The 72,089-nt window shown below is 36.1% G+C and overlaps 2 protein-coding genes across 5 annotated transcripts; one reads left to right on the top strand and one right to left on the bottom strand.

Annotated features, from left to right (window-relative positions):
• The first annotated feature begins 2,608 nt into the window (after positions 1-2,608).
• On the top strand, positions 2,609-8,120 carry LOC141481426 (uncharacterized). The gene is made up of 2 exons (XM_074172930.1): positions 2,609-4,692; positions 7,856-8,120. The coding sequence occupies exons 1-2, from the start codon at positions 2,951-2,953 to the stop codon at positions 7,857-7,859; spliced, it is 1,746 nt and encodes a 581-aa protein (XP_074029031.1). The 5' UTR covers positions 2,609-2,950; the 3' UTR covers positions 7,860-8,120.
• A 24,673-nt stretch (positions 8,121-32,793) lies between these two features.
• On the bottom strand, positions 32,794-60,063 carry LOC111501977 (retinol dehydrogenase 11). 4 transcript variants are annotated; one of them, XM_023155911.2, is made up of 5 exons: positions 59,922-60,063; positions 59,667-59,829; positions 44,200-44,529; positions 43,684-43,973; positions 32,794-33,288 (listed from the first exon to the last, which is right to left on the bottom strand). In XM_023155911.2, exons 2-5 carry the CDS (start codon positions 59,806-59,808, stop codon positions 33,088-33,090), a joined length of 963 nt encoding a protein of 320 aa, XP_023011679.2. In that variant the 5' UTR covers positions 59,809-59,829; positions 59,922-60,063; the 3' UTR covers positions 32,794-33,087. The 4 variants fall into 4 exon arrangements, with proteins under 4 accessions (XP_023011679.2, XP_023011680.2, XP_023011681.2 ...); XM_023155912.2 differs by having other exon boundaries at positions 59,667-59,843; positions 59,922-60,061; XM_023155913.2 differs by having other exon boundaries at positions 59,667-59,816; positions 59,922-60,049.
• Positions 60,064-72,089: the final 12,026 nt, after the last annotated feature.

Consider the following 72,089-nt stretch of genomic DNA (forward strand, 5'->3'; position numbering starts at 1 on the left):
AAATATGGAAGACCAGAAAAATCAGCATTCGCCCATCATATTTTGCAACAACCATTCTATAGACTTGAGTTCATTGAGATTAATTCGACAAGTCAACAAAAACAGGCATCTAGGTGCCTATGAGAGTGTGAAATAAGTAAACATAATAATATTATGAATAACGATGGTGAACCAGATTTACCTGACTATTACATAAGGACACATTGTAAAATTATTATAAGACTAGTAGAAAAGGCAATATTGTGAAATGAGTTTGAGACACTTAAGACGCAGGTACCTAGAAAAGGTATCTATGGTATAAATAATGATAACATTGTACGTATTTTTAGTTTAATTTTCCTCTTGATGATGACCACTTGGTGATCGAAACGCGTGTCAACGTGTTAAAATAACGGTTTGGTGTTGGGATAAAAAACCAGTAATATCCATTACTACACCAAAGGTTCCAAACAGTGCATTACAAGTACAGGAGATAGATGTCTATTCAGACATAAAATATACGTATCATATAACTTCATGTGTATATATATATATATATATATATATATATATATATATATATATATATATATATATATATATATATATATATATATATATATATATATCGTTACCCATTTTATGTAGAATCACCCAGTGATATTTTCAGAAATATTGGAGAGATCAGAGTCAGGGCAAATATGTATCTGATTATTAAACGAATATTGTTCAAAAACGTAAAACTTATTCACTGAACAGTTATTTCGTTGCTGAATCTATAGTTACTAATGAAAAACAAAAATGGAAACTATGACTCGCTTTTGTAAAGCGAAACACAAGCTGCGTTTTTGAAAAATTGTTTAGTAAAAATCTCGTAATACGTTCTGGATTTTCATCAAGTATCGGTTAATTCCATCGCATATTGTAAAATTACGAATTTGCTCATATGTGACTGGCAGGGTTCCCAAATTGTGATAATAAAAATAAGGGACGTGTTTACGGTGCTCAAGTATATTGTACCGGATCCAAATGCCATAGTGGCCTACTTAACATAAATTTCTTGGGTTTTAAAGGTTTTATAAAATTTATAAATAGGGGATTGGCATCCTTGAAAGTACTTGCTTCCAAGCAAACAATTTCTTCAAGAACTTTACTGCTGTTTCCAAAAACAACTTGAATTCACCGCCTAAACATTTTCTTTTGCCTTCATCTAATTTCTTCATTGCCTTTCCAACAACAGATCCATTGAAACTGTCTTCTATTCTTTTTCCAATTTTTCGACTAACTTAACCATTTTTCATATATCTCAGCTGCTTGCAGTCTCAAACACAGGTTACACATTACTAAGAAAATGGAAAACTATTGTCATTAGTTTCACACTCTTCTACTGTGCTTTCTTCATTAAAAAGCAACAATCTTTTAAGATACTTGGGAATATCATCCCCTTGAATGATAAAGTAGGACAGGCTGTACACATTACACGCTGGGCGGCGTGGCATGGACAGACAGAGGATTCGTCAAATATTTTGTGTTTAAAATTGGTTTTATCAAATGAATTTGTCCTTTCAGCAAAATATGGGACTTTTGCCGTCCCACAAAAAAAGTTTACCGGAACGCGGGACAAAAGTATAAATTAATAGAATGTCCCTTAAAATACGGGACGTTTGGCAACCCTAGTGACTGCGTTTGTTTGAAGGTGATTGACAATGTTTCGTGATGAGTTTCACTAGTTCGGACTTCCATTGTCTACTATATAAAATGATTTGAAATCCCTGAAACAAGTAAAAGAGAATAATTAAAAAAGAATAGTTGAAAATAACAATTATATTAAGCCACAATAAACCTGAAATGAAATGATAGTGAAATAACCTACAAGTAAAAATACAATAATTGAATAAATAAAAATTAAAGGAATGATAAAAGAAAATAATAAAAAAATAAAAAGTGTAGAGATTCCAAGTCACGTTAGTTCACGACGTTTCGATTGTTGGTATCTACAATCGTCTTCGGCTGATGACTGATGACTGGAAAAACCTAGTGACTGCCTTCGAATGTAGTGGGTAATAAATCTGATAGTGTCCAACCGAAAGTTCGGTTTCGGTTTCCGTCGAGTTTCGGCAAAAAAACGGGTTTCAGTTTAATTTCGGTTTCGGCGGTAAACCTGCCGAAACTACGACCGAACCGAAACTGCATTCGACAGTTCTCGCGCTGTGATCGGTCATGTTCGGCGCATTGAATTTCATACAAGCCACGGAATCATTTTGTCGCGTCAACGTGACTAATCATATCGTGACTTACTTTGTGATTGACTTTGTTTATTACATAAATATTAAGTACCTGCATAACGTTGTGATTTAAAGATAAAAAAATTAAGACTGACTGATTATTATAACGTTTTTTTTATTTTTCCCTCAAAACATAATCCTTGTAAGAAAGTTTCGGTTTCGGCCAAAACTGAGACCGTTGCCGAAATTTGGTTTCCGTTTCGGTCGTAAAAACAAGTTTCGGTCGGACACTAAAGTCTGGTCAACTGTGATTGGTTTGAAAGTTTGAGTAATGGATTATTTTGCCTATACTTCCATCCACTACAAACTGTGTGGAAATTTGCATTTGATATAAAGTAAAAACATATACATAATATAAGTGTAAGATACCCAGTATCATAAAACACCCTGTGAACGTAGAAGCAATAGAGGATGACTAAAGTAATAGAGGATGACTAACTGTGACTGTTACGAAATGGGATTTGTCATCCCGGCGAGTCGAAACACGAATAACGGCAGTAGAGTGCTAGCTTCCATTGTGAGATTATATATTTGTTTATAATCAGTCGTTGTTAATATATTTTTGGGGTTTATTCGCTGTATTATTGTGAGATTGAGTCTAACAGTGCAGCGGTGGGATAGCAACGCTCTATCTGAAGGGACTAGTGTTTGTTTGTAGTTCGTTTTTTTTCATTCGTTACCGAGAAATGGGTCGGAAATCAAAAAGATGTTTCGGTACATCGGAATCAGAAAGTGATAACGATTATGGGCGATATCGTCGGGAAAGCGGACGTCGCAGAAAGAAAACCAAGAAACATTCTTCATCACGAAATAACGAATCTCGTGAACCGCCACAGGAGGATCCAAGCGTAAGTGAAGTCCGAACGGTGGAAAATTCCCATGGTGAGTCTGTTGTTAATTATACTGATATGTTGCGGAGTCAAGGTGAGAAAATAAAGCATTTAGAAAACATACTGGCCGATTATATGAGCAAAACTTCAAATGTTGAAAACAAATCTTTGATTGTTCGTGCAGATTGCATACCGGAATTTTGTCCACGTAAATCCGATCTCTCGTCAAAAAAGTGGCTTGATAAAATAGAACAACTAGCTCAAATAAACGGTTGGGATGATCGTCTGAAAATTCTCAATATGCAGTCGCGTTTAACTGGCCTAGCAAAATCTTGGTGGAATAGTTTAGACTCCTATGATCACACATGGATGGAATGGAAACAAATAATTGAAGCGGCTTTTCCCGACCATCGGGACTTTCCTAGTACACTCAGAAAAATGAGTACTAGAATTAAGTCACCAATCGAAACGTGGACTGAATATTATTTTAGTAAAATGGAACTGTTGAGGGCATGTGAGATACAAGGTAAAAACGCAGTAGCCATGATTATAGATGGCATAACCGACCCGGTTATACAAAATGGTGCGAAGGCAGGGAGGTACTGTGACCCTGAGACATGTGAATATATTTCATCTCTCGCGCCGGAAGAACGTCTGGGGTGCGATGTAGGTGAGACTAGGCTCAAAAAGTTTTCTCGATCGCATCGTGAAGATCATAAATCTACTTTTGTGGAAAATAAACACAAAAATGCCAGCAGTCAACTCAAAAGAAACTGGAAATGTTTTAACTGCAACCAGCCTGGACATTTCAGTAAAAGTTGCCCTAGGCCTCGCCTCGAATGTAAATTTTGCAAACGTTTGGGGCATTTAGAGAACAAATGTCCTCGCAACCAAGCTCAAACTTCCAAGCATGTTATGAAATGTAATGTACCTACCGAAAATAAGTCACACTATATCATGTCCTGCCGTATCAATGGCCTCATCTCTCAGGCGCTAATTGATACAGGATGTGCAGTTGTGACTCTGCGCAAGAAAGAAGCTCAACGTCATGGAGTATCATGGGAACCTTGCAAGGTGCAAATAAATGGATATGCAGGTGGAGTAGCCAACGCTGTGGGAAAAGCCAAGGTTAACCTCGCAGTTGATTCAGTTGAAACCGACATTGAAGTGATTATTGTACCGAACGAAATTCAAGAGATACCAATGATAATCGGACAGACGTTATTCAATATGGATGGTGTTGCTGTGGTCGTCAAGGACGGTGCAGTACGCATTTTCAATTCATATACAGATGAGCTGCCCCAATTCGATCAGTCTCCATTGAGAAAAATAAATATGGTTGTTGCTTCTGATGTAGAAATACCTCCAAACCACATAGGGTTGGTCAAGTTCACTCCGATGGAAGACTACCAAGGGGAAATTTACATTGAATATAGTCAAAGACTGAAACCAGCCCATGAATGTAATCTACCAAGATGTATCACTTCGACTACCAGTGGCGTGCTGCCTGTTCTGAACGCTTCCCACACGTACTCATGTTCAAATCAAATGAGATTGTGGCCAGAGGGGAACCCTGTCATGAGAACGTCTCGAAGGGGGTGAGTATTTTGGCGATGTCAATCAATAACAAATATCTCAATATATCTAATATAAATTGTAATTCAGATCTGAGCGAAACCGAGAAGAACGATCTTGTGAGATTGCTCAACAATTATCGTGATTGTTTCGCTGAGAATGTCAGTGAAATAGGCAATGTTCGTGAATCTAAAATGTCTATTCTATACTTTCGGAAATACGTGAAAGATTTTGCTCAAATAGCTAGACCCCTGACTAGCTTGATAAAAAAAGATGCAAAATTTGAATTTGCAGAGGAACAACTTTCAGCATTCAACAAACTTCGTGACATTTTATGTACGAGACCAGTCCTAGCTATATACGATGTGACATCGGAAACAGAACTGCATACCGACGCTTCCAAATGGGGCGTAGGGGGTATTCTGCTACAGAAGCAAGGAGATGGTAAACTCAAACCTGTCTTTTACTTCAGCAGACAAACTAGTAAGGAAGAACAACGGTATCACTCTTATGAATTGGAAACGTTGGCTGTAGTTAATTCCATGCAAAGATTTCGTGTATATTTGCTGGGTATCGAGTTCAAAGTAGTCACTGATTGCAACGCCTTACGAACTACCTTATCCAAGCGAGATTCAATACCCAGAATAGGTCGTTGGTGGATGGTAACACAAGAATTCACGTTTCATGTTGAATATAGGCCAGGGTCCCGAATGGCACATGTTGACGCTTGAGCCGAAACCCGGTTGACGAACCTGAACCTTTTCAGGAAGTAGATATTATGTCAATCAACATTACAGAAGGTGATTGGATACTAGCAGTACAGTTGAACGATCCACGATGTAAATACATACACCAGGTTTTGTTAAGAGAACCCAAAGATAAGGAGGAAAAAGAAGTGCATAAGGAATATGCACTGAAAAATGGCAGAATATACAAAGTAACGCCAACTGGGCTCAAATGGGTTGTACCAAAAACTGGAAGGTACGCCGTAACAGTTTACTGTCATGACTCTGTTGGGCATTTTTCGCTTGATAAGACGTTGTCTCTTATAAAGCAGAATTATTGGTTTGCTAATATGAAAAAGTATGTTTCTAGACATATTCGTTGTTGCTTGCATTGTTGCTACAACAAGGTACCGACAGGCAAGAAATGCGGAATGTTACATTCAATAGAAAAGGTCGCTGTACCTATGGATACAATTCACATTGATCATCTAGGTCCTTTTGTAAAGAGCAGGTTAGGTAATTCCTACTTGATTGTATGTGTGGATGCTTTCACCAAGTACGTGTTCATGAAAGCGGTCAAGAGTACTAAAGCAGCTCCTGTAATTAAGTTTCTGAAGGAGATATTCGAAACGTTCGGAGTTGCACGACGCATCATCTGTGACATGGGTAGTGCGTTCACGAGTGCCAACTTCAACGAGTTCGCCCGGCAGTCTGGGGTGAAAGTTGTGCATAACGCAACCGCTACTCCCAGGGCAAATGGTCAAGTAGAGCGATATAATCGAACGATACTCTTAGCTCTTGCAACCATGAGTAGCGACGAACGAGAATGGGACAAGGAACTTGGCAGAATCAAGTTCGGTATAAATTCTTCAATACAAAAGTCTACACAAAAAAGACCTCACGAACTCATGTTTGGTTATGACCCAAGAGGCATGTGTGACTCTTTTCTCACTAATGAAGTCCAGATTTCTGACCACAAAATTGACAAGCAAAAAAATACCCGGGAAGCTATTGATCAAATAAGTAAGTGTCAGCAAAATCAGAAGGCTAGATATGACTCTAAGAGAAAAGAATCATTCAAGTACTCTGTTGGGCAATTAGTTCTTATAAGACACACAACTGCTTCCAACGACGGAAAAAGTAAAAAGCTTCTACCAAAATATAGCGGGCCTTACGTAGTGGCAGCTATTTTGGACCATGATCGGTATGTTATTGAAGATATTCCAAAAGCAGACAGGTCTCAAAAACCTTATAGCGGAATATGTTCAATTGATAAGATGAAGCTCTTTACTACCCGTAGGGACAGTTTAGAATGTGTTAGTGACGACGAACTCGATAACGAACAGACCAGAATAAACGAACAACTGGTAAATGAAGAGCACAACGTTGCCAGGCAGCAATGTGTTGCAAAAGAAGGTACCGTTCTGTCCCAGGGAGGGTTCGTTCAGCCAAACGTTGGCCAAGCACAAGGTGTGCTACACGAAAATGAACACTCTCAGGCGCTAAAAGAAAAGCGAAACGTCGCCAGACAACTATGTGTTGCAGAAGCAGGAAACGTCCTGGCCCAGAAAGCGTTCATTCAGTCAAACGTTGGTCAAGCACAAGGTGTGCTACACGAAAATGAACACTCTCAGGCGCTAAAAGAAAAGCGAAACGTCGCCAGACAACTATGTGTTGCAGAAGCAGGAAACGTCCTGGCCAAGAAAGCGTTCATTCAGCCAAACGTTGGCCAAGCACAAGGTGTGCTACACGAAAATGAACACTCTCAGGCGCTAAAAGAAAAGCGAAACGTCGCCAGACAACTATGTGTTGCAGAAGCAGGAAACGTCCTGGCCCAGAAAGCGTTCATTCAGCCAAACGTTGGCCAAGCACAAGGTGTGCTACACGAAAATGAACACTCTCAGGCGCAAAAAGAAAAGCAAAAAAGCAAAACGTCTCCAGACAACTATATGTTGCAGAAGCAGGAAACGTCCTGGCCCAGGAAGCGTTCATTCAGCCAAACGTTGGCCAAGCACAAGGTGTGCTACGCGGAAATGAACACACCCTGGTGCGAGATGCTGCGAACAGTGAAAATGTTTACCCTCAGAGCAGTGAAAAAGTTCATCAACCTGTTCACGAGCAGTTGGTTGATGGTCAGATGATCGTCGGAAGAACATTCTCCGCAGGTAGGCAGAAAAGATGTTCCGTAAGACGAAAAGCTGGCTCACTAAGCTCAAAAAGGGTTCAGCAAACGGCTGATGATAGACGAATAAGGGATGTCGAAAGTGAAGTCCCCTCCGAGGTTGAGGCTAATAATTTCGCTTCTCACGAAGAAGAAAACGCACTACGTGCTGCGAGTCAATACGTTGACCATGAAAAAAAACGATTACGAAGAGGCAACGCCTCCATGAGCTAAAGCCACGATAGTGTGGAATTATCGTTCTTCTTTATGAATAATTTTATAATGAAATTTATGTTACAGGTGAACGGAAAATTATCTCCCTCGGGACGAGGGTATTGTAGCAGTGGCCGACTGTAAGATACCCAGTATCATAAAACACCCTGTGAACGTAGAAGCAATAGAGGATGACTAAAGTAATAGAGGATGACTAACTGTGACTGTTACGAAATGGGATTTGTCATCCCGGCGAGTCGAAACACGAATAACGGCAGTAGAGTGCTAGCTTCCATTGTGAGATTATATATTTGTTTATAATCAGTCGTTGTTAATATATTTTTGGGGTTTATTCGCTGTATTATTGTGAGATTGAGTCTAACATAAGCGATTATTTTAATTCAGATATTTTTGATATTCAAAACATTTGGTGAACAATGTTCGAAGTAGCATTAACTAAATGAATTTCAGAAAACTTTTCATTTATTTTTATAGTTCTGATTTCACACTATCATACTGAAATCAGTTAGAATATTTCCATATCTCTTGCAATCGAAAATATTTCCCTTCTCCATTTAAATGCATAGCATAATAATCGAATCACACCGATGTCCTCTGTTCTATCGTGAGAGGGTACAAAAAGGTTGAAACGAATATTTGTTTGCGCTGCAGGCGTTATTTATGTAAAGGGACTGTAAAATCCGAGTGCTTCGCCTTTTTTAGAACTTGACAAAATTGCCTTACTGATATTCAACACGAAAAATATTATACCCTTTTCAGTATTTCTCAAAAGATTTTGAATGAAAGTGTGTCTACTGTATTGTGGGTGAGATACTCGCCGTTTTTCACTGATACATATTTTTTCTGGAATGGCAACTCTCAATAATCGAAACTTGTCAGAACTAAGGATGAATGAAATCTCACTTTTTGATGTGATATCAATAGTTGATTCAAGCTGATTTCGGAACCATCTCCATCACTTATAACCTCGAAATGACCGTTTTTTTACTTTTCCTGATTCAGAGCAAAAAAAAACGGTACCTGTGCCCAGTTGGAATGACTAGCTCTTATGAAGAAGTCTCTAGAGATACTGCACCCCTTTTCAAGACCCGTCACTGTAGACCAACTTAGTTACACTGGGATAGGAGACACTTCGAGCATACCAATAAAACAAGGAGTTTTAATAGGGTTCTGTATCCCCAGTCTTGAAGTGAATAATATAACAAAAATACTAAATAATCACTATTGAACATACATTTTTGCTATACAGAAAAATCAGAGTGTCAATGTTCTGAAATTTTCTATTCTTTCCAATGTTTGCTTCGATAGTAAAAATAACAAATACAGATTCTCACCCTGGGGTTTGATGCACTAAACCCTCACAACTTCTGTTTGAAATCCGAAATCCAGCAGAGAAAATTACGGCTTTTGTTTTACACTTTTCCAAATAGACACCTCAGATTCTTGAGATTCAGAATACCAGCAGTCCCCAGCAATAGCCACGTCGGGCCTTTATTTTACAGTGCACCCGGACACGTCCAAAGCGACCTTCTTGTTGTGTCCAATTTATTCCTATTTATATACATTCCCTTGTTTTCTGCTATTGATGGCTCTCATACTTCCACTGATTATTATGCTTTTATATTTTTGTGCTTGGATGCTTTTTATGACGATATGCCTTTTATGATTTTGCCTGAGAGCAAAATCATGTAGTGAAATAATTCCTAATGACTTTATAATTAGTTGAAATTACCAATAAAAGAATGATTTTATGTAATTCACTTCTGAATTTATATCTATAAATACCTCAAAAAGTTGGAGTTTATTTCAATGGATGATTCTCAAAATGACCTTTCAAAATTTCATCCTTCACACATTGAATCCATATTGGTTCAAAGTTCAGGCAATGCTACCACTCGTTACATCCGTCCCATTATACATAGGGAGCCCACCGATTTCAAGTATGACACTACTAAAAGTAGATATCTCTGTACCTCACTTCTCACTCTACTTTAATCACTACACAAACAACTCTATGACTGAACAAAAAAAGAAGAGCACTTATAGACGTACCCAACCGTATCATAAATAAAAATTATCGATGTGAATAATATGGACATTTTAATTCATTTGTAGTACTACTGCAGCAGAATGAACAGAAGAATCCCAGACCTGTGAAAATGAAGAAAAAAAATTAATTATTGGTATGTTACAACCCAAAAATTAAAATTGATAAAAAGATTTCTTTGCGTTCCAATCACCTCGCAAACAATATGAAATGACAAGTGGAAAAATGAGATGTTATAATTTACTCCACACAACGTAGCAAAGGTAACGACCTCGATTCACGCCCTATTTTTTTGACAAGGATAATTCTATTTCTTGATCTTTTGACGATTTTACTATGAACGAACTCCAACTGCATGGACTAGGTGAAGTTCTTTTTTTTGTTCCACTTTGAGTGACCTCCAGCAATATCACATGCCATTGCTGAAGCGATTATGAAACTCCTTCGTTATGCTATTGAACAACTCTTTGCTCCTCCTTTGAAGTGTTGAAGATATTGAAATAATTGGGAATTTGAGGCTCATTTCAGGTTCCTGTTCCTGTCATCACCAACTTTCCATATGAAATATACTGAGAATTTTAGGTTCCTATCGAAATCCTCCACCTTTTGGAAGAATTCATCGTTGAACTGGCAAAACCAAATCGAAATTTCTCATTTTTTGGAAATTTTGCAATACATTCAGGCTCTTTTTAGACTTCTTCTATACATTGTTGAACATTTTTTGCTCCTCGTTTGAATTATATACATACCTGGGAAATGATCTCAGATGAACGCGATCAAAGCGGGAAAAATATTAGAAAATCTTCTTGAACTAGGAAGATATAGAAATATATTGAAGGTTTCACATTTATTTCATGCTCCTATGACTACTCATCACCGACTTTAGATGTATTGTTTGAAAAAAGTGAGTTCAGCTAACTTTACCGTTGATCAGACAGAACCAAATCAAAATCCTTTACTTTTCGGAAACTTCAATCTTGCGAAAATTTCAGGCTCATTTTAGATTTCATCATTACGCTGTTAAACAACTTTTTGTTCCTCGATTGAATTGAATTTTTGTATGCCTACCTCAGGCACAGCGAAAATATTTTTGTGAAAATTCTTTAAATGTGATATAGATGAAAATATATTGAAACTATAAGGCACATATAAGATTCCTGTTCCCCCTATCGCTTACATGTGTTGTTTTTGGAAAATCAATGGATTCTCCTAGCTCTAGCGTTAAGCTGACAAAACGAAAAAGAAATTCTCCATCTTTCAGAAATTTTCATCCAGCAATAATTTCAGGCTCATTTTGGGCTTATTTCTTACCTCATTGCACCCTCCAAATTTGAATTGAATATTGAATTGAAAGAAGGAAAGAGTGAATTGATTTGTTTTTTATTTATTGATGAAAGTTGTGAGATAGAGAGCATTGGTCAAATGTAACAAAGACAGTTACTATTTCAACAAGAGAAAGTAAAGAAACCCTTAACGAGAATTGTCAGGGACAATTATCTCCAGGGACCAATCTATAAAAGTTGATTTATTTACAGGTAAAACTAAATGATATGAAAATGAGAGATTTTCTCACAATGATATCCTTTTTTTTCTTATTCAACTGATGAATTATATTCCCTTCAGTATGCATACCATCGGTAAATAGTTGTTCAAAGTTAGCTAACAAAAAGTTTCAAAACTCCAATACAAAGACATTGAACTGATACAATTGAAATTCAGGAAACATCCTTTGTAGTTAGGTCAAGTGGGCAACGCTGTACCACTGTTTTGCAGTGTTACTTCTATGATGCCAATGCGTTCCGTTCAATGCGATAATAAGGAACAAGATATTAAGGATATCATCAGTTAGCGACGAACAGATTTAGTTTTCAGTGTCAATATTTTTCGGGTTCGAAGGCCGTGGATTTTTGGAGTTTCTTCCTGACGTTTCGCTGGCGCGAGTGGCTAGCTTTTTCAGAGGTTAATACATCCTGGAATAATATCCGGTGACTGTATATTACAGTTTCGCAACACATATTCATGCTGTGTCAGGTAGTTTGGAGTGCTAAGAACTGTACCTGGGTTTGGTAAATTGTCAATAACGTTCGTTGGCCCTTTTCTACCTGCCGTCACGCTGTTTGCTATCCTTGAACTTCTTAGAATGGGATTCCATATTTGATTGAGATTTGCCGCTTCTTCTTTTCTGTTGAAATTATCTGTGTGTTTGTGGATCTTTACTGCCTCGCGTACCATTCGGCTACGGTATCCCTGGTTAGGGAACAAAATTCAGTGTTTTCAAACAGAATCCTGTGGTTTCCTTCACTGAGTGCGTGTTTTGTCACAGTTGACTTATCTGTTTGATTCAGTCCAAACTTCCTTTCATGTTTCTTCAGCCTCGTTCCTATGGATCTTTTGGTGGTTCCGATATATACCTTCCCACAAATGCAGGGTATGCCATAGACCACTGCTACTGATAGCCATTCCGTTTCGTCTTTTGCCGACCTGGTGCTTTGTTGTATCCTACTGGTGTGTTTGAAAACTGTTCTGATGTCGTGTTTCCCCGATAGTTATCCAATTCTGTCTGTGACCCTAGGGATGTATGGTAGATATGCGTGTGCAACCATCTGATCCTTCCTCCCCGTTTTGAACCGCATGACTCTTTGCTACGTTCTAATTTCTTTTTCAGTCAACTTGACCCTTCTGAACAATAAAACCACTAAATAGTGACACACCTTGTACATCTATTTGTAGGTTTTATTTATTCTAATAGGGATACAAGTTATATCTGATATCAGGCCCTTAGAAGTATTACTCCTACTTCATCTTGATTCACTAGATGAAGCTGATAAATATCTTGAAGGGATTCAAAAGGATTTATATAACCTGGTATTGTTATATGCGCAAAGGCCAATGCGCGAGGGGGAGTGTTGTTCCTGCTGTTCGCGGTTGCGTACATTACTAGTTTTTTTCCTGCGAAAAATATCACCTGCCGATTTGTAGGATTCATGATTATTTTAATCATCCTTAATTGGGAACGTTCCTGCATATTGAAACATTTGAATTTCGGAATTGATTGTGAGTTTAATGGAGATATTTTTGTAATTCAATCCAAAATTCAGCTCTTAGAGGATTTGTGAAGTGGTTTCAAATTCGCAGTGCTACTGGTCTGGTGGTTCTGTTCACTATAGATTATGAGAACTGGATAAAATATGGATCCTAATACCCTCACTGACCTGAGGCTATACCTACTATCCTTTATCCAATTGGGGGGATCACTCGAGGAGACTATTCTAAACGGTGCCCTGATCCGAATCATAGCAATACCATTGAATGCTCTATGCTTCCAGCTTCAGTCAACCGACCGTGGGATAGCACGCAAGTTTTTTTTTTTGCTTCAGTTTTTTTTGTATATACTGGCTATTTTTATTATTCGTAAGGGTTTAATATTAGCGTTTTATCGCAATCCTACATCATTATTTTCATTTTCTCAGCTGTCAAGCGAAAATTAAAGTTGTTTATATATATATATATATATATATATATATATATATATATATATATATATATATATATGAATATTTTTTTAACAAATCTGCGCATTATAGCTGATTCTTGCATACCGATATTCAGTAAATATTTAATTTCTGCGTTGGAATAATTCAAATACCTACGTCACATGGTGTTGATGTTATTACTATTGATAATTAGGTTTAAAAGGATTTAGAAACGGATCAGCGTGTCTATGCCTATGTTCATACTTATGGTAGTGCTTATTGATATCTGGTCATATAATTATTGAAAGCGGTCAGTTTTTATGCCTATGCGTTTGCTATTGATAACTAGTTTTTTTTTGCTTAATATTTTATTGCACCTGCCTTATCTGTTCATTTGCTTATTGGAAGCTTGCACTCTCTGTTTGTACTTAAGTTATCAGTTGCTTCAATTGGTTGAAAAGTGAATAGTTATTTGGTTGAATATATTTGATTGCTCAATTTGCTCATGGGAATTGCCGATGATTCAATTTTGGAATAAAGAACTTTTGTTATAGAGTCCAGTGGCTTTTGCAACCTTTTCTATATTGATCTTCATTTCGAATATATTATATTGATGTACATGGTCTTTTAATTCAACCTGATTTGGTAAATTGATGAGGTTGATAATTCCTTTAGGGTATTTGGCATTTTACAATTCACATGGCGCCTGTTTAAAATCGAATCAACTCACAATAGTTGGGAACCCCTCCCATCTTCACTGTTAGCTAACCGGCAAATACCCATCTGTCATATGATACATTGACAGGTGATCACGTGTCCTCTCGTATAGTTCGAAGGTCACATCTTCAGTTTCATGGCTTCGTTGATTTCGGGTAAACTGTATCCATTCGATTTTAAGGTCACTCGAAAGTGTGTTCTTTCTCTGGATGCTCTGGTTCACATATTCTTCGAGCCCGTTCTTAGAGTGGAGATGACTCCTTACTTTTGGCTAGGATGATGGTTCGATAGTGCGTGTAGGAACATATCCGTGTGCGTGGGTTTTCGGTTCACTGTATGGGGTAATCTAGCACCACATTGTTCTATTAGGAATGCTTTTCGCTGATCTTGTTCAGTCATAATGGTGATCTTGATGCTTAGGTGTTGAGCGTTTAAGTGGTCTAGGAAAAGGTTCAGAGCATCTCTTCCATATTTCCATTCCACGGTGATTCTGAACACGGAGAAATATAACATAAAAGTTGAAGCACTACTAGATCCTGAAAACTATCGCAAACATTAATGGGATCCAACACAATGAAGGTTGGAAAACGTTTACAAAATCAATAAATATTTTTCACTATCGAACACCTCTCAGAGAACCAGAACTGAAGCCGTAGCTCCAAGGCTCTACGGTTTATCGTAGACAAAATACAAATATAAAATACCACTGAGACTAATAGTCAGTGCACTAGGCTCACCGACCAACCACCTGGCAAAGCATTTAGCCATGCTGCACCAGCCTATCCAGGAAAGACAAACTCCTACGTCAAGTACTCGACAAACTTCGTTGGTGAAATTAGGGACTTAACGCTGGAGCCGATGGATATCCTGGTCAGGTTCGATGTTGTGTACTTGTTTACCAATGTCCCACTGGAAGACTCTCTGACAGGGCTAGCCACATTTAATCTTCCCCTTGAAGATGATCTCTTGGTGATCGGAACACGTGTAGAGGTGTTGAATTAACGATTTGGTGTTGGGATAAAACTCCAGTAATATTCATTACCACACCAAAAGTTCCAAACAGTTCTTCACAAGTATAAGAATGATATCCAAAGATTCTACACTGCTTCATCTTATTGAAAATGCGCATGAACTCTTAAAATAGGACACTCTCGTTGCAAAAATCTATTCTTCCAAATATTAGCACAATTTTTCATGAAGACAATATTATTTTTACTTTATGTGATATGTGTAATAATTACAAAAATTTTGCATGCAAGAATGTATGTATTTGATTGAGGAAAAAGTGTTAAATGATTTGGATTTCAAGAACATTTTTCAATAAATATATTTTATCGCATTTTTTGTTTCATTTGAAATAAACTATATCTTGCATCGAGGATGGATGTAGAAACAAGTGCGAGCGATGAACGAAGAAAATTTCGACACTTATACAGGGTCCTGCAACAGTGGCGCGGTGTTCCATATCTCTATATAGGAAGCAGATAGGAATCTAATTTTCTATAATATTACCTTATTGCTCGAGCTCGACAAAATAAAAATATTGGCGGTCACACAGGGTGTTCGATTTTTTCTGGGCGGATCCCAACTGTGTCTTTTTAAATGGCAACCTATATTTTTTATCGCTTTTTCGGTTTCTTCATAGAAAATAAAATAAACTTTATGTATATCTGCACTTCGAAAATATTGATGGTTTTCGAGATATCTAGCATGACAGGTTTTTTTTTCCAATATTCGTCACTCAGAATATTTGAAATTATAAAGTGGTGCCAAGTCCAGTTGAAATTTTTTTTCGGTCGAATATTCTACATTGGTAACTCTCTCAAACGATATATCTGAAATCGACCTGTGATATACAGGGTATGAAAAACCGCTTGCCAAATATTGTAAATGAAAATTTGCAAAATCTTCCTTATATTAAATGGAACACCCTGTATATTATTGATCCATAAGAAGCGCCAACGAAACCTCTACAAATTTCATTAAGTATTCCCTATGGCTAAGTTCAATAGTTTTTCTTAAATGAGCATTTCTTTCGAAAAATGGTCATTTTTTCAAAGCGAAATCCATTTGACGACTGATAAGAATATACAAAAAATACCCTTTCCTTAAAATATCGCCCATTCCTAAAATTACCTGTTGCTAGATAAACAAGTTGCGAATTACACCACAAAATGGACGTTCTTGAATAGTTACAATAATTTCACAAAACTTGGAATTTGTGCCATATTCTTTCGGTCTAAAACAACCTTTCAGCGAATGAAATATTTATTGGAAATCAAGTAGTCTGGCAAATGACAGAACAAAATATTTGAGCCTGGGAAGCCTTTAAGGGGGTTGTACATGGGTTTTTAGGTAACAAAAGAGATGATAACTTCACAGCATTGGTTAAAGAGCTTCTTCAAGCTTACCACCAACTTGGATGCATCATGTCCTTAAAAATTCATTTTCTTCACTCTCATCTTAATTTCTTCCCACAAAACTGTGGAGCTGTGAGTGACGAACATGGAGGAAGATTCCATCAAGACATTGCCTTAATGGAACAGAGATATCAGGGCCGTTGGAATGAAGCAATGCTTGCAGACTACTGCTAGTCTGTGTGTAGGGATGCTCCAGAAGTGTTTTATAAAAGACAAGCTAAACGACAGCGATCTTACAATGAATCGGATGGACTTAATTGAAATTTGGTGGTACAAACTTCTTTTATTTGTCAAAACACTTTTAATAATGTTTTTTTTTATTAATTTTGTACTTAAAATATTCTAAAAGAAACATAACAAAATTGTTTTATGTACTTTCACTTTTCACGTATAGTATAACTACTCTTTAAGATTAAGTACTGTGTATCTCAAAAACCAGAGCTAATAAAAATTTTTCATTGTCATTTTCGTTTTTATCACCCCAAAATTAGTTGTTATTGGTCAATCTACGGGGAAAAAAATTACACTAGTATTAGGTGTTGTTAGTGTTATTTAAAGTACAAAAAAGTCTTTAGGGAAAATACATAGTTGATTCAGATGTCACTTCAAATTGAATCTGAAATTATTTACTGGTGTATTTGAAAAAATTCATGAAAAATTATTCACCACCAAACATGTTCACGGTGAATTTAAATGGAAATATTCTATAGGAAATTGTGTATGGAAGTTACTTCTTTGCATGATCTATATGCGTAAAGAGTATATTCTGAAATTATTTGCTCTCTTTTTTTATTTGTAAGATTCCCTCCCACATTCATTTATATAAAGATGAAGAACTCGAAAGCCAAAACTTTTCTTCTCCAAAAATTATTCTATCTTAAAAATTTCCCCCTTTCAATTTGAAATTGAACAGTTTCTTGGTTTCATCATTATGTGTTAAACAAATATCAGACGTGTGGGACTGAGAAGTCGTTGATATCAAATATGTTTACGAAGTGAATAACAAAGAGAATATTCTGAATGTTACAATGAGATATTTTGAAATTTTAACTGCAGTATGGCAGAAGATTTTTTTCCGTTATTGTTTATAGAACTATGAATCGCAAAAACTTTCCACGTTTGTTTGAATGTGGTAGACAATGTTTCGTGGTGCATCTCATTAGTTCGGACTTCTATTGTCCAATATGATATAAATTGTTTCGAAATCCCTGACCGAATATATAAAAAATTTAAAAGATTAGCTGAAAATAACAATTTTTTATATTGAGCAAAGAAACTGAAATTGCAATGAAATAAAATACAAGTAACAATCAAAAAATCAAAAAATTTAACTATTAACACGAGATGAAAATTAAAAATTATTAACAAGAAATGAAAATTAAAAATTAAAAGATTCCAAGCAAAGTTACTTCACGATGTTTTGATTTCTTCGGGTGATAACTGCTTACGATAATTGTTATATTTTAGCTGATCTTTTTGATTTTTTATAGATTCTTTCAGGGATTTCAAATCAATTTATATCATATTAGGCAATGGAAGTCCGAACTAATGAGATACAAAAACTTTTCAATTTTGCTATTCATTACAGAAGCCCAAATTCTCTATTAATTTATCAAGTATAATGATTTTTATTAAAGTGCAGGTTAAAAACTTGAAGTAGTTCAAGAACAATTAACGCCTCCACAAAAATTTTCTTTTTCACATTGAAAGAAACTGTTTGAGAGAAGACACTCTATCATCATTCTGTCATGTTTATCACAATAATCGGTTTTGGAGATAATCAAGTAAACACTTTTCCAATGAATACAGAGTAATTTTTTTTCAAGCATGAACGTGAGGAAGCCTTATTGAATCTTCAAAATATAGATAAACCATAGTTTCAAACCTGTTGATAGCACTCATATTCGAGAATCTTTTGAAATTTCAGCCATATTTAATCTTTAGATGTGTTCCAGAACAAGCACTCTTCGCAATAACTAGAAATGCAATACGAACTTATTTGACCCGCGTTTCACCAACCAAGTCTGATTCTTCACGAGATGGAGGAAACAGTTTTTTCATCTCGTGAAGACGCCAGAAGTTCAAGGTTTTCGTTTCATTTATAATTGTTGAATGAATCGGTGTGAAAAGCAATTTAAAGAAAACTGATTCAACTGTAGAAACTTCCATAGCTGCAATTTGCAATATTTGTATATTTGTCAATATATGAAAACAAAGTTTTTTTCGAAACTCCCCAAAAAATAAAGAAAGTCCGATTATCCTAGATTAGAAACTGAGTTTCAAAGTAGTCAATTGATATTTTTGAGAAATTCGGTAATCAAATAAGTCTGAAGACTATATCGAGGAAATACAAGCGTATAAAAAAAATAAATATTTCGGAATGAAATTTCATCTCTCCCAACGTATGTACACGTTAAGAAGAGATTGACGTCACAAGATGACAAGCTACGGCGTTGCACTATTTCGAACTATTATATATTTTTGTACTGTTGATTTGTTTTATTGTTATCAACCTTACTTACTATCAACTTACTTAGTTAAAATACAAATTTGTTAAGATTGTTTAAAAAATGCTTTAGGCATATTGACTATACGCAGGCCCTTTCAAAAGGAATGATTAGTTCTGAAAAGAAAAGAAAGACTGACAGTTTTCCAGTTTTTTAGATTCAGCAAGGTCTGAAATTTTACTAGGTATCAGTTGAGCAACTTACAAAATGAAATTTGACTAGTTTCATTGCTATCGAACGCATTTCATTGGAAATTACCAAAAATGACGTCATTCTCTTCTTAACGTCAATATCCTATATTTCCACTTCCAGAGATGTATGTGATCGTTAAATTGGCGCAGGTGCGCGATCGGCCCCCTACGAAATTTAATTACCAGTAGCAAAAAAATTATAAAACACATAAAAATGCGAGTTTCAATAGCTCGGTCGACAGGAACAAAATAATAATAATATTTTAAATAGACTGTGTCCATCCCATTTTTCCACTTTTCATTTTATATTGTTTGCGACACAAATCGAATACAAAAATCCCTTTCTCTATATTTTCACAGATCTGAGATTCTTTTGAGCAGTCTACAGTAGTACTCCAAATGAATAAAAATCAGAATGCAGACACCTATTCAGAGTCTATATTGTTTAAATTGATTATTTTTACGCTTAGGTATACAAGTAGATGTCAACTAGTATTCTTCTCCTTTTGTTCAGTCATAGAGTTTATTTTCATAGTGTAGTGTAATGTATAGTGAGGTAGAGAGATATATCTACTTTTGGTAATGTCATATTTAGAATCAGTGAACTTTGTGTATATGTTTATTGTAACAGGTCAGCGAATTATTTGAACTTTGAACTGATAACGATTCTATGTGTGAAGACTGAAGTTTTGAAACTGTATTTTTCTGTGCTTGACTTTGTATACATAACACGTAATGGTGATTTAAATGAAGTTTGTGGTAATCATCCTTCAGAATGCCTTTCAACTTTCAAGTTCTGACAGGCAAAAGCATTAACATCGTAAAATCGTAAGATCATAAAACCATAAGATTATAAAAAATCGTAGAATCATAAAAAGTATACGATTATGAAAAACATAAGAATTAACCACCAGTCTAGCTGTACTGTAAAAAAATAGGTCTGAGCTACTGCTGGTGACTGCCGGAATCTCGGATCTCACGAATCAGAAGAGTCAATTTGGAAGGGTGTGAAACAACAGCCTTTAGTTTCCTTGCTGGTTTCTGAAAATAGGATTTCGATCAGAAGAAGACCCTGTAATTTGTTATCATTCCTATTGAGGCTATCATTGGGAAGAGTAGAAAATTTCAAAAATTCACACTCTGATTTCTTTATACAGCGACCATTCATTTTCAACATTGATTTAGATTTTTTTGGTAATCAATCCATATTGGTATTTTTGAAGTGTCTCCTATCCCGGTGTAATGAAGTTGGTCTACAGTGACAAGTTTTGAAAAGGGGTACAGTATTTCTAGAAACTTCTGTAGATGACGTTCAAATGAGACCTTTCAGCGTTCATAATTGATTTTCTACAAAAAATAAAAAACCGACCTGCGCTCTTGCCTTCACTAATCAAGAGCTGGACATTTTAACTGGGCATATGTACCGCTTAATTGCTCTAGAGAAGAAACTAGTTAGGAAACGATACATTCCATTTCAGGGAGATCATTAATTTATTTGTTGCTGAAACTATCGCGAATATCAAAACTAACGTAGCTGGTTGGGATCGATCAAACTCATTAAACATGTAATCTATTAATTATTCACATTATGAATACTTGTATTCTTGGAGGTATTTTTCATCATTATGGGGTGGAGCGGTTTTGAAAATACTACCCAAGAAGTTAAATCCGGTGAAATAAAAAGATCTCTACAACGTTAAAACGAGTTTACAATATCAATTCGTTGCCCCTTCCGTTCAGGATATGAAATAGACTATAGCTGTACGATTGCTCTGCTTCATGTCATCAATGATATCATCAGAGCAACCGATCAAAGATTCTGCACAACATTTATCTTATTGGATTTCAATCGAATCGAATCGGAATTCACACAAATCAATTATATATTTTCTAAATCTGGAGTTCTTCAAGAATAAATTCTTGGACCTTTGTTGTTTGAAGTATATTCCTCCAACCCCATTATAAGTCTTCAACAATGTAACATTCACTGTTATATGAATGATACTTAGATTTATTTCTGTTTCCCACTTTTAACCGCTTGTATGATCAATAGGGAATTGAAAATATCAAGAATGATATTAGGAATGTTACAGATTACTGTTCATTATGAATTACTCTAAATCAAAAGCTATTCTTTTTGTTTCAAAAAATAAACGCAGAGATGTTTTCAACTTGATTAATATAGTCGTCAGTTTTAGGTTTATTGTTAGAATTCGATATGAAATTCGAGAGTTCACGGCATTTTCTACCGCCCAAGTTCGGAGTTGTACTTTATGATAGTTTATTGTTTTCGAATTTTGATTACGCAGACGTTGTTTATGGACCTCACATAACTAATAAACATAAATAATGAAGTCGATGATTGTAAAATTCATGTTCATGTCTGATATATGGAATGAGAAGATGGGAAAGAATCTCTCATAAATTTCACGAAGCTGGTTAACTGAACGTTGATATTTTGGCTGTCTCTTTCATGAAATAATTTGCACATTAACTCCTTCATATTGACGTCGAAATATGGTCTCCGTCCTCTTTCAGAACTGAATAATTAAGGACATCTTACAGTTATCAAATTTGCAAAATTCATAACATTATTCCATACGATTTCAAAATGGGTTTTCAGATTTGCAAGACTCAGTTGAAACAATATTTATTCAATCTTTCTTATTAATATTATATAGAATTTTTTTTTCAGATTAACTGTTGCTTATAAGGTTATGGAACATGAATAATATTTGTATTGAGGTGTACGTATTTAGTTGTACTGTCTGATTGATTTAATTTTTTTAGGATAGGGAGATATTTTCAGGGTTGAATGTATCATATTTATAAGCCCATAATACAATGTCTGAGCATGTAATGAGTAATTAGTTAGGGTAGACTGGGTACGGTTGGAATAATTTAGCTTTTATCGCATTCCTTTGTTTATAAACCGATTATGAGACTTGAAATCAAAATGTGAAATTTCAGCTACGACATAGTTCCGGGTTACTATTTCTAGAAATATAATGAATTGAAAAAACATATATATTTATTCCAATCGTCCCCATACCAGGGGTGGTTGAAACAGCGATTGGTGTCAGTTGAAACACATACAAATGATACAATTAATAATAATGAAACAAGTTTTATTTTAGAAGAAGAAAGTTTCTGGCTTTCTACTATTCGTCATTTTCACTAATTATGACAACATTAATCAGTCTTCAGCATTTTAATAGTGAGTTGAACCTCAAAACGATGAGCAGCCACAGTCCGTCGCGTATTTCTGATATGTACTTGGTGGAATCAAATGTGCCAAGTCACTTTAACACGTCCCGTGAAAGTATCTATAGAGAAGAGACAAATCTCCAACCTTTCTTCGATGTTCCAGGATATCAAGGTTGCACGTGATGTTTGCGTCTCCAATCAGGCGGATGGCTCTTTTCTGGATGGAATCCAGCTTTATAAAGCATAAAAAATTGCTGAGGTGTGTATAGTATTCTGGTTCGGAACAGTGTTCCAAACTTTTGAGAAGCAGCCTTTGCAATTCCAGCAACATGATTGTGCCAAGACATATTGGTGTCCTTTTTAACCCCCAACAAACTTATCGAAGCAGAAATCAGAATTGTTTGACCTGACATTATCATATCCGGTTCGGAGACATTTATTTTCATGGAGAAAATCGAAGCCTGGTTTTTAGGGCATTAAATTGAATCTGGTTACTTCTACCCCAATTCGAAGTCACTTCTAGATCCTCATCAAGATATGGAACCTCCTGCTGCCGGTGACTATGTGCCTTCATAGCCGATGTCTTGGAATCCAAATGGAATGACGAGATGTGTTTTTTCATCAGAAGAGCAATATATTGGATTCTTGGTTTTTTCTAATAAGTCGTTGATATAATTGGAGACAATATAGTCCTTAGGAAACACCAACATTGATGGTGAAAGTATTCGAGAGATATCCATCGACGGCCACTTTCAGGAAACGTTCTTTCAGGAATCTGGATAGTCATACACAGAAATGTTCCGACAGGCCATAGCATCGAAGTTTGGCCAGCAAACCCTCATGCCACACACGGTCAAAGGCCTTAGAAATATCGAGCGCAACAGCTCTTGATTCTCCATGTTTCTCGACTGCGTTATTCCAAATCTGGGTGACATACGATAGAAGGTCACCTATTGATCTCTGTTTCCCAAAGTAATATTGATGATGGCTCAAGATGTTGAAGCCTTCCAAATATTTAAGGATATGGGGGATTACGACTTTCTTCATGATTTTTGATATCACTGATAGCAAAGCGTCTGGTCTATAATTATTTGGAAGATTTTTATTTTCCAACATGAAGAAAAAATCCCTTTCTTGTGAAAAAGATTGAAAAGTCTGCAAATTACTGTTGTGAGTTCATTTGCGCACTTTTTAGGTACGATGACGAGCACTTCATCAGGACCAGACGCTTTGGTGATATTGAGCTGTCTCGAAATTCGCCTGACTAGACGCTGTCAAAAAGTAATTTCCGGCATTGTGGATTCTAGTGTGGGAATAGTGAGTGGTGCCTTTTCGACAAAATCGACTGTGGAGTGGGATGCAAATTGTTCAGCTAGTAGATTTGCTTTTTCTATGCTTGTTGTTGCAATTGAAACATCCGCTTGTATTAGTGGTGGAATTGTGGATTTTGTAAAGTTCTGATCAACCGCTTTAGCTACCGACCAGAACGATCTGGACCCGTTGGGAATGGCAAGCAATTTATCCCTAATTCCCTGATTGTGGAGTTCTTTGCTTTCATTTATCCTAAGTTTGCAACTGTTGCGAGCATTAACAAACCTAGTTCGGTTTTCGTCTCTGAAATTTTTGCGCCACTTCCGCTAGGCGAGATATTTGGAGGCGACAGCTTTTTCGTAATTTTTGTTGAATCAAGATTTGCCGGTAGAAGGTTGTTTCATTGAAAAAGGAATATATGCATTCTTGGATAGTAGAATAACTTCCGTGACTTCAGAAGCCCAAGTTGATGGATTTTTACAGCTGAAACAAAAAGTCTAGCCAGGGGAAATTTCGGAAATGGTCTTGAAGATACTCTTACTTAGATTTGTAATGCCAAACTTAGATTGTTCCCCAATATTTATCGGTAATTTACTCAAAACTGAAATGAGTTTGTGGTCAGAAGATCCCAATAAAGACCTTACGGTGACTGTGTTAATTTCTGGATTGGCTATTAGTTATAGATTCAGAAGACTAGCATATTCTCCATCGCAGTCAGGAATCCTGTTTGGCTCATTTAAAATCTGAGTAAGTCCCCTGCTTATTGCAAAAGCCTCAGTTTCGCTACCTTGTTTTTTGTTGATATTTGGAAATATGAGCCATTCGATATTGTGGACATTGAAGTCACCGAATATGGAAATTTTGGCACCGGGATGATTGATTTGCAGAAAGTCAATGGTGTTTGCAAGTGAAGAGTATAGTGCTCCTGTATATTGCTAGGTGGTCAATAAACGCAGCATATGAATTTGGTGATCTTCTGTGATATCATTTTGAAACACATAACATCAAAGTTTCGGCGTTCCACCATTTTCTCTCGTTGATAGGAGAGATCGCTTTTGATAAAAAGATATATCAGAAAGTTACGTCTTAATCGGGATTGGAAATCATAGCCGGGATATAAAAAATTGGAGGGGGTTTGTTGAGGCACTGACTTTGGTTTTTGTGATAGCAAGAATATGAAGACTATTTGATTGCAGATGTTGGTGCACTGAGTTTATATCCTATTGAGTTCTTTGATGTTGTAGAAATCGATTTTGAAGTTGCTAGTGGGCCTCTTAATAACTGCAGTTACCATGCTATTTCGCTGTGGACTGATGTTAGAAAGACCCTGCTGACTGTCAGAAATAGTGGTTTTCGAACTCCTGCAGAATGATGCCCTTGAATCAGCCGCCACCCGGAGATCCGATTGGGGAGCTATTTCATCTCCGGAGTATTTTGACCCTAGGAGCGCCATCATGTATTTTGCCTTACATGCCCACCCTGGAAACCGGAAACAGCGGTACAGCAACGAAACGTTAGCCCGAAAGCAACTTCACGCTACGTAAATCGTTGCGATGGTATCTCACCGGGCGATGCGGGGTGGAACCAGCATCTACCAGTGCCGCATTTGCCTTTTCAACTGCAAAATAAAACCTGGAAAAACCTGCAGTACCACATGATCTGAAGATCTTGATCCACCAATGTGCTCTCTTTCATAAAATAAATTGTAGGGTGTCTTCAGGGGCTCCAATAAATTCAAGATATTGCCGGAATTTTTAGAGATACGACTATCGTCAAACTTAAACCAGAGTCAACAATGACTATATGAATATGATAATAGTGGTCTGCTAGATTTAAGTGTTCATCTATTTCGAACCTTCGTAAGAGTTTGGTGCTTCCGTCAGAGAATGAGTCATGATTTTATTAAATTGACTGGTGTCTCGGCTTTACTTGTTGTTTTATAATAGTCAGTTAGTTTGGCGCATATTTGGCAATACACTTAATCATCACCCGTTAAAAGTTCTATTTTCATATGATTTAACAATAAGCTTAGCACGGACTAGTTATCAGTCATATTAAGAAACGTTAGTTGAAGTTCCAGAAAGATACATACGTTTTTGCTACCTCTTGAACATGTATTACAAAGTACACTAGTGAGGACTTCTCCAACAAAAGATCTACAAACACAAGACCAGATAGACTGTACGGAATCATTCAATCCAGAGCGGTCAGGAATATTGATACTGCTATTTTCCTGGCCACGAAGAGTATTCAACAAGAACCCCAAGAATTCGGAACAATCCTCTTGTTGTCCTTAATAATATCTAGTAGATTTCAAAGACTCTCGGAAACCGGTTAGTGGAAAAGATGATACATTCTTATGAAACTGCAGCTGCATGAACAGGTGTTTGAGCGTGGTGAATAAGTAGGACTCATTTTATTTCACGTTGGAAAAAGTGCACTGATTCAAATGGTATTTATTTGGATTGAAGTCAATTAGTATTCACTGAGATACTACAGTTTGAAGTTGACTTTTATAATAATGGAAAAAAACCTTTGGAACATAAACTTTTCCTCACCAGTGCCATAACAAACATGCATTTTTCACATGCTTTTACGCATGCTAATTCGACATGCTAATTCGACAGGACTAATGAAACTATTTCATTAAACTTATTATGAAGGGTGTTGGAATTCTGAAGCTCTGAGCGTAAAGTGAAAAAGTTCGTGAAATTTCATCATTAAAAAATGGAATGATTATGAGGACTTCTGCAGTGACGGCACATAATTTGATTATTATAAAATAGGCTATTCAATTTTAAGAAAACGTTTTCTCTTTCATTTAGTACTTTTGAGTTGGCGAAAAAGTGGAGATACCATCAGAACAGACTTTCTTTAGCGGAGCATCTGTCATCCGAAGATTTCAGAGTGTGTTGTAGTGTGCGCTGGAACTCATTTAAGATACCAAATAACTTGGGAAAAAATCTGAAAAATATCCAAATATTGTTACTTGAAGTGGATAACTGCAATAAAGTTATAACCATGCACAAATCACATACATCAAATTACATATATATATATATATATATATATATATATATATATATATATATATATATATATATATATATATACTTTAGAAGTATTTTTTTCTGAAGGAGTCAATGCTTCTTTATTTGTTAGAACTTTATTAACTTCATCCTGCTGAAAAATGTAACAAAAACAACAACAAAAATAATAACAAGTAATCTTCTCAAGAGAAATACTAGCAAACTGAAAAGTTTCCTCTGAATCCTAGGTGAATTGCTGAATACCTCGAGTCGAAAGAAAGTCTATTCCTTGAGTTGAGCCTGAAAAAGTATATATCACAACGATTATCATGAAAAATTTCATCAGTGTTTTCGGACTCCAAAAGAATTTTTTTAGATTCTAGATTATTATTAACTCAAAAGAAAACCTTGAAAAGTTACGTCGCGCGATTTAAAATAAAGTGAAGAAGGGGTGTTGATTTAGAATCAATGCCCGTCCTGATTTCACTAGAGCCACTCAAGCATTCCCCATTTCCTTCAGGACATTCGAAGAGTCCAGAGCAATCATAGAATTCAGCCAATTTACCAATCTTGGCTCCTCCAGAATACTATCCATATCTATAAGATACGTGAAGGCCGAATCTAGAAAAAGGGATCAGAAATGAAAGCAGTTTTGGAAGGTGATGCATTTCTGATTCCATAATTTCGTCGGCTGAACATTTGCTATTGAAAAACTAATAGTTATACCTTGCAACTTGTGTCTGGATATATTTAGCGATAACAATGAAAAACGTTTTTTCTCAATTATAACCAGGTTACAGATATTTTGATTTTGTTTAAAAATTCCATTTTGGCCAAGACATATTGAATTATTTGAATCATTCTTGTATATATAGGATCTTTCATTGAGCACTTCCTGTCTTTGAACTTAAATGAAACAAAGTGAGTGTCAGATATCATTGTATTTTTCTATTCGTTTGAAAGACCTATTGATGTCATTATATGTGAAATATAGAATGGTTCAAATGTCCGCCATGGCTTCTTTGGGTGGAGCATATTTATGACGTCCATTTTTTCAAGACTCTGGCGCCTAAATCAAGCCGAATTGGTCCGATGGCAAGGGTTATGTTGGCTTTGAGAAACGCTGTAGTTTGTGACTTACTTGCATACACCTGCGAATTAAGGAAACCCTACAAGGAAAAGTCTAACGGGGTCAAATCGCACGATCTCATATCCACGTGACATGACTATGCCCTCAAATTGTACGTGCAGAATATCCAATGTGACATGAGCTGTGTGGCACATAGCGCCGTCCTGTTGAAACCACACGTTGTTGGTGTCCAGATTATCCAATTCAGGTCAAAAGTAGTTGGTAATCATCTATCTACTCAAATAGTGCTTGCCACTAAAATATACCTAGACCAATAACGCCACCAGCCCAAAATCCAAACCAAATAGTAACTTTTTGGGATGCATAGGACGCTTTTGAATGTAATACAGATCGGTATCGATCCAAATTCGACAATTTTGTTTGTTCATTCAGAAATGGGTTTCATCCCTGAGAGTGATTTTTCCCTTCAAGTGGATCACTTGAATTTTGTACGAGTGCTGGCACAAGTTACGACGCAGAGTTGTCTACGAGAAGCCGAGTTCTTGTGAGCTATACGGAATCGACTGTCCGGATTCTCGTGCACACTCTCACAGACTGCATCGATGTTTTAGTTGCGTTTCGTCGACGTACGGGTATCGCTCGATCGTTTATTGAACCAGTGGACTCGAATTTACCCACCACATTGCGGATAGTCCTCGCGGTAGGAGGTTCGGTATCTCTGGATGAACATCTCTCTTGGAAATTCCATTGCCCACAATAATCTTCTGAACTGAATTCTTCAAAATATCTCTTCAATAATTTACGATCTGTTCTAGAAGTGTAACAGATGATGAATGTTTATTATGCCCAAGTTGAATCGAGACTCAGATATGGCATTTGCCTATGGGGCAATGTACCAGATGAGAAAGATATTTTCATTGTACAAAAATGAATTTTGGGCTATTTTTAAAATATTTCGTGTTTTGACGATTCCATGTCTCTACATTTTTGAAATGTGTGTCCATGTTTTTAAAAATAAGAAGACTTATTTTCGCAATTCGAATATTCATAGTTATGGAACAAGAAAAATGCAACATTTTCATGTAAATTTAGCAAAAAGAAAAATAAATTCATGTGCTGCTGATCATTTTGCCCACAAAATATTCAACAATCTCTCAGAAGAATCCTTACTAATATCAACTACTCAACTGATCATCATGAAATTTTGTACACATGTTCGTGGAGGTATTAGAAGTAACATAGGATACTTTTTATTAAAAAAAATATTTTTCATGTAAGATTAAAAAATTGTTTATCAAAAAAACCTCAAAATCTAGCTACTTTAACGTCATCTAGCATTCCAGTAATGAAGTTCCAACCCTTTGTACCGTAATACCGTCGCACTGTATTATTCACAGTGACGACATCCTTACTTCCCTACTGATATTATAAATGCGAATGTAAGTTTGTTTGTTACGGTTTCACGCGAAAACTACTCAACCGATCATCATGAAATTTTGTACACATATTCTTGGAGGTATTAAAAGTAACATAGGATACTTTTTATTAAAAAAATATTTTTTATGTAAGATAAACAAAATTGTTTGTCAAAAAAAATCTCAAAATCTAGCTACTTTAACGTCATCTAGCATTCCAGTAATGAAGTTCCAATCCTTTGTACCGTAATACCGTCGCACTGTATTATTCACAGTGACATCCCTACTTCCCTACTAATATTATAAATGCGAATGTAAGTTTGTTTGTTACGGTTTCACGTGAAAATCACTCAACCGATCATCATGAAATTTTGTACACATATTCTTGGAGGTATTAGAAGTAACATAGGATACTTTTCATCAGAAAAATATTTTTTATGTAAGATAAAAAAATTGTTTGTCAAAAATATCTCAAAATCTATATACTTTAACGTCATCTAGCATTCCAGTAATAAAGTTCCAAGTCTCAGTACCAAAATACCGTCGTACTATATTATTCACAGTCACGACAATATCCAATCCAATCCAATTGACTATAGTTTCAGCTGTTTGGAATTTTTCTATATTTTTTGTTATTTTCTTCTGTCACCCGCAAGCGAAGCCTTGGGTACAAGTTAGTTGAAGTATATAAAAGTATATAAATTGTCTTTATTTAAACATGAGTTAAAGAACTTTCTAATGGATTTTTTTTATAGTATATGTGATTTTATAAAAATTCATAATATGTGATTAATTAGGTATGTGTAATGTAAATTTCAGTGTAAGTGTATTTTACGCTTTTAATTTTTTTATGTGAATTTCTATTTTATTTCAATGTACCTACTAATCAACCTGCCAATTGACAATTCCAATACATGTAAACCATGTCGAAAAATGAAAATAATTAGTGATTTGGCAAAACAGACTGAAGAAATGACAACTAATTTGACAGATGTAGTTTCAACAAGATGTTGTCAAAGTTCGGAAGTCCCTGTTGGAAGGCAGTCTAGATATTTTCACTATTTTTTTGGTTTTATGAGTCATGAAATGAGACTGGCCAGAAAAAAGTAGCGGTTTGATCAGTAAACAATACATTATAATAGTTTTTCATTCAAAATCTGTGCAAAATATGTTTTTCCGTTAACCAGCTATCGCACCCCTACGAACGACAACCCTCAGAATTCGAAACTTGTGCGAGTTAAGGATTAACGAGGTCTCACCTATTAACGTGTGATTCATAACACGGGTTTGATGATAGCAAGTGAAAATCGATAGTTCAGACTAGGACTTGAACCACCGACCAACACGGTAGTCAATTCGAGTGAGTGAACAAAACACCCACGTCGAACCGCTTGGCTACCGACCTACCGTAGCTATATTCGAAATATGACTTCAGCATGAATCTCAGATTTGCATAATCTCTTAAAAAAATCAGCAGGAAGTAGTTTCTGAAGATATCAAAAAAACTTCTTTTAAACATTCAACTCTTCGGGTTGGGCTGCTCAGATATATTGCTCTATCAGCTTTTCCCATCATTACACTTTTTTTGTTTAAGGGGGTGATTTGAATTATAATCAAGATATCAATTTGACCATGTTTGTTTTGAGTATCATTCGGTATTGATTTTATCATTAGTTCTGATGAGTGTCATGTCTAGACAGTTTATTTTTTTGTTTTTTTTTTCAATTTCCATGGAGAACTGTAATTTAGGGTGGAAGGAATTGAAAGCTTTTATTATTTCATTTAGTTTGTCGTTAGGGATTCCTGTCAGGCAGCCGTCAACATATCTTTTGAAGAAGGGAAGCTGAAAATTTTAATTTTGTATGACGTTTTCTTCTAAGGTTTCCATGACGCGCTCTGCGACTGTACTTGAGATGGGGCAGCACATTGAGCAACCATCTAACTGTTCATAAAATTCGCCATTATACTGAAAATAATTTGTGGATAAGGTAAGCTTTAATGCATTGATGAATTCGTCTTTAGGAATGGGGGTATGGTCTTTCAACTCTTGCCATTTTTTTTTAATGATGTTTTCTACCAGTTCATTTGGTAGGTTCGTATATAGGGATGTGAAGTCAACTGATATGATTTGGTAGTTTTCCGGTAGTTATATTGTGTCTATAAATTTTTTGAAGGTGAACGAATCTTTGACGTGGAAGTTGTTATTTTCCGTTATCTGTAATCTGTCTGTTTTTTCGTTAATCAGTTGTCGTTCCCATACGAACGACAACACTCAGAAGTTGAGAAACTTGTGTGAGCTAAGGACTAACGAGGTCTTACCTTTCAACGTTTGATTCCTAACAAGGTTGCAGAATCATCCCAGCTTCAACCAGATAAATTTTCTCGAGAAAAATATCTGGTCGAGGCAGGAATCGAACCCACGGTCTTCCGATCGTGAGACGGGCGCACTACCACCGCGGCCAATATGTTTGATAAACTATTGAACAAAAATTTTGATAAGTTGTAGAAAGGTGATTGAAGGGTCTGAGGGGGTTATTGTGCAATTTAGGTAATCCGTATATTTTGTGTGCAGTTGCGTTTTGTAAGGTTAAGAAGTTTCTTGTTTTTTTCTGGTATAACACAAACACAATTTCGATGTCAGCTTCAAAGCATACAACACTTCAAAATAATTTTACACCCCTCTCAAAAGTAGAGATCCGCAATTTAAAAAATCCAATCTTGTATGTATATAGCATTCCAGGCAATGACTGTGACAAACAATATATTGGTATGACATTACAACTTTTAGGGAACAGAATAAATGGACAAAAATATATGAAAAAATCAAGTACTGCGTTAAACAAACATATCATACAAGACGATCACAAATCCAATTTTGCAGAAACCAAAATTTCAGCCTATGAACCAACCCTAAATAAAATAATTGTGAAAGAAATGATTTACATCAAAATGAACCAAAACAGAATGAATGACAGATGGGACATAAACAACTTGAGTCAAATTTACTATAGCATCCTATAACCACCTACAATACCCACAATCTATATAACAACACCCATCCCCCCTATACACAATAAAGAGAAAATTTAATGCACATACGCGAACAAACTAATATTGAACAAATCAAATTTCCAACACATGAATACGTCATTTCCGTCCTCATCTTCATCAATCACCGAAATTACACACACAGAAGATCCTTTCGCCTGCCATTTTCAAGAAAACAATGCTCGTTTCAATTTCTCAAAAAAATTCAGAAACAGAAAAATATGACCAAAACTTGCACTATAAATCATCATAAATGCAGATTCAAATAACTAGAACAACAACACATCAACACTGTTCAATTTCTGATGTTATCAATAATTTTAAGCAAGGTACGTACAGAAGGAAAGTTTTTGAACATTTAACAAATGTATCAATTCATAGGAAAGACAATAAAAATAAAATTGTATTCTATTTCAGAAAACCACGTCCAATGTCCAATGTATTAAAAAAATGTATGAATAAACAATGAAAAAGCCTCTGGCTAGGGGCGAAACGTTTTTATATCTGTAGTAAATCTGTTAGTTCTCTGCCCAGGTCAATAAATAACTATTTTCGTATGCGAAAGTGTTTTATTACATTCACTACATTTTGTCACCTGAAACAGAAGAATTTTCTCACTCCATTCGTCAACTGGTTCAAATATACAACTTTTGAGTTTTTTAATTAAAATGAAACTGCAAGAAAAATTTATATAGCGTTTTCAACTGTATAGTCAGCTAGGATTATGATGTGGAACACTTATGAGTGGAAAACTCTTATAGTAAAACGTTAGATATTGAACATACATCATTACAAGAAATTACATTTGTCATTTGATAAAGGTAACGAACAGTTTCGACATATTCAAGATACGAGGTTGTTTGCAATTTCTCTACATTTTAATAATTCCATTGTTTCATTCCAAATCGAATCCATCAGAATTGAATCTTTTGCAGTTCCATATGTGCTTGTTATTGCACATTCTTCGAAGTGCTTTCCTGAATGTACTTCAATTCCTTGTTCTAATGCTGTATGTATTATTGTTTGTGCTCCTTCTTCAGGTGTCTGAAATTGAAAGTGAATTTGAATATTTTCACGTTGACTGAAACTATGAAATAATTTGACGTTTCTTCTCTTCTTTGTAACTTTTGAATTGATGAATTAAAGTTCTGTAACCACCTCGGTGTGGTTACAGATATTTGATTTTTTAAATTGATTTTCGATTTGGTGTTTGTCTTGACTTATTTTATTGATACAATCCGTGAAATATTCTCCATTGGATGCGTCAAGATTTCCGGTTATTGCTTTCCAAAAAGTTCCTACACCATTTATTAAACCACGTTTTGTTCTTTATTCAAAATTTTTTTGTGTCCGTGAAGATATCTCTAAACTTTACTTGTAGTGAGTCTGATATTTGGCTCAGAAGACTGGTATGTGTTTTAATTTGAGCTTTGAAAGCTAGTATTCTAGGCTCGTCTCTGTCGAGGAAATAAATGAGGTTTTCTATGATTTTATCATTGTTGTACAGAGCGTCTTTGATGGATGATAAATCTTGGTAGACCAAAAGGGTTCATTTTTCATTTGTTATTTTGAGGGTTCCTTCTTGATGGAAGAAAACGCCGATCGAGTTATTGAATAACTCTTAGTTGTATTGGGCACTGGCTGTTGATGACAGCAGAAGTGTCCTGAAAAAGATTATTATTATTCATGAAAAGATTTGAGGCGGTCAAAATTTACTTTAGTTTTATTTCGCGTTTTCCAATTCACTAACATCGCGGAGTTGGGATAAATTTCTAATATTTCAAATGGTCCGTTGAACTTATTTTCGAGTTTATATGAAATTTGTGACTCTTTCACATATAGCTTGTCTCCTACTTTATATTTTCGGGAACTGTCCTATCAAATCTGATTTTGGACTTTTCTTTTTGTCTTTCGGTTTTTGCTCTGGCCAATTTATAGAAATATGTCATGCGGTTATTAAGATCTCTAACATATTTTGAAATTAGGTATTTTTGGTTATAAAGTGTTTCTGGGGATCGACTAGCTGTATATCCGAATATTAATTCATACGGTGTGAAACCTGTTGTTTTGTTTCTCTTATTATTACAACAAGTAACTACATATGGTAAAACGTTCATGGGGTGTTCATTGGGATTTTCGGCTTAATGGGCGCGAATCATTTCAGCAAATGTTGCGTGGAATCTTTCGATTGATCCGTTCGATTGTGGGTGATTTACACTCGAATATGTGAGTTTAATGTCGTACAGAAAGCATAAGTCTTTCATAAGTTGACTTGTGAATTCTCGAACGTAGTCGCAATGTATCCTAAGTGGTGTGCCGTAATGTTGAAAGTAAAGAAGAAGAGTATTCACGACTGATGTCGAGGATTTGTCTTCTATGGCGTTTGCTTGTGTGAATTTAGTCAATTCGTCTCTTATTGTCAAAGCGTAGTATTTTGTAGGAATTTCGAAAATGTCTATATTGATACGTTCAAAATGGGTTTTTGCTGTTTCGGTTATGACGAGAGGTGTGCAAGGTTTTTTCGTCAAATTTTGACTTTTTGACAAATTTCGCATTTTTTCACGAAATTTCCGGCGTCTTTAATGAGACCGTGCCAGTTGTATTTCTGTTTAACTCTTCTGATGGTTTCATTATTGCCACGGTGTGAATTTGTTTTTCCTGAATGACATTGATCAATGATTATGGGAATTTGATCGGGGTCAGGAGTTGTCGTTAGGTTTTGTCGGCAAAAATAAATGAAAATATTTCTAATATGGGTAGTTCTAGGTTGTTTTCAATTGAAAAAGTTTTTCTAAGTTCGAACTCTTTTTGGGATTTATAAATAATATAGAACATGTGTTCTATGACAGATTCAGGATCAAAAGGAAGGGGTATGATGTAGTATTCACTATCGTTTACTGATTTGCTAGAAAGTATATTGATTCTATCATTGTCAAACTCTGGGGGTTCTTCGGAGAGGACTTCGATGATTTCCTAGTGTAATGGTTCTAGTTTGTTTTGCCAAAAGAAACTAACAATGTTTTTATGGTGTTTATCAAGGAGTTGCGAATCATCAAACTCTATTTTAGAATAATCGATAAGAGATTTTGATTTATATGAATTGACAAATGTATGGAATTCTTTTTGAATGGTTTCTACGGATATTTCGTTTTCGGGGATGTCGTTTCCTTCAGGGTTATTATATTTTTAGATGCATGTATGGAAATTTTGTGTTGGAAATTTGCGCGGAGTAGCTGACTTTGATTCGGGATAGTGCATCTGCATTTTTGTTGATTTTGCCAGGTTTGTAGTCTATCTGGTAATCATACTCTTCGAGTTTGAGTCGCCAGTATGCCAGCCTACTACCAGGGTCTTTTATTGAAAACAGCCAGGTGAAGGGTCTATGATCAGTAATTAATCGGAATTTTCGTCCGAAAAGATATGGACGGAAATACTTTACTGCCCAAACGATGGCGAGAAGTTCTCTTCCTATTATAGAGTACTTCGATTCTGCACTACAAAGTGTTCTAGACGCATATCCTATTGGGAAATCTTTGCCAATAGGACCTTGCGATAAAATGGCACCAATTGCAAATGCACTGGCGTCAGTTGTGAGCAAAAATGGTTCCTCAAAATTAGAGTAAATGAGAATGGGGCTCGTTATGACCGCAATTTTGAGTTGTTCGATTGCTTGTCTGCATTCAGCGTCAAAGTTAAAGGGGGTATCTTTTTGAAGTAATTTGGTCAATGGTTTCGAAATTTTGGCGAAATTGCAAATTAATCGTCGATAGTATCCAGCTAAACCTAAAAATGATTTTATTTCTTTTTAGGTTTTTGTTTCTGGAAAATGTTTGATACATTCGATTTTCGTAGATTTTGGTTGGATTTCGTTGGGTTTCCGTTTTGGGTAATGACGTGTCCAAGATAGGCGACTTCTTTTCTCAAGAATTCGCATTTATCCGGTTGAATTTTGAGGTTCGCTTTTCGAAGTCTTTCAAATACTTCGGTCAACCTTGCTATGTGCTCATGGATGGTAGGAAAATATACGATGATGTCATCCATGTATACGAGACATCTCTCGTTCTGTATACGTAGAAGAACATTATCCATAACTCTCTGGAACGTGCTTCTTCAGGCCAAATGGCATACGAACAAATTCGTAGTGACCATTGTCTACGGAGAAAGCCGTTTTGGGAATATCTTTGGGTTCGATATCAATTTGATAAAATCCGGAGGCGAGATCAAGCGTGGTAAAATATTCGCATTTAACAAGCTGGACTGGGAGGTCCGAGATGTTTGGTAATGGGTATTTGTCGTCAATCGTTAGTTCGTTGAGTTTTCAGTAATCCATTTCTGTTTACCGGAGGCATCCATCTTTTGGGTAAATCCCAAACTGGAGATGACCATGAGGATATTGATGGCTGAATAATGCCTTGATTTAGCATTTTGGATATGGTATGCTTCATTTCGTTGGTAAAAGTGAGATTATCTCCTTCTAAATAGAAGATTTCTTCGAATTTGAGACAAAAATCAGTTATTGATTGATGTTCCTCTTCGTTCAAATGTTCGGTTCTTAATTGCGCTTTTATTTCTTGGATACGGTCAATATGGGTTTTGTTTTGGGAAAATGACTCATCAATGTTCAAAATTGTTTCATGTTTTGGAAGGGGTTCGAGTTTTATTTCAGAAAAATCAATTTGTTTTGGGATCGCGTTTGTATTTACGATAGTAGTCTAGAACATGCCGTTTATTTTCTCCATTCGGGGTTCTATTTGAATTTGGTTTAGTTTTTCAGTGAGTATATGGTCATTTGTGTCTGAAACTTTGAACAAAGGGACTTTTTTTTTAAATTTGTTACAAGTTGTTCATTTTTCAGGTCAATTATGCAATTGTAATGTTCGAGAAAGTCAGATCCAAGTAAACCTTCAAAGTCGATGTTTAGGTCGTAGATGAAGACTTATGTGGATCGTTTTGTGTGAAATTTATTAGAGTGGATTCATTCACGACAATTTTCTGGTCGGTGATACCTTGTATAGAGACATTTTCTAGGAATCTAAGGGGATATGTTTCGCATGTTTTGGGTTTGAAAATGGATATTCCTGTATCGATGAGGATTTTGAAAGTATTGGAAGAGTCTTTGATATAGTACAGATTCTTCGAATTCATAGAAACCATAGGGCTTACATGAAAATTTGTTCCGGGAAGTTCACGTTCAGGTTAAAGTCTTGTATATTCAGGGACAGAATTTGGGATTGCACTTCTGATATAGGATCGATTGGTTGTTGGTTGTTTGGGGTTGAATAGTTGGGTGGCTCGCATTCGGGAGCGAGAGAAAATCCTGGTACATTGACGGATCTTCGGGTATTTGAATTTGATTGTATTGGTAATCTTGATCACTAGGGGTATAGTAATCATAGTCATTATCGGTGGGGTAGTAATCGTTGTATTGATAGTTATAGCTATCAGCCGTATGATAGTCTTGATTATCACCTGTATGATAATCTTGAGATCCATATGTCATGAAATGAGCTCTTTGGTTTTGATTGAAATTGACAGGGTCATTCATATTTCTTTGAATTACGGGTGGTCTGAATTGGTTTTGAGATTGAGGTCGAATTTGGTTTTGATTGGTCTCAGACCTGTTTGGCTGAGAATTTGTTTGAAAGTTTGGTTTTGAAAAATTCTGATTGGGTTGAGGGTTTGTTTGACTCGAAAAATTTTGATCGAGTTGAGGGTTTGGTTTCGCAAACTTTTGGTTGGAATATTGATAATTATTTTGCGGACCCTGTTGTCTCATTCGACATTCTGAGGAAATATGACCTATCTGACCACAAGTGTGATAAGTTCTTTGAGATATTGGTTGGGGGTTTCTTCTGATTGTTTGTTGAGGAAGTGTTTGAGTGGGTCTTTCATTTTTTGATGTTGGAAATAGGATAGTTGCATTTCTCTCCTAATTCTAATGTGGCCTTCAAGTAGATCTGCCGGATTGGAGGCACGAATTACTTGACCTATTCGCGGTTCCAGTCCGGTTAATAGCGTTTTTAATGCCATTGTTTCAATCAGTGCGGATTGCGCGTGTTTTTCCGCAGAAAGGATGAATTTTTGTACATTTATGGAATTGTGGACTTGAAGTCGATCGAAAAATATTAACGATGTTTCGTTCGGAAGTTGTTTGATACGCTGGAGATCATGAATTGATGATGTTAGATCTCTAGAGTCTCCGAAATATAAATTTAATAAATGTTTGATTTCGGGATAAGTTCCAGGATTCCTTAAACTTATCAATAGTGCTGCTCTACCACTGATAGGTCGCGTTGGTCGGCTGTGGATACGCGATATGCACAATTACAAGCATTTAAGAAAGTGTTTAAAAATATTCGATCACCTTCGAATTCAGGCACTATTGAAAATATTTCTGATCTGGTTCTGATTGCATCTGGTTCTGGTTGGTTTTGGGTCATTTTGATTTAATTATTAAATTTTTGGTGTCAACATTTGAATGATCGAACAGTACTTATTTACTATTTACAATAAGCAATCAGTATAATTATTGATTTTGCAAGGATTTGAAATGATGGTAAATAGATTGCAAAATAAATCGAGACAATTCAATATCGACTTACAATATTACAATCTACATTCAGATTCGTCGTGTTCTCGAAGTCGTACAGCCAGGGACTTCACCAGCTGTTCCTTCCGCTGCTTCCTCGAGTGATGACTCCTCAGGCGTTGTTGGTTCTTTCTCTGTTGAGGGATTAGAATCCGCCGCTACTAGTTAGGGTTTCCTTGTTCTAGCAACATTGTCAGATCCTACAACGACTGCGCCAATTGTTATATTCACTCTTTTGAATTTGTATTTTTAAAAACACTTCATTTTCAAATACAGACTTTTTTTGAACAATAATTAAAACTACAAATTCTGAATTGATACTGGACAAGTTCTAAATATATACTGACACTTATTTGACCTCGCAGGGTTCATTTATAATGTGCAGACAGCGGTGTCAGCAGGAGACGACGGGAAATAACAAAAGTATTAAGTTCTGCTGATTCTGCTGACTCAAATTCTTGGAAGTCGTTATCTGGGTAATCTGATACTGGTGTGATCATCCTACTCATGATATAACAGAAATATTTTAACTTACTCAACATTTGTTTTTCATAAGTTCAAAAACTCTCATCCTCTTTTCTCGTAAACCCATAAGTTATGTAAATAACTATAATAGATATGTGTGACAAGTTCAACTTGAAATTGGTTGTTTCGAAAAAAATTATCATAGTATATAATAAACATATTCCGAAGAGGTGCAAATGGATTACTCAAGTTCTGGTGGGAGTATCGGATCTTTGCCTCTCATGTGAGACCTACGATTTTGAAGGTACGTGTGGCAGATACCCGACGGAAAAAAAAAAAACAAATAACCTAGCTAATGCCACGCAGAAAGCCTGTGCAACGTCTTCTTAAATTGAAATCAATATGGGAATGATCAAAGAGTATTTATCTATTTACTTTTTGATTTTCATGGAATTATTTTCCAGCAGCTTTACTGCATTAACCTTTCTAGATTTAATATCATTTCTAGAAACATGTGGATTCGTTTTCCGATGCCATTTCAGGTGAGCTTCCCAAATTTCTGCTGCCGCAGTTGTCGGTTGATTGGTCAAACCACCAACACCGACATAAAAACTTGGCAAGTTGACTTGGGTGTCACACCAATAGGTGGTTCCACTTATGTTTCGCTTGCGTTTACGCAGCTATTTTTATCAAGTACTTTCTTGGTTTTTTCTCATTTTGTCTTCAATCGAGGACCGTCTGCCCGGTACTGACGATGCCCAATAGGCTGAAACAGCTGTATACCGGTGGCTCTTAAATTGAAATCAATATGGGAATGATCAAAGAGTACTTATCTATTTATTTTATACAAGGCTATTCAAATTCGTTTCTGTACATAGGGATCTCGTAAACGATAAGAGATAGAGTATCAGTTGAATTATGGCAAAATTGCGTATTATGGAGACCTATTCAATGATGTAAAGAAATCGAATATAGTTCTTTTGGTTCTGGAGATAAACAGGAAAAATAAAAAAATCCCAAATTATTTTTTTGCCTTCTTTATTCGCTTCGTCCACATTTTGCTATTGGCACTAGATGTGGGCTCTCGGAATATATACATGAATCTTTTATACAGGGTGTTATCTTACTTGGGCCACCCTCATCTTTGAATTTTCAAATACGGACCTATATTTTTTGTTGTAGTTTTTGGATCGTAGACGTTCACTTCATACTGACAAATCAAATTCGATTTTATATTTCGAGATTTTTTGGTAATATTCCATTATAATTGTGTGAATTATTCCCTTATAAATTACGGCCCTGGAAATTTGTTGACTGAGTTGAATAAAAACACAATAGCAATTTTCACGTCTCCCTATACTTCGAATAAGAAAACCTTTTGTGATTATGTGAAACATATCTATAACAAAAAAATATATTATATGTCTTTTGATGAGCAGAAAAAAAATGGTAGCAATAATAACATCCGAAACGAACACCATAATTATAATGAAAATTGAAATGAAGTGAGTGATTCATATACACAAAAAAATTAATTGTGCAATAAATGTTCGAGTTGGAGTCCTTCCATTTCGAGACAAGTAATGGGGCAATAAGATGGTCTGCAAGATCACCAGATCTTACTTTTTTGGACTATTTTCTATGGGGGACATTGAAAAATAGGATTTACGCTGGCAGAGAGATAGAAAATGTGGAAAACTCGAGATTGACGATTTTGAATGATTTCGCAACAATGCAGCAAATAAGTGTATTAAGGGCAATGAATAATATGGAAAATCGAGTTTAAAAATGTCTCGAAATGGAAGGAATCCAATTCGAACATTTATTGCGCCAATAATTTTTTTGGGTACCTATATAAATTACTTCATTTCAATTTTCATTACAATTATAGTGTTCGTTTTGGATGTTATTATTGCTATCAGTTCTTTTTCCGCTTATTAAAACACATATAATATATTTTTGATGCAGATATGTTTGAAATAATCATAAAAGGTTTTTTTATTCGAAGTTCATTGTAGAAAACGGTCAGAGCAATGGAAAAAATATGAACAGGTACCTAAAAATGAAAAAAAACTCTCGAAAAACTCTACGAAACATAGGGAGACGTGAAAGTTGCCATTATGTTTTTATTCAACTCTGTCAACCAATTTCCAGGGCCGTAATTTAAAATGGAATGATTCACACAATTATAATCGAATATTACCGAAAAATCCCGAAATATAAAATTGAATTTCATTTCTCAGTATGAAGTGAATGTCTGCGATCCAAAAACTACAACAGAAAATACAGGTCCGTATTTAAAAATTCAAATATAGGGGTGGCCCAAGTCAGATGACACCCTGTATAAAAGATTCATGGATATATTCTGAGAGCCCACATCAAGTGACAATAGCAAAATGTGGACAGATTTTCAATATGTCTGCGAATAAAGAAGATATAGACAAAAAAATAATTTGGGATTTTTTTGTTTTTTCTGTATATATATGAAGCTGAAATTGATTTCATTTGATTGGGATGACCACCAGCCGACCGGTTTCGGAGTTCTAGTTTTTCGTCAGTGCCGGGAGGATCATTTCTGCTTTTTATATATAGGAAGTTACTTGCGACGAATCTTCCGAATGTAAGACGTCTGAAATGACGGAAAAGTATAGGTTAACGATGGGCATATGAAAACCGTATTTTATGAAAAAAGTAAGTTCGGTATAAAGCAACTTCGAGGGCTGTATAATACCTACAAGATATATTATTTTTTTTGGAAAATGGTGACGTTTTATAACTAAAAGGAATGTGTTTGGTAACATATTGTTGGTGAAATAAATCATCTAATGTCCTGGAATATGTGTGAAATTATTGTTTGGCAACGTCCAGATCGTCAACGTTAACATCGCAAAATTTCAGCGGTTTGAGCGTTGGTAGATTGGGTTCATCTTAGCTGTCAAACATCATAAGTTTGCACAAATACGAGATTTGTTGAAACTTTATTATGAATTTGATGGAAATAGTACGAAAATAGAACAATTTTTTTTGAATTATATCCGGGAAAATAAAAGTCGGATAGAATATTATTCGGAATTTTAAACAAACACTTGGCTGAGTACGGTGCATTTCAAAAACCAAGAATGAAGTATGAAAGCAGATGTATGAAAGGAAGATGTTGTGAATAAGTCATGTGTACATGTGTTCTGTTTCAACTATATATTTCAAGTGATATAAAATGAACAAAAATTCTGAATTTTACATCACTGAAAGTGAATAGAAAGGTCGAACACAGTGAGTAATTAGAAATTAAAAAAAAAAACATAGGAAACAGAAAAACCTACATTTGATGATACGAACACAAATTTATCAATCACACAACGAAGCCTTGAATATACACCTCGGTAGCTACACCAGCTACACAACAGCTAGTCAACAGGGAAAGTTATGACAATGTGGATATTCATCAAACGTTAGATCATGATAATATATACTGTCTGTTCAAGAAATAAGGTGATTTTTCATTTTTCTGAAGAAAAAAGGTTATTTGTTCATCAATTTCATTTTGGCCCTTCGAAGTAGTCCCCCTCAGATATAATACATGTGCCAGCGTTTTTAGTATTTCTTTCAGCTCTCTCAAGTATTTGGCTTTAATCTTTTCAATCGTCGCAAAATGTCGTTCATTCATGGATCTTGGAACAGAAAAAAGGCGCAAGGGGGGAATCTATTGGCTGAGGCATGATTACGTTATTGTTATTGGCCAAAAAATAGCGAACAAGCAGTAACGAGGGAGCAGGTGTATTATCGTGATGCAAAAACCATGGATTGCTTTTCTACAACCTCGCACGTTTTCTTCGTATTACTTCTCGCAAGCAGCATATTACTTCAACATCATACTTTTATTGACCGTACGACCATGTGACAGGAACTCCTGATGCACTACGCTACAGCACTAGTGATATACGTCGGAGGGAGCATGCTCCAGTTGAGGTGATGATTTCAGCAGTGATTTTTGGCAGAATGAATTGCGATGACGCACCTGATCAAAGTCATTGTTGGTATCCAAAGGGGTTTGCTGTAAAAGAGAATTAGATCTTCAACATCAAGTCCATATGACACAGTTATTGAAGATCAAACCTAAAACTATCTGAAAGAAATCGCACCAAGGTCGTATGACGTGCTCCAAGGTTTCAAGGTCGGGTATGAGGGAAAGACTTAGGATCGGTATAAATCAACTACGGGGTTACCATAAGTTTTTCCAGAAATGAATTGAAATTTCAGGGTTTTTGTTGCTAAACCAGAGCAACAAGCAATAATTAAACGGTTTTTGTTGATTTTATGAGGAAAAAGAATGTTATATCATAATCTACTCAAATCTATTAGTTAACTATAAATATTAAAATATGTACCTTGAAGAAGTATTTCGCAAAATATCCTACTATTATGCTCGAAATTCCTTGTAAACTGTTGAATATTTGTGTATATATTACTCCAGGATGTAAAGAAAATACACTGACGTTTGTTGTTTTCAATAACTTCGCAAGCTTCATCGTAAATAGTATATTGCACAATTTGCTATTGCAATAACATAAAAATGGCCCTCCAAATTCGTTCAAATTTCCTTGTGTCAGTTTGGATCTACTCGCAGCCACCGATGATACATTTATTATCCTGCTGGGGGAAGATTTTTTCAGCAAATCTAAGAAACAAATATTTTTTAAATAACATTACCACATATGATGTACTGTTTGGAACCTTTGGTGTAGTAATTAATATTACTGGAGTTTTTTCCCAACACCAGTTTACTCTTTCTCTTGAAGATGGTCACTTGGTGATAGAAACGCGTGTCGAGGTGTTAAAAATAACGATTTGGCATTGGGAAAAAACTCCAGTAATAAACATTATCACAGTATATTTTCAATTACCTATAAGAAGAATAGTTAACAGAACTGGTCCAAAATAATTGACCTGCATCAATACCTGCAAACCATCCTCGGTGACCTTATTTCTTAGAGCTCCAACTCCAGCGTTATTGACTAATATGTCCAATCTTTCTTCTGTTTGCAATATATTTTCAGCAAACTTCCTAACAGATGACAGTGAAGCCATGTTGACCAATTTAACAACGATATTTTCATTTTCAGTTTCTTTAACAATCTGGTCTCTAGCGTGATTAGCTTTGTCTTCATTTCTGCAAGCTAAAATCACTCGAGCACCTCTCTTGGCAAATTCTAAGGAAGCCTCATATCCTATTCCTGAAAATATTTCCAATTTTATGTAGACATTTCATTTTCATTCCAGATATCCATTTGATAGTTTCATTTGCGTAGTTCACCAACGTATTGAATGGCAATTCGATTGGTACCGTTAGATTTATTACGAACTTTGAATTATAGTTTCATTTAATAGTGTCAATACTTTCGGGGTTTGAAGGCCGTGGATATTTGACGTTCCTGACGTTTCGCGGACGTGGAATCAAGAAGGCTACTACTAAGGCAATCTTGAACCGACTATGTTCGGAATATTTTACTAAAATGGGAGTACCCAGGGCGGTACTAACCGATCATGTTACTTAGTTTACCGGGGCCGCGGGGAGACGAGCCTTGCATAAGATAGGTGTAAAGATTATCCATAGTTCGGTGAGGCATCCTCAAAGTAACCCTTCAGAAAGGGTGATGAGAGAGCTCGGCCGTTTATTCCGTACGTTTTGCTCGGAAAATCATAAATGGGGGGCTTGGGAAATAGGACGTATGCCTGAGCTCATGAATTCTCTGGTAGGTAGGTCTAAAGTGAGTGGGTCTATTCGACCCTCCACCGTAACTCATGAGGGTTTATTGTGGCTCACACCTATTCACACTCGGCCAAATAAACCCAGCTTCTTAACGAAGCCGATTAGTTTGTATGGTGAGTGGTCTTTCAGGTCAGATGGTGATAGTACGGAATTCCGTAGTCCATGAATCTACCGGTTTCAGCCCTTATGAGTTACACTTTTGTAGGGCTCCTGTGTCAGTTCATGAATTGATAGATTTTCCAGGTTCCCTCGATGTTGGACGTAATCATGTAAACGTGTACCTCGCAAGGGGGTCTTTGATTGGAAAAACGGCTAGGCGTTCCTTACTCAACCCTGGTAGGTTCTATGTACCATTTGAGCCCGGTGAATTAGGTCTCCTGAGGGCTAACCCCACCTCATCGGTGTTGAAATAGGAAACTAAGAAATTCCTAATACTCTTTGAAGACCCTTATATGATAAAAAGGAGATTTAGCTATGCAACTTACATCTTACCTTACCCGGACTCAGAAGTGCTAGCCGTATGAAGCGGTATATTGAAGATTCCAACCCCAATACGGAATTTCCCTTAGGTTGGATTCTTGGGGGCAGATGAAGCGATACGATGAGATGATGGTTGCCTACTTCGGGGCCTAATTATTTCGATATATACCTACCTGTTCAATCGGTTCCAGCGCGAGCGTTTTTGTTTCCTTCCGTATAAACGTTGGATGTTATCTTTAAATCGTTCTGTATTCGATCATTTCATTTGGTTGTTCGATGATAGGTGTGACCTCGTGATTTTAGAAACTTACAAAATTCTGCACCAATTTCGACTGGGTTTCTCGTCTGGCACAGGTAACGGTGCATCACCCCTTCTAAATTGTACATACACAAATTTTAATTTATTTATTTATTTCACAGTTATCTTGAACGCTGACCGATTAAACTGAATCTACTGAAATTCGGCCTAGTTTATTGGATAAATATACCAGTTATCCAAACGCCGTACTTCCAACGAAACTGACCAAAAGTCATTCCATTACAACATTCTCACTTAATATATGAATTGTAACCCTATATTCAGAAAAATAAATGTTCAGGTGAAAAAAAAAAACAAAACAAACTCGAATTGATTTGGGCATTTGCCATTCAATGGATAAATTCCTGCAGGGTATCAAACAAACCGTCATTACTGAATACTGTTTCATATTGAAATAAAATATCAATTTTCAATGCTTGCTCTCCATAAATATAAATGGGAAAATGCAATTCTAGTATTGAAAAACAAAACTTTCAAGAGTTTTTCAAGTATTTCACAACAAAATCGAATTGTGGAATTGGCCGCGGTGGTAGTGCGTCCGACTCACGATCGGAAGGTCGTGTGTTCGATTCCCGCCTCGACCAGATATTTTTCTCGAGAGAAGCTGGTTGAAGCTGGAATGATTCTGCAACCGTGTTAGGAATCACACATTAAAAGGCAAGACCTCGTTAGTCCTTAGCTCGCACAAGTTTCTCAACTTCTGAGAGTTGTCGTTCGTATGGGGGCGGCAGCTGATTAACGGAAAAACAGACTTAAAACAGATTTTTTTTAAACTTGAAGGGATATTTCTTTCATAAATCCCTTAGAAAGTTCATAGGAACTGGTTTAGTACATTGAATAGACGCGATAGATCTGAATGATCTGACCTAATATTCCCACTTGAACGCGATTTATGATAGAATGAATCAAATAAACTAATATATATGATATATATGACGAACTGAAATTCAATAACGTGGTAATAGACAGGTGGAATGAGTGTAATGGATTTGTCTGTTTTTTCCACGTCGGACTGCTAACTTCTTTTGGAGAAATGCATTTGTGGATGAATTGAATCAACAGAATTGATAAATGATTGCCAAAAAACAAAAAAGTATTCTGAATATGTTGAGACCTGCTTCTATTTACGAGACTTGAAAGATACTTCCCTAAATAATGTTTCCAAAGTATATCAACCAGATATTCATATCGCTTTAGATTTTTTTGAATGAAAATTCTTTTTGTTAATACGGTTGCTGAATCCCCAATCAGGAGATTATTTCGTAAAACACTAACCAAGTAGATATGTGAGTATGTGATCTACTTTTGACAACATAGGTATTTTGCTCCAGGATTTGCAAAATATATTTTGCAGGATGTCGATCTTGAAAGATAGCTATGAGAGGACAAAACACAAGCACTAATGGAAAATCCTTAAGGCACTGTCATAGTGGTGCTTGTGCGGAAGTAGCGATTCACATTGAATTTGAATCGCTGGAGATTAAATCTATTTGGAAAAACGTTCTCAGAAAGTTTATTTCATATAAACGTAGTTCTCCAGATGAAAGAGTTCTTGAACAGTGAAGTTCGAGGTGTACTGAGTTGGACTTCGAAACGATGAGTAGCCACAGTAGCCACGTATTTCCGGTTGCATCAAATGTGGCAAGTCACTTGAACACTTCTCTTCAAAATATCTATAGAAGAGAGACACAGTTCCAACCTTTCTTCGATGTTCCAGGCTATCAAGGTTGCACGTAACGTTGCGACTCCAATCAGGTGGATGGCTGCCAGCAACTTCAGGGTATGTTTGGGGGGGAGTTACATGCATGAAAACAATGCTCCAAAAAAGGTCTGATTTGAGCTTTATAAAGCATCAAAAGTTATTGAGGTGTGTACAGTTTTCTGGTTCGGAACAATGTTCCAAACTTTTGAGAAGCAGCCTTTGCAATTTCAGCGACATGGTCGTGCCAAGACAAACTTATCGAAGCAGAAAGAGGAATTGTCTGACCTGACATTATTATATTCGGTTCGGAGACATTTATCATTTTAGAGAAAACCGATGCCTGGGTTTTTGTGGCATTGAATTGAACTGGTTACTTTTCACTTAGTATAATACGCATTATCATTAAGAGAATGTTCTGCCTGTTCTGTTAGGTATTTCCACCCTTGTAGATGAATTCTTCAACCTTAACTAATGACTCTTAATCTTAAATATATCTTCTATTGATGTCGTTTCATGTTTTATGTCAGCACCCCTTCCTGAAATCTTGGCCACTATAGCAGTTACATACGTTTGTGGTTTCGGTTGAGCTTTCAGCCAAAAAAGATCATTTCTTGGATTGCATCGACAGTACCTATCTAACATAAAAAGTCGGTTTTAAGTTTTTTTTAACTGAAATGCACAGCCTCACACCCATTACTACAGCTTATACTTTGAACTTCAACATAATTATTGAATTCAAATGACAGATATATTGCTGCTGAGGATATCTGATATCTGACTTCTTTTTACCGGCTTTTGGGATGACATTCTGATATGTCAATTGACATTACACGTTTCACTGCAACCCGCCATATTTGCCAAATTTAAAAAAAGCTCCAATGCCAATTGAAATATCTGGTGACCGACCTATTTTTGTTACTCCATCTCCAATCCACTTCAAATAGATTTCGTCATTTCCACGTCTATGGTGAGTTCATCTCATATCTTCAATGAGTTGAATAGCTTCTAAATAATTGTCTTCAAAGTGATCTCAGATAAATCACTTCTGCTGCTCTTACGGAAGACTCGATTTATTGATTACCATTGTTTTTTTCACAAATTTTACAGATAGTATGAACTGATACTTCAGTTTTCGAATTTTATCGCATATACTCCGGGCTGCACTCGATAAATTTATCGCTGCTCATTAATTCTGAAAAAAGGGGTATTAAATAGATCTACTTTGGAATCTGCTTTAATGAAACATTCAAATTACCAGTATGTCCTGTATTGTACTAGATATCGATAAAAAACGTAAAAAAACTTTTATGTATCTGCAGACAAAAATAACTGATGGAGAAAGGTCTGGGGGACGCGCTGGCCAGGCAATTGATCCATTATTTTCAATCCATTATGTTGGGAATATTGCATCTGAATGTTTTCTTACTATAGCTGTGTTTTGAAAAGGTGTATCGTTTTGTTGAAAAATATTGTATTTCACGGTGGAAGTTCATTGAAAATACATGTGAGTAGCCATCAAACTCGTTGAATAAAAAATGTAGATACATTTCACCATTCAAATGCTCATTTGATGTAAATATTTATTCATATTATTCCAACTATAATGAATGTTTCTGTTGAACCATACATTATTAGTGAATTTTGATTCGTCCTTCCATTTTATTTTTTTACAAATATTTTCAACTTTCCTATTTATAAGTCTTAACCACTTCGCAAATCATACTCTTCTTCAGTAATTCCTTTCAATAATGTGATGCTTTGCGTATTCTATAGCATTTGTATCTATTCATTTTATAAATAATCACGGTATATTTTAAAAAATCCCTAGTTGGTGGGCAATTTCTCGTGAAAACAAGCTTAATCATGATTATTTTTGTGACTGACGATTCCTAGATGGAAATTTTTTCATTTTGAGAGGTAATATTTGGTTAGACATAATATTTGAATGCTTCCTTATACTTCAGTTATATTTCTGTCAAATGCATCAGAGCCTTACAAATTTTTTTCAAACGTCTGAACCCTTAAATGTTCAAAAAACGAGGATTTGGGTACCGCTCACCATACATATTCCTTGTCAAAAGAGCATTTCTATTTGATTTACCATAATGTAACGAATCTGAAGCCGCCCCTGACCGATATCTCGGCCAGTGAATAAACACATGTTATCACCGCAAGAGGAATATAGCCGACAACCGCCGGTTAAATTCTAGTTGAGTACCGAAACAAATTTATCGAAAGTTCAGTTCACAGACATGGAAAATGGGTTGATAGAAAAAGGTTTCAAATACAACATTGGACATAAAAATAGCACTAACAACTTTGAAATTTTGGGAATAGAAACTGAAATGGCATTAGGAGGGACATTGAATAACATTAATAACAAACATTTGGCGTCACATATCATAAAGTCAGAATTTCTGAAAGAAGGTACTTTTACGAATGAATTGAAACTTGTTAAATCAATACGTAGTAAAATTAACGAAAATAATGTTATATTAACTAGAGCAGATAAAGGCAATACTGTAGTTGCTATTGATCGAAAGGACTATGTCAACGGAACCCTTGATTTCTTGAATTTAGGAAATTTTGAAACGCTGAAACGTGATCCAACTAATTTATTTCAAAGACAAGTGAAAGATTTTTTGAAAAATTCTAACATACTTTTTACAGAAAGGGAAAAGTTCAAATTAACATTGATGAACCCCCAAATGCCAAAATTATATTCACTCATAAAACTGCACAAACAGGGTTATCCAATTAGACCAGTGGTTTCCTTTGTCACTGCACCATCAGTGAAATTATCAGAAAGGCTTATCAATATCATCTTAAACCATAGTAACTTCCAACCAAAATTTAGTCTACGGAACTCATATGACTTAATCAATAAAATAGAGAACTTATCTCTACCAGACAACGCAAAATTACTATCCTTTGATGTGCAGAATCTATTTCCCAGTATACCTCCAGATGATACTATTACTTTAGTAATAGAATTATTAGATAAAAATAGAGTGAACCCAGTCATAAAACGAGAAATAATTGACCTTCTGTCATTATGTCTCAACCAAAATTATTTTCAATTCAACAACAATATTTATTCCTCCTCAAAAGGTTTAATTATGGGAAATCCATTAAGCCCATTACTTGCAGAAATTTTCATGGATAATCTAGAGAAGTCAATCTTTAAACATCCTTTGATTAAGAATTTCTTGTATTGGCATAGATATGTGGATGACGTTTTGGTATGTTTTACAGGTACTAAGAGGCAATTAGATACTTTTCATCGGGATATTAACAAAATTCATGAGAACATTAAATTCACTATTGAAATAGAAACAGACAACTCAATCAATTTTTTGGACCTAACAATTAGTAGGAGGAACAACAAACATGATTTTTCAATTTATCACAAACCGTCCTATACGGATATTACGATACATTACGATTCTACCCATCCGTATCAACACAAAGTATCAGCTTATAATAGCATGATTCATAGATTAGTCAATGTTCCTCTTTCAATAGATAATTTTGATAAAGAACTCAATATCATCAAGCAAATTGCGGTAAACAATGGGTTTAAAGCCGAATTAATAAACAAAATACCAAGAAAGTCTACACAAAAGCGATGCGAGACGTTTTTCCCATTGATAAGGTAGATAATCAAAATTACAGAGCTTTAACCTATTTTGGACAACCAACGGAAAAAGTGGCTTCATTTTTGAGAAATAGAGATATTAAAATTGCATATAGAACAAGTAATACGTTGGGAAAGCTAGTTAAAAATAATAAAGATAAGACATCTAAATTCGAGAAATCAGGGGTATATAAATTAAAGTGTGGAACGTGCCCTAAGGTATATATTGGTCAAACTGGCAGGACATTTAGGAATCGAATCCAGGAACATCATAAGAGCTATGTAAACAAGAAAACAAATTCAACGTATTCAAATCATCTTCTAGAAGAAAATCACATCTTTGAAGAAGAATTCGAAATTTTGCACATTGAAAATAAAGGTTTCAAACTGAATCATTTAGAAGCAATGGAAATTAATAAACTTAAAAATTCAAATATTCTAATGAATGACCAATTAGATTTGAATAGATCACCATTATTGAACTTGTTTTCTTAAAAACCCATAAAGAATTATTATTGATGTAGATGGTAGGCAATTTGCTTTAGGTAAGCATAATCGAGCAGGTATGTGATGTAGAGATTCAGGTAATTTCTTACAGGTAGTCTCGATTGTGGTTACCTGTAGTATATAAATATGAATGTAAGGATGCTTGGATGTATTAATCATTTGAAAAAGCTAATGTTTTAGCGAAACATGTTATGATTATTTTCAATAAAGTTAGTGGAGATCAAATCGTTTAAGTGTAGTTTGTGAAAATCTAAAACGATTGTTACCGATATACAAGGCCCGCTTCTCGTCCAGAGATGGCAGTTGAATTTAGAAAGTGAATCTAGCGGTTAAACAAGGAATTCAAATAGTGGAAATAGTGTTGAAAATAAATTAGATTATTATAGTGAAATATTGCTAGAAATGAATTTGTTCAAGACAGTTAATTCGTTAATTTATTACAATAAGTGAATAGCATATCAGTCCTTTCGTCATTTGAATTTGTATGAACGTCTGACAGTTCCTAACAGATATCAATAGATTCAGTTTCAGATTTTTATTCAGACTAAAGTGTACAGATAAAAATACATATAAAGTTTCTGTTGGATGACGAGACTGCACCTAAGCATTTTGTATATGCTTGAGTCGTGCTTGTCTGCTACCCTACAGAAACATTGTAATTGTATAGTAAATCATTGAATAATGAAAGTGTAACTACTCAGTATATTATTCAGTTGAAGGAAGAGTTAGACTTTATTAAGGAATGAGTTTCAGGAACGTAGGATTAGGAAATTCCGTTTCAATTTTTTGGATATTATTTTCAGGATTTTGTTTTGCATTGACTGGACTTTTGTGAAATTATTGCGAAATGAACCACCCCACGCTTTCATACAATACCGTAATATGGATTCAGCTAATGAATAGTAAATTACTCTTAGTGTGTTATCATTCAGAAATTCTCTCAATTCATATATTTTTTTAGTTAGCTGTCTGAGTCTGTTAGTCAAAGATACAACATGATTTTCCCACCTAAATACTTGATACTATTACATTTCTCAATTTTCGGAAAATTGCATGTTAAATGATTTTGGCAACTATTCTCGTGTACATGAATATTTTTCTTTACTATAGGTTGATCACATTTAAGCTAAGTAGGTTTTGGTCTAGCCATTTTTTAACTTGTTCTAATCCATTATTTGCATCATCGATAACCTCATTTCAAGTGTTTGCAGAAAAAATCAAAGTGGTATCGGGTATGGGCTTTAGAGTTTTTCAAAAATCCAATTGTATTTATATAAATAAGATATAATATTGGTCATTTATTTTCTTTGTCAAAAAAACCAAGCAAAGTGTACGTGTTTAAAAATGGAATATGAAGTGAGATGCTATCAAATTGTACCGAATTATCATTTGTACCTACCGATTGTACTAGTAAAATTTTGACCAAAAACTAATAATTTCATTACTTCCAGGATTGAGAGTTATGAACATATTTCGTATATTTGTTTGAAGGTGGCTGAAAAAAATAACAATTATATCAAGCAAAAACTGAAATTACAATAAAATAAAATACAAGTAACAACCAAAAAATCAAAAAATTAAATATTGATACGAAATGAAAATTAAAAAAATCATAAACAAGAAATGAAAATTACAAACTAAAAGATTCCAAACCAAGTTAATTCACGACGTTTCGATTGTTAGTATCCACAATCGTCTTCGGATGATTACTGGACTTATTTCTCAGAGATCTGACTATTAATAGGTCACTAGAGTGCTTTGACTTATCCTCTCTTCCCTCTCACCGCTTCATCGGTTTAGCGGAAGCTGACCATTTGGAGAGAGTTGGTTGTGTTCCGCTTGATTATAGGTTTCCATATGTTGCGTATCTCTACACTAGCTTGGCTAAATGCGTTGTTGAACAACATATATGCGGCTTCTTTGAATTTTATCCTAAACTAAACAGTGTTTCTCCTTGTGGATGATTTCAGCTTGAGCCCACTTGATGTTAGTTTGATGAGTCCAAAAATGCTCTGCTATTTCTGATTTGCTGATTTCTCTTCGCTGTGTGTGTTTTTTGTGCTCGGCAATACGAACTTTCAATGGCCTCTTAGTTTCACCGATGTATGATTCTCCGCACTCGCAGGGTATCTGGTAAATGCAATTCTTGGAAACGCAGTCCGAGTTTGGTGGCCTGATTTTCATGAGGCTGCTATGGATAGTGTCCCCAGATCTGAAACAGGTTCTGATATTGAACTTGGGCCGAATCCTTCTTATCCTTTCCGACAATCCTCTGATGTAGGGAAGTATAAGTACTGGTTGTGGTGTCTTCTCCTTCTTGAGGAGCTCTTGCTGTCTTCTAGCTGAAGCCTGTTCCACCATCACTTTGGAGTAACCATTCCGTTGAAGGTCATGTTTGATGATGTTCCTTTTCGAGACCTTTCTTTGTATTACATAGCCCAAAAGCACGGTCTAGTAGAGTCTTAATGATTCCTCTCTTAATCGATTGATGGTGGTTGGATTCCTGAGAATGGCATTCTGTGTGGACTTCCTTCTCCATTGTGGAATTGATGGAAGGACTTACGTTGTTGATGTGCTTCAGGAAGGTGCACATTCCCATAGTTCCATATTATGACTTGGGGCTTCTTGTGGGCCTCTTCAATGGCCCGAGTTTCAAACTACTCCATATATATATATATTGGCTATAACCGGTGAAAGTGGCGATTCCATTGGCAGTTCCTCATCTTGCGTAAAGAATTTGTCCTTCAGTTGGAAGTAACAGTTTCGTACACAGCATCCTAGTAATTCCATGATTACTTGTATCGGTGAGTTTGTTCTATCTTTCAGGTCCCCATCTTTGGATAGCTTCCTCTGTATGAATTGAAGTGCTTCTTCGACAGGGCCGTTGGTGTAGAGGCTTTCCACGTCGAAACTGATCAGTTGATCCTGACTTCGATTGCCCCTAGAAGTTCAACAAAGGGGAATTATTTACGCAAGATGAGGGACTGCCAATGATCGCCATTTCCACCGATTATAGCCAATATATATATATATATATATATATATATATATATATATATATATATATATATATATATATATATATATATACACAGGGTGTCCCTGGACTTCCTCTTTTCCTCTCGGGAATGTATAGATGGGGTCAAAATATCACCAGTACTTCATATAACTTTTTTTCCTAAAATCCTTCGTTACCAAGTAACGGGCCTCCGAAGTTACAAAATGAAAAATGTTTTTCTTTGATAACTTTTCAAGTGAATATTCAAAATCATCCAAATTTTGGTAATTGACTAAACAAATGAATTCCTTCGATGAGCTTTCATGCAGAAGTCAGTTGTTTTGCTACAAAGTCAGGAACGGACTACCCCCGATGGTCCACACCCCAAAACTTTGAAATGACAGATATTTTTCAATATTTTTCAACAAATTAAGGTTACTTGGAAAATTTTATGAATAAAAGTACTCGTGTGGAAAGTCAGTCGGAGCAACGAGTCTTGATAAAAATGTAGTTTCACTCGACGACATCAAACTTGCTCGTCCACCATTATTTGAAATGAATAATTATCAAAGCAGAAATAATAATGATAACGTTAATTCAACAACATTTATCCTGAGATGTCTACCATTATTCGAAAATATTAGTTTTTGAGGAAAATGGAACTGATAAGTAAAATGTTCATAACGAATTTTTATAATGCAAACACGTTTAACTAACGAAACTCAAGAGCCTCAAGAGCAAACAGAAATGAAAAATCCGCTACAGAAACTGCTCGATATGACCACCTTCTCTCTCTATACATTTTCTTAGTCTGCGAAGACACCCTCTCTGTACTTGAAATAGCATTCCAAGGTCGTTTCGTATGGCTTCACAATGTAATGTTATTCTATTCAACAATGCATCTCTTGTGTGAATAGGTGTAGCGTAAACAAGGCTTTTTAGATGCCACCACAGAAAGAAATCCAATGGATTTAAATTCGGAGACCGCGATGGCCATGAATATGGCCCACCTCTACCAATCCATCTATTGTGGAAAATATGGTTCAGATGGTCAAGCACAATCAAACTAAAATGAGGAGGATCGCCATCATGCATAAACCACATATTTCTTCGGGTTTGCAATGGAACATGTTCCAAAAGTCCATTCAAATCGTTCTGAATGAACTCCAAATAACGTTCTCCATTCAATCGGTCCTGTAGAACGAATGGTCATATAGGATGGTTTCCTATGATACCAGCCCAAACATTCACGTTGAATTTCCGTTGGTGTTTGGTTTGCAATATCCCATGGGGATTTTCTTCGGCCCATATATGGAGATTATGAGAGTTGATAACTCCATCTCTACTGAAACCTGCTTCATCAATGAATAAAACTCGATTAATAAAAGTCATATCCTCTCTTTGCCTATCCATGAACCAATTGGCATATTCCAGTCGTGCTGGAAAATCTTGAGGTGTCATGGCATGTACCTTCTGGATGTGAAATGGGTGGAGCAGTTGTTCCCTAATTATTCTATGAATAGTGGACTTGGATGTATGGAACTGTTCTGATAGATTTCTGATGCTCATTGAAGAATCATCAGCGACGGCTTCCAAAATATTTTCCTCCAATACAACGGTACGTACAGTCCTAGGAGCGCCCTCACCACCTCGTTTTGGCAAAACTGTACCTACAATAATATCGAAATAAAACAACGTGCTCAAATTAATTATCAATTATTACATACCTGTCTCCCTCAAGCTGCGATCGACACGCTTGAATGTTTCTCTTGACGGTACCGTTCGATTGGGAAAATGCTCGGAATACAGACGACGAGCTTCTGCAGCATTACAAAATGCTCGTCCATAAAATACATGCATATCTGCATATTCATTGAATGTAAACTGTTCGGCCATATCAAAAAAATTCAAAATATCCTATAGAATATTGACAATACAATGATAGTCATATGACAACGCACCACTCAACAAAACAAAATCGCATTCCAGTTTCTCATTTTTTATCAAAACTTTCTAAAAGGTTTTTTTGTCAACATCTGTGAAAGAAATGGAACATAATTATTCCCTGGATATTTTTCACCTGATCATGTGCAGCCGTTTTTGAAGTTCATTCGTTTGCTTTTTATTAGTATAGTAAATATTTTTTCCGATGTGCGTTTTTTCAGCTAAATTTAGATTCGTGTTAAAGAATTTCTCCCATAAAATTATAATTATCAGTGAAACTCTTCAACAGCTAGCTGTGAAGAAGAATTTGAAACATTCGAATGTTGAGTTTCATGAGACTCAGATAACTGATCAACACGAAACGTGATTATTCCACACGTATTATGTACATACAAAATATGGAATGAATTCGATATTTCATAGTAGAGTAGCTTGTTAGTTTGAAAACACCACGAATCTACTGAACTTGATATTTCTTTTGAAAAAATATCTGCTATCACAATGGTGACTTAAACTTCCATATAGGTACTGTACTTTTTGTTTACGACTTCATTTTAGCATACTTTGTATTATTCCTGTTATAAATGTTGTTGAATTAACGTTATCATTATTATTTCTGCTTTGATAATTATTCATTTCAAATAATGGTGGACGAGCGGGTTTGATGTCGTCGAGTAGAACTACATTTTTGTCAAGACTCGTTGCTCCGATCGACTTTCCACACGAGTACTTTTATTCATAAAATTGTCCAAGTAACTTTATTTTGTTGAAAAATATTGAAAAATATCTGTCATTTCAAAGTTTTCGGGTGTGGACCATCGGGGGTAGTCCGTTCCTGACTTTGTAGCAAAACAACTGACTCCTGCATGAAAGCTCGTCGACGGAATTCATTCGTTTAGTCAATTACCAAAATTTGGATGATTTTGAATATTCACTTGAAAAGTTATCAAAGAAAAACATTTTTCATTTTGTAACTTCGAGGGCCCGTAACTTGGTTACGAAGACTTTTAGGAAAAAAAGTTATATGAAGTACCGGTGATATTTTGACCCCATCTATACATTCCCGAGAGGAAAAGAGGAAGTCCAGGGACAACCTGTGTATATATATATATATATATATATATATATATATATATATATATATATATATATATATATATAGAGTGGTTTGACACTCCGACCATTGAAGGAGCCCACAAGGAACCCTGAGTCTGGTTGAGTTACGTGGACGACACCTTCATAATATGGAGCCATGGGAATGCAGAACTAGACACTTTCCTGAAGCACATCAACAACGTAAGTTCTTCCATCAATTTCACAATGGAGGAATTGCCATTCTTAGACGTATTGGTGAAGAGAACCGACACTAAAAGGAAAACATCTGTATATCAAAAAGCTACTCACACAGGAGTGTATTTGAACCAGGAATCCAACCGCCATCAACCGACTAGGAGAGGAATCATCAAGACTCTACTAGACCGTGCTTTTGGGCTCTGTAATACAAAAAAGAGTCGCGAAAAGGAACTAGGCATCATCAAAAATTATTTTCAACGGAATGGTTACTCCAAAGTGATGGTGGAAGAGGCTTGAGGTAGAAGACAGCAAGAGCCCCACAAGCCGCTACAGCCTGTACTTGTACTTCCCTACATGCGAGGATTATCGGAGAGAATAAGAAAGAGTGGGTCCAAGTATAACATCAGAACCTGCTTCAGATCTGGAAACACTATCCGTAGCAGCTTCACGAAAACCAGGCCACCAAACGCAGACTGTCATTCCAAGAATTGCATTTACCGGATACCCTGCGAGTGTGGAGAATCATACATCGGTGAAACTAAGAGGCCATTGAAAGTTCGCATTGCCGAACATTGTCGAACAAAAAACACACACATCAAGAAGAAACCAGCAAATCAGGAAGAGCAGAGCATGTTTGGACTCATCAACATAACATCAAGTGGGCTCAAGCTGAAATTATCCACAAGGAGGAACACTGGTTTAGGAAAAAATTCAAAGAAGCCGCATATATGTTGTCCAACAACGCATTTAGCCAAGCTAGCGTAGATATACGCAACCGATGGAGTGGAGAGAAGGTAGATGGGATAGGTGCGAGCACTCGAGTGACCTATAAATAGTCAGATCTCTGAGGAATAAGTCCAGTTATCACCCGAAGATGATTGTGGATACCAACAATAGAAACGTCGCGAATTGACTTGGTTTGGAATCTTTTAATTTGTAATTTTCATTTCTTGTTAATGATTTTTTTAATTTTCATTTCGTATCAATATTTCATTTTTTGACATTTTGGTTGTTACTTCTGTTTTATTTCATTGTAATTTCAGTTTTTTTGCTTGATATAATTGTTATTTTTCAGCCAACCTCTCAATTTCTAATTTTTTACAGATTCTCTTACAGATTTCAAACCAATTTATATCATACCAGACAATGGAAGTCTGAACTAATGAAATATTCCGTATAAACATTTTTTTAGGGAAACTCTGTTTTTAATTTTTGTTATATTCTGAAAAAACAGCATTTTTAGTTTTCCCTGTATAACTCGGAGATATATCGCATCAATGTATGTAGGATATATTTCAATGTCCAGCGTGGCATTAGTTGGTGTAGTAGTTGTTTTCCGACAGGCATTTACCAGAACCTACCGTGTAAGTTCGTTGGGAGAGATGAATGTTCATATATTTCATTTCGAAATATTTGTTTCAGTTAACGAAGAATTTTTTGATGAAAATCCTCCAGAAACTGCATTTTTTTATTCAAATATACATATTGTTTGAACAAATAATGATTATATTCATAATCCGACAGGTTTTTCAATGAAACCATTATAAAGAAATGAACATTTGAAAATATGATCATCATAATCAGAGCGGTTTCTGAAGACATCCGTATATTGCCTATTCCATGTATCCGTTGAAGCTACTAATAGGTACTAGTTAACATTCGAACTAGTCCATCAAACTTCCGAAACATTTATTTCTTTCAAATGACAACAATCATCTTACCTGTGTTTGCTCCGGTAACGATAACAGTTTTTCCAATAAGACACACCTTACTTTTACACCAGGAGGTTTTAACTTTTGTGTAAATTTTTAGTATCAGAAAGACAATTGCTAGTAAACTGAAAGTATATGCCAAAGAAAACATATCTGGTACTTTTGTGGGAGCCTAAAATGAAGTAACTTATCAACCTATGTTAATTGAGTCATTGTTCAAAACACTTTTGTGAATATGCAAATGAAATATTCAATCGTAGGTACCTCGACTACTACTTATTCATGTACACAAGTTTTAATTATATTTGGCCACAAATGGAATTTTCGAATATGCCTGGACATATCAACGCACTAAACTGCTGTTATCTTTCCGTAATTATTCCAAACTTCAATCGTTTCATAATGATGTAAAAACTTTACTTTTTGTGATATGAAAATAACAACCAACATCAATATACTCATATCAATATTTCATAAGAATGAATTGATTTCAAAATTGAATTAGTTAATTAATAACTTGAATGTCCAGTCAATATGGAATATATTTATCATAATGAAACAGTTTTTGTTGTTTTTCGAAATTAGGTTGATTCCATGCTTCATAGGGAGTTATTTGATGAAGTTTGCATTCTATCTGTAGATCACTTTTTGATTCATAAATGAATTTTTATAACAATAGAATTTATGGGAGAAAAAGGTTTTGTTTTTTTTTTAATCAAAAAAATCTAATGATCTTCCAAATGAAGGAAAAAAGCAATCAATTAAAAAAAATAACTCTATGAGAAGATTTTCTATATCATTCAAAAAGTGATTCACATTGGATTTGAATCGCTGGAGATCAATTCCATTTGAAAAAACGTGCTCAGGAAGTGTATTCTACATGAACGCAGTTTTTTAAATGAAAGTGTTCTTGAACAGTGAAATTCGAGGTGTACTGAGTCGAACTTCGAAACGATGAGTAGCCACAGTCCGTCGCGTATTTCTGATAAGTAGCAGATTACAGCCGGTTCTGGGCCTCCCCCCACCACTATGACGTATTAATTGCTTTTTTGTTGTTGTTTAGTAACATCAAGGCGATGTGACCTTGAAGGGTCTGATGCAGGGATCGTTCAGATTTTTTTTCATATGAGATTTTTGGGTGTGTGTGACATAGTGACGTAATTACATTTGATTGGTGTGTGTGTGTGTGTGTGTGAGAATGCACGGTACAGGGTTTCATCATGTGCTTGTCTATGTACAAACATACGTCTGCATACTTCGAAGATCCTTCAAGTAATGAATGTTCCATCGGTGTGAGTCCACCAAGTTAGTAGTGGTGTGACGTCACAGCATCATCCGTCCAACGGTAAGAGAGCAAGATGTTCACTCCACGATGTGTGGATGAGTAATGCGTATTCATCGGTCTGCCCTCACCTCTCCCGAAGCGATGAAGGTTGTGACGTAACGCATCGATCTAGCCCCGCTATCGATGGTGACACCACGGCAGCCGAGGACCGTCTGCCTAACGTCTACCCTCTACGAGAGCGCAACGACCACTGCCATTCAGTTGAGAGGTAATCTTGGCGCATGTAGTTGAGAAGTGGGGTTGGCTATGACGTCTTGACAGGTCCTATCAGAGTGTATTTAAGAAGCGGACGAGTGTTGGTTATGTCAGTTTACAACAAGTGAGTTAGTGAGAACTATTATATGAAATGTATTCCTGTGACTGTGGTAAATCATTCACTCGTAGTGATAATCTTCGTCGGCATCAGCTCCAGAGTTGCCAAGGAGGACCTGCTGTGAAACGGATGAGAGTGGACGATGCAACACCAAAGTATACTTGCAATTGCTGTAATGTGACAATTCCTATGACACAAGTGAACTCTCACCGAAGAAACATGAGTCATAAAAATAATGCATGTGTTCAATTGTCTGAAGGTGTTCAAATGATAACGAATGCATTCAATTGCCGCATTGCTACGTACAGGGTTGAGAGTTCGATTGTATCCACTGACTACATGTAATTTTTCAATGAGATTAGGCAGAAGGTCATTGAATTACTGGAATCGGCCATCAGGATCCATAAAAGCATCAAGGTGAATATGGAAGTTTTTGGAATATATATTCTTCAGACTCAAGATTCAAGGACACGAAGTCATTTAATTCTCAAAATAAAATAGTGGACCAATCTTCAGATTTGAATGCTGTTTTTGATGGATTTCGTGATGTAATTGTGGCTCAAACGACTGAATTCCAGGAACGTGACTCAGGTAATATTTTTTTTTTGTAAATTCCAACGAGATTGAGTAGTAATATTTATTTTTTTGTAATTTAGGTTGGATTTGTGAAGAAATACTATTTCTCGAAGTCAATATTAATAAATACAGCCCACTGGGAGGACGTTCATATGTGAAGCTGCCTGAATGCATTGAATGGAGGAAAGCTGTCGTGAATGTTCGTAACGAAGATCAAACTGTTTTGCTTGGGCTATAACATCAGCATTATATCCTGCAAATGGTAGTGTCCGAAGTTACGTCATATCCACATTTTTCCAATGTTTTAGATGTCACAGGTATGGATTTTCCGGTTAAAGTTAGTAATAAGAGTATTGAAAGATTTGAAGATAGGAATGATATTTCAATTAATGTTTACGGTTTAGAGAGTAAATTTGATAAGGGTAAAGTGAAGTATGATGTGATTGGTCCATTGCGATACCCACAGAGAAGACTCCGGAGACATGTCAATTTGTTACTTATAACTGATGACTCCGGCAATAGTCACTATTGTTGGATCAAAGATCTTTCAAGATTAGTTTCTAGTCAACTATCAGCTCATGATCACAAAAAATATTTTTGTGATGGATGTTTGATATATTTTTCCAGCGAGAGATTGCTTTTACGTTATAAGATGAATGATTGTAATCTCGTTAGTACAACAACACCAACCACCAATTTTAAGATCAATAAATATGGTCGGATGGTTGCGGAAAAGAAAGGTATATTTCCATATAGCTTCGTTGATGACATTGACAAATTGAATTATCCATCACTTCCAACAAAAAATCAGTTTTATGACAAACTCATTTGTGAACACATATCAGAAAATGATTATGATAGGGCTAGAAATGTGTGGAATTTATTCGAGTGTCAGAATTTGGGTGAATACTCTGATTTGTATTTGAAGTCGGATTTATTGCTATTATGTGATATTTTTGAAAACTTTCGCACCACAAGTTTGGAGATTTATAATTTAGATCCAGCACATTATTACACTGCACCTGGATTATCTTGGGATGCTATGTTGAAGTATACGAATATTGAATTGAAATTACTAACTGACATTGATATGATTCACTTTTTTCAAAAAGGTATACGAGGTGGAATTAGTCAGTGTAGTGAGAGGAAACATATAGCAAATAATAAATTTTTACCAAATTATAATCCCAATGAACCTTCCACATTCATTACATATTTAGATGCAACGAATCTATACGGTCATAGCATGTCACAACCTCTACCAACAAGTGAATTTACATGGTTGACACCTAATGACATTCTTAACCTTGATGTGATGAATATGAGTTCTGATAGTCCGTATGGGTATGTGTTTGAAGTGGACATTCATTATCCACAAGAGTTGCATGATGAACATTCTGATCTTCCATTTTTAGTTGAAAAATTAATACCAACTCGTACACAATCGAAAATTCCCAAATTAATTCCAAATTTGAATGATAAAAGAAAATATATTGTTCATTATAGAAATCTACAGCAAGCCATCAAAAATGGTTTGATTGTAATGAATACACATAGAGTATTGAAATTCAAACAATCACGTTGGATGAAACCCTATATAGATCTCAATACTGAAATGCGTAATAGGTCTAACAACAAATCTGTTGAAGATTTCTATAAACTAATGAATAATGCGGTATATGGAAAGACAATGGAGAATGTAGATAACAGAATTGATGTTAGACTCGTTACACATTGGGAAAATATAAAGAAAAATATAGGTGCCAGCACTCTCATATCCAGACCAAATTTCAAAAATTGTTCAATTTTCACAGAAAATTTCGTTGCCATTCAATTGGGTAAAGTTAAAGTCCATTATGATAAACCATTATATTTGGGATTTTCTATATTAGAATTATCAAAAACAGTCATGTACGACTTTTTCTATGGATGCATCAAACAACACTTTGGTGAAAATGTCTCTTTACTGTACACAGATAACGACTCACTCATTTTGAAAGTAAATACAGAAATTTTTTATGAATTCATGGAAAGTAACATAAGTAGGTTTGATACATCCAATTACAGTATAGTTAACCAATTCAATATTCCAGTAACAAGTTCAATCTTGGGTAACTTTAAGATGAATTTCCAAATGATCCAATCATGAGCTTTTATGGTACGGGTGCAAAAGCGTATTACGTTAAATCCGTTGATGGTGAATTTAAAAAAGCCAAAGGGGTTAAACGATCAGTTATAAAGAATGAATTGACATGTGAAGATTATCAAAAAATCGTTGAACATGGTGGTATGATATTTAGAAAGATGAATTCGTTTAGATGCGTGTTGCATGATATGTACACTGAATTGAAGAATAAAGTTGCATTATCATACCATGACGATAAACGATTTATCATTCCGAATACTACCCACACTCTTCCTTGGGTTCATAATGATATTGAATTTTATCAAAACGATCCAAATGATAACATTCGTTGGATAACCAATATAATTCAACAATCACAATCTCAGGAGACTCCATTGGATCAATTGATTAATTTATTATCTGCCGAGATCGATGATTGAAATAGCATTCAATATCTTCAAAACCGGAAAATTGAATATTGATATTTACGTAGCCATTTATAATTAATAATATATGACAGAAGTAATGTGATATTAATGTATTATCTATGTATGTATATGTATTATTGTAATGAATATAAAATGATTAAAATTTTATTTGTATTATTTCTATTTCCCTAATCAATTATTGCAATATACAGTATAATGTGAATGAAAGGAATATCAGTTTGAAAAGAATCATCGTGGGTGCACAATGTCTAAAACAATCGATAAATTTGGCAGAAAAAGAAAATGGGATGGTAATGTCATCCGAGGTCCACCCGGCAATGGATTTAAATTAACAAAAGATGATCATTATGACATGCAAAGAAAAATATTGAAAAATACAAGCGAACCAATTGACAAGAGTGATTGTGTAATTGTATCATATCTTGAGGGGGAAATTAACGGAACAAAGGAGGTTATACTTCTAGCCCTACAAGCTGCAATACAATCCACAATAGGCAATATTGCTCGCGATGCCCGTCAAGCATTTGACGATAAAATTGCAGAGGCTCGGATAACTTTCACTCGTAAATTTGACAAACTTACAAACAAAACTGACATAACAGCGTCTACAAATAAAAAATTTGATGCTATGTCAAACATAACAGCGACTACAATGAAAAAGTATGATGTACTGGAAGAGAGAGTTGAAGTTTTGGAGAAAAGCCATAAAGTCAGGCCATCAGGTGGACTTGTATATCCAGGACTGGACATTGATCCAAATGTTAGAATAATAGAACCAAAACCAACAGATGACGTATTAATTGAACCAACATGGTGAATTTACTCCCGCGTCAGGTTAGGTGCAGATCTACCAGCCCTGACTTATTCGAAGAGGAGGAGGAAGTCAGGGCTGTGAAGAAGGTTTGCCAACGACCTGCAGCGAGGCTTGGTCCTATTCCTAAGTACCGATCTACTTGCAATAGGACTAATGCAGGTAGTTGGTCGACCGCTCGTAAGAGCTTAAGGCCCTCCACACCACCCGCAGCAGTAGTGGAACAACCCAGGGCGCCTTCTCCGGAGGAGCCACCAGTCGTATTGTCCCCATCAAAGGAGGCTCCCATCGTATTCACCCCGTCGGTGGTGCCGCTTTCGCCGATGCTGGCAACACCGGTGGCGAATCCTGAAGTGTTGGTGCCACAAGTGCGACAGCCTATCGGAGAGGTTAGTGAAATGTTGATCAGTTTTCTACAAAAATGTAAGAAAGCAGAACATGCTTCTCGATCTAGTGAGGCCGCGTTGGTTAACAGGAAGCGCGAAATGGCTGAAATTGTTAACCGACGGAGGGAATTAGAAAAAGAAATGGCCGAACTAGATCGGAAGTATGCATCTCTGGAGAAAGTCTCTATCGAAGCAGATACCTCTTCGATAGAGACTTATAAAAAGTTAGTGACTTTTATAAAAACTTTTCCATGAGCTATATTCATGGAATATAGCTCATGTCTATGACATGAGCTATATTCATGGAATATAGCTCATGTCATTTTTGAAATTCATTCCCACTTAATCCCCTCTCCTCCCCCACTCTCTCTCAAAAGTATAAAAGTAGGAATCATCTGATGAAACATTCAGTTGATCAGCTAGCATCGAGATGGAACCTGATTCAACTACTGAGCCCTATAGTGTCCCGGAGCCTCAGAGGCCTTACTATGCATATATACAGGAAGGATTCGTGCACTCCACAACGGCGCCTCATGACATTCCATACGAATTCAGGAATCATGACTACAGGGTGCAGGTTCAGCATGTCACTGGGAGTGATGAAGCTGACCTATCGGACGGGGATTATCCGGATCCCAACCAATGGGATGACGAATGGGGTGACCCACCTCCTGGAGACACCACAGATGATGACGATGACGACGACGACGATGACGCTGGCGACATCAGACTTCTACCATCCCCAATCCTTATCGAGGACACTCCTTCACCATCTCCCATCCTAATGGATGACGATGATGTTCTAAATTCCCACGACGATATGTAATCGTTTCCCTGTTTCTCCCACCCTTCCCTTCCCTCCCCTCCCCTCCCCTCCCCCCCCCCCCCCCCCCCCCCCCTCCCCTCCCCTCCCCTCCCCTCCCCTCCCCTCCCCTCCCCTCCCCTCCCCTCCCCTCCCCTCCCCCTCCCCTCCCCTCCCCTCCCCTCCCCTCCCCTCCCCTCCCCTCCCCTCCCCTCCCCTCCCCTCCCCTCCCCTCCCCTCCCCTCCCCTCCCCTCCCCTCCCCTCCCCTCCCCTCCCCTCCCCTCCCCTCCCCTCCCCTCCCCTCCCCTCCCTCCCCTCCCCTCCCCACCCCTCCCCACCCCTCCCCTCCCCTCCCCCCTCCCATCCTCTTCCCTCTTCTCCCCTCCCCTCCCCTCCCCTCCCCTTTCAGTCAAAGTAGTAATTTATTTGTCATATAATGTATATATATTCAAAGACTAACAAATTTCCAACTTAGACTTTTTATTAGTCAAAGTATTCATTTGTCATATAATCTATGAATACTAATACAACTAACTACTGTTTGTGTGAATAATGTAGCCCTGAAAAGGGCTGTTGTTTTTTTTTTTACCAATAGGTCCAGGGTTATTCTGCCACAGGTTTCACATTATTGCACCGTATCGTGGATATTAACGTGTTGATACCAGCCACCGTTATTGTTCCTTTTTGAATAAAGTTGGAAACAGCACCAATAATATTTATATATAATATATAATATAATAATATTTATATATAATATATATATATAATGATATTTTCTCACATTTAAAAATACATGCATGCAACACAAAGTTTTCCTCTTAAATGACTAAGATTGTTACATGCGTGAATAGTTTAGTGAATAGTTTCATATTTATTGTTTTGTAATCATTTTCTATTGTATTTCATGAGATTTAAATAAATAAAACATGAAAATAATACAAAGTTTTTTATTTGACATTATTTATGATTTACAGGAACATATAGACTATCTAAAATAACTTCTTCCTCATAATCATCATTTTCGCGACCATCTTCAATTTCCTCTCGATTTTCATCATTCAATTCAAAGTGATGAATAATCCATTCTGGCAAGTACGGTTGGAGGCTATACAGGAATCTTCTTAGGTTCAGTTCAATCATAACCTCCCAAAGTTGCCACAATTCCAATTTATTATCCATAAATTTGTTACAAACTTCTGCACCACTCCAATAGTTCCCAGCATCACGAAGGCATAATTCGATTTGTTTTTCATCATAGCATACACTCATATCATAATTGCTTGCATGTTCGGCTCCATCACCCAACACCTTCAATTTAGACGACAAATGTTGAACCGATGATTTGAGATCTACAACATCGACCCAATCTTGACTTGCGTACTGCATCCACATCTTTAAATGGTGGAACTGAAATCGAATAAAAAAAACAATAAGCAACCTCCAAATTTTCAGTGATATAATACTCACATTCCCATTTTACTTGTAGTTACAAAGTGAGTGTATTCAACTAAGTTAATAATGTTTATATTTTTATATAATTATCATCTAATATATGGATATTAATAAAACAATAAGAAATTCATTATAATTAATATTATTATTCAATCATATTGAATTTGACTAGAGTTAGCGTTTTCACATCAAAAAACTTTGTAAGCTATGACCTAAAGAAATTCACTATAAATTATTATTATTATTATTCAATCATATTGAATTTGACTAGAGATCGCGTTTTCATGCCAGCAAAACTTTGTTGGCTCTGTCCTAAATACATCATCGTATATTTACCACCTGATGAGTTGATACAAGATATATCGTCATCACTGAATTGCAACGAAATACGTTTTGGTAGCCATGTTTTAAATAATTTATCATTGCTCACATCTTGCTAAGTTAATAAAATTGATTTACCAAATCGTGTAGAATAAGTTGACATATTTTTAATTATGTACACTTCATCAATTGGCAATGATGATAAGGCCTTTTGCTCTAGTATTTCAACCTCCTGTACAATCAAATTATTAATTTTATTCAAGTCTAATTTTGAAATGGACATGATGAAAATATTAACAATTTCCAACAGACAAATACACTCACCGTCTTCCTTCTATTACGAACCGAATAACACTCTACCAATTGCTAATTGCTGCAGATATATTCGTCTACTGATTTCATAGTGTGCCAGGCATTTCTTTTATATTAAACAGTGCGAGTCACCCCCACCATGAAACCGTGAAAGGTTCACATTGCTAGTTGCTATCCACTAGAGATGCCTGACGTCACAGCCAAGCCCATCTCCCAACTTGATGCGATAACAGTTGCCGGTACGAGCAAGCAGTGGTCGTTGCGCTCTCGGAGAGGGTAGACGTTAGGCAGACGGTCCTCGGCTGCCGTGGTGTCACCATCGATAGCGGGGCTAGAGCGATGCGTTACGTCACAACCTTCATCGCTTCGGGAGAGGTGAGGGCAGACCGATGAATACGCATTACTCAGCCACACGTCGTGGAGTGAACATCTTGCTCTCTTACCGTAGGACGGATGATGCTGTGACGTCACACCACTACTAACTTGGTGGACTCACACCGATGGAACATTCATTACTTGAAGGATCTTCGAAGTATGCAGACGTATGTTTGTACATAGACAAGCTCATGATGAAACCCTGTACCGTGCATTCTCACACACACATACACACCAATCAAATGTTATTACGTCACTATGTCACACATACACACACCCAAAAATCTCATATGAAAAACAAATCTGAATGATCCCTGCATCAGACCCTTCAAGGTCACATCGCCTTGATGTTACTAAACAACAACAAAAAAAGCAATTAATACGTCATAGTGGTGGGGGGAGGCCCAGAACCGGCTGTAATCTGCTACTCTGATATATACCGTTCTTGGTGAAATCAATAGTGCCAAGTCACTTGAACACTTCCCGTGAAGATTTCTATAGAAAAGAGACACATCTCCAACCTTTCTTCGATGTTCCAGGCTATCAAGGTTGCAAGTGATGTTCGCGTCTCCAATCAGGCGGATGGCTCTTTTCTGGACGGAATCCAGCAGCTTCAGGGTATGTTTGGGGACGGAGCTCCATACATGAGAACAATACTCCAAAGAAGGTCTGATCCGAGCTTTCTAAAGCATCACAAGCTGCTGAGGTGTGTACGGTTTTCTGGTTCAAAACAATGTTCCAAGCTTTTGAGAAGCAGCCTTTGCAATTACAATGACATGATTGTGCCAAGATATATTGGTGTCGATTTTAACCTCTAACAAACTTATCGAAGCAAAAAACGGAATTGTCTGACCTGACATTATTATATCCGTTTCGAAGACATTTATCTTTTTGGATAAAACCGATGCCTGGGTTTTTGTAGCATTGAATTGAACCTGGTTACTTTCACCCCAATTCGAAATTACTTGAAGATCCCCATTAAGATATGCAATCTCCTGCTGACGGTGAAGATGTGCATCTGCAGCCGATGTCCTGGAATCCAAATGTAATGACGAGACAAGTGTGCTGTCGTCAGCAAAGCAATATATTGGATTCTTGGTTTTCTCCAATAACTCATTGATATACAATAAAAAAAGGGTTGGAGACAATATGGATCCCTGGGAAACACCAGCGTTGATGGTGGGAGTATTCGACAGATATCTATCGACGGCCACTTGCAGAGAATGTTCTTTCAGGAAGCTGAAGAGCCATACACAAAAATGATCTGACAAGCTATAGCATCGAAGTTTGATCAGCAAACCCACATTCCACACACGGTCAAAGGCCTTGGAAATATCAAGCGCAAAAGCTTTTGACTCTCTATGTTTCTCAATTGCGTTCTAAATATGGGTGACATACGATAGAAGGTCGCCTGCTGATCTTCATTTCCGAAAGCTATATTGATGATAGTTTAAGATGTTGAAGCCTTCCAAATGTTTGAGTATATTTTGGTTCACCGCTTTCTCCATGATTTTTGATATCACCGATAGCAAAGCGACTGGTCTATAGTTATTTGGAAGACTTTTCTTGTCCTTTAGCTACCGACCAGAAGGATCTTGACTTGTTAGGATTGCCAAGCAGTTTATCCATAATCTTTGATTGTGAGCTTCTTTGCTTTCATTACTCCTAAATTTGTAGCTGTTGCGAGCAAACCTTGCTTGGATTTCGGCACTGGAATTTTTGGGTCACTCTCGGTAGGCGAGATTTTTGGAGGCGACAGCTTGTTCGAAATTTTCATTGAAATAAGAAGGTCGTTTCATTGAAAAAGGAATGTATACATCCATGGAAGATAGAATAACTTCCGTGCTAGCATCAGAAGCACAAGTTGATGGATCTTCAGAGCTGAAACGAACATCTAGCCAGGGTAAATTTCGGAAATGTTCTTGAAGATCCTCCCATTCAGTTGATCTGTAATGCCAAACTTTGATCAGCTTAGATTGTTTCCCAACGTTTATTGGTGATTCACTCAACGCTGAAATGAGTTTGTGGTCAGATGATTCCAATGGATACCTTATGGTGACTGTGTGAATTTTTGGATTAGTTGTTAGGTAAATATCCAGAAGACTAGTATATTCTCCATCACGGTCAGGAATCATGGTTGGCTCATTTATAATCTGAATGAGTCCGCTGCTTATTGCAGAAGTCTCAGCTTCGTGACCTCTTGCATTGTTGATTTTTAAAAATTTGAGCCATTCGATATTGTGGACATTAAAGTCACCGAATTTGGAAATTTTGACACTGGGATGGTTGATTTGCAGAAAGTCAATCGTGTTTGCAAGTGGAGAGAATAGTTCTCTATAATATGGTCTATGAACGCAGCATATGAATTTGGTGATCTTGCGTGATATCATTTCGAACCACATAACATCAAAGTTTCGGGGTTCCAGCATTTCCTCTCGTTGACAGGAGAGATCGCTTGTGATAAAAAGGGATATTCCAAAGTAATGTCTGAATCAGAAGTGAAAATCATATCCGGGATATAGAGAATTGACGGGGACTGTTGAAGCATTGACGTTGGTTTCTGTGAGTGCAAGAATATGAGGATTATTTGATTGCAGATGTTGGTGCACTGAAGTTATATTCGAGTTGAGTCCTCTGATGTTGCAGAAATCGATATTGAAGTTGTTAGTGGGCCACTTAACAACTGCAGTTACCATACTTTTTCCCAGTGGATTGATGTCAGAAAGACCTACTGACTGTCAGAAATAGTGGTTTTCGAATAACTTCTGCAGGTTGATGCTCTTGAATCAGCCCCCACTCGGAGATCCAATTGGGGAGCTATTTTACCTTCAGATTATTTTGAACTTTTTATTTGTCCCCCTCAGGATGATACAAGCCACCAGGTTCAGAAGAGTTCCGCAGAAAAATGGTAAAACGAATAAAATGAATATTACTGGAGTTTTTTCCCAACACCAAATCGTTATTTTTACACCTCGACACGTGTTTCGATCACCAAGTGATCATCTTCAAGAAACACGTGTCGAGGTGTGAAAATAACGATTTGGTGTTGGGAAAAAACTCCAGTAATATTCATTACTACACCAAAGGTTCCAAACAGTATATCACAAACGAATAAAATATCGATATATTCTTTCTGAACCGCAGACTCTATCCAGATAACTCTG

Source organism: Leptinotarsa decemlineata, unplaced genomic scaffold (genome assembly GCF_025532065.1).
Source record: "Leptinotarsa decemlineata unplaced genomic scaffold, Ldec_3_MD MMD2_tig00000199_RagTag_RagTag, whole genome shotgun sequence".
NCBI classification, from domain to species: Eukaryota; Metazoa; Arthropoda; class Insecta; order Coleoptera; family Chrysomelidae; genus Leptinotarsa; species Leptinotarsa decemlineata.

Excerpts from the sequence above, each read along its gene's own strand:
- LOC111501977 (XM_023155911.2), bottom strand. The coding sequence starts at position 59,808 with ATGTTTTCTTTGGCATATACTTTCAGTTTACTAGCAATTGTCTTTCTG. Across the intron at positions 44,530-59,666 it reads CGTTACCGGAGCAAACACAG|GAATAGGATATGAGGCTTCC; the intron begins GTAAGATGATTG and ends AAATATTTTCAG. Across the intron at positions 43,974-44,199 it reads GTTAACTATTCTTCTTATAG|ATTTGCTGAAAAAATCTTCC; the intron begins GTAATTGAAAAT and ends TTTGTTTCTTAG.
- LOC141481426 (XM_074172930.1), top strand. The coding sequence starts at position 2,951 with ATGGGTCGGAAATCAAAAAGATGTTTCGGTACATCGGAATCAGAAAGT.